Source organism: Myxocyprinus asiaticus, chromosome 1 (genome assembly GCF_019703515.2).
Source record: "Myxocyprinus asiaticus isolate MX2 ecotype Aquarium Trade chromosome 1, UBuf_Myxa_2, whole genome shotgun sequence".
Classification (NCBI taxonomy): domain Eukaryota; kingdom Metazoa; phylum Chordata; class Actinopteri; order Cypriniformes; family Catostomidae; genus Myxocyprinus; species Myxocyprinus asiaticus.
Window position 1 is genome coordinate 35972357 of NC_059344.1, and position 72089 is coordinate 36044445.

The 72089-nt window shown below is 38.8% G+C and overlaps 2 protein-coding genes and 1 pseudogene across 5 annotated transcripts; all 3 read right to left on the reverse strand.

The window, feature by feature from the left end:
- Positions 1-8396: 8396 nt before the first annotated feature.
- On the reverse strand, positions 8397-47919 carry LOC127444101 (ubiquitin carboxyl-terminal hydrolase CYLD-like). Of its 4 annotated transcripts, XM_051703293.1 has the most exons (18): positions 47555-47919; positions 27134-27757; positions 22725-23030; positions 22426-22467; positions 21158-21263; positions 20317-20409; positions 19526-19642; positions 16854-17245; positions 16248-16413; positions 15169-15310; positions 14681-14803; positions 14422-14513; positions 13780-13846; positions 12831-12963; positions 12371-12479; positions 12052-12170; positions 11520-11736; positions 8397-11321 (listed from the first exon to the last, which is right to left on the reverse strand). In XM_051703293.1, the coding sequence occupies exons 2-18, from the start codon at positions 27623-27625 to the stop codon at positions 11137-11139; spliced, it is 2901 nt and encodes a 966-aa protein (XP_051559253.1). In that variant the 5' UTR covers positions 27626-27757; positions 47555-47919; the 3' UTR covers positions 8397-11136. The 4 variants fall into 4 exon arrangements, with proteins under 4 accessions (XP_051559253.1, XP_051559260.1, XP_051559267.1 ...); XM_051703300.1 differs by lacking the exon at positions 22426-22467 and having other exon boundaries at positions 47555-47918; XM_051703307.1 differs by lacking the exon at positions 19526-19642 and having other exon boundaries at positions 47555-47918.
- Positions 31348-35546, reverse strand: LOC127439891 (craniofacial development protein 2-like; annotated as a pseudogene).
- A 64-nt stretch (positions 47920-47983) lies between the features above and the next one.
- LOC127444217 (nucleotide-binding oligomerization domain-containing protein 2-like) lies at positions 47984-57130 on the reverse strand. Its single transcript, XM_051703490.1, is given in 12 exon segments — positions 47984-48729; positions 49832-49915; positions 50002-50085; positions 50270-50353; positions 50494-50577; positions 50723-50803; positions 50908-50991; positions 51145-52912; positions 55191-55274; positions 55277-55310; positions 55696-56265; positions 56366-57130. Coding segments are annotated over 11 exon segments (2940 nt in total). The 5' UTR covers positions 56176-56265; positions 56366-57130; the 3' UTR covers positions 47984-48656.
- Between the last annotated feature and the right edge of the window lie 14959 nt (positions 57131-72089).

Sequence of the window (72089 nt, forward strand, 5' to 3'; positions counted from 1 at the left end):
GTACACTCAACATTGCTGTAAGAACTATGGGGAATGATATCCCATCACGACGCACTACGTGACATTACACTCCCAGAGTTGTAACACTAAATAAAGATATTCATACGGAGTCACAGGCCACAGGCCGATGACTTATAAGTCATTTTAAAGTGTATATGAATAGTCCCACATGGCGGACGCCAGATGGAAATTAATGTAGTCTGGGATCTACATGAACCATATAGATATGCACAATATGGATTATTAACCCTCCCACAATAAGGTTGGGAAAGTAGGTCTTATTTCATATGGGAGTGCTTATGACATTTAAAGAGGCAGTTCAACAGCATATAATTAGGTGACTGTGTTGATTATAGTCGGTAGCCCACCTGCTTGAATGTAAGAAGCACTCTATACAGAGAGGACTTGTGAGGAGATGGAAGTCACGTCCAGGTTATAAAATCTCATGAACGTGTTTTGTGAGGACCATTCTGCTGCCACACATATGTCTTGTAAGGACACACTGTTTGTCCATGCCCATGAAGAGGCCATGCCTCTGACTGAATGCGCATTGACACCAATAGGGCAATTCGCGCACTGTGATTGGTAATCGAGGGCGATCGCATCAATGATCCAGTGAGAGAGCCTTTGTTTGGAGACGGACATTCCTTTTGTGCATCCTCCATAACAAATAAAGAGCTGATCCGACAGCCTAAACTGATGTGCACTCAACATATGTATGCAATGCCCTCAATAGGCATAACATATGCACAGATTCTTCATCTGAATTAAATGGTGGGGGAAAGAAGGCTTGCAAATGAACCACATGAGCCCTGAAGGGCGTTGATAAAACCATTTTCTAGGTTTAATGGTGGCTTATGACAGATCTGGACCAAACTCCGGGCATGAGCTGTCAGTCGACAGCACCTGCATCTCACCCACCTGTCTAAATGAGGCCAAAGCAAATAGGAGTGCAGTCTTTAAGGAAAGCACCCGCAGCTCAACAGATTACAATGGCTCAAACGGGGAGTTGGTGAGTGCCTTCAGCACCAGATTTAAGTTACAAGTCGGCACCATAGTAGGGTTAAGGGGATTCAGATGCCTCATTTATGGAACTTTATGACTACATTATGTTTGCCTATCGACAAGCCAGCCTCCAGGGCATGGTATGCTGAGATAGTCGCTACATAAACCTTGAGCGCTGACAGAGTAAGACCAGCATCCAGCCACTCTTGAAGGAATGTCAAAATATCAGCTATGGGGCAACTCACTAGGTCTTTACCACGTGAAGAGCACCAATTTGCAAAAATACAAAATTTAAGTGCATAGAGGCACCTCATGGATGGTGCTCTAGCCTGTAAAATGGTGTTCATCACCAACTGAGCAAATTCTGGCTCGTCCGATGTGCTCCGTTCAGGGGCCACACATGTAGGTTCCACAGCTCTGGCTGGGGATGCCAAATCATGCCTTGTGCTGGAGAGAGAAGGTCTCTCCTAAGTTTGAACTGAGACAGACACCGAAGAATGGTCTGTACACGCTCGTTCGTGAGGTGCGTGTGCATGCTCAAGGAGTCGAGTCGCATTTCTAAAAAGGAGATTTGCTTGCTGGGGAAAAGTGTGCTTTTCACCCAGTTGGCATTCCGACCCAGATTTTTCAGATGCGTGCGCTCATCACACGCATATTGCACAGGCAAAGACGTTAGATCGGACATCCGGGGGGTTCACAGGGCTTGCACCAGCACAAGATCCTCCTCTAATTCTTCCATCTCAACCTCACTGCCGCGCCATGCCTCCTCATGTGGTCCCTCGGGACTTAAGACAGAAGAGGCGGGTGGGTGGGCACGAGAAGCTGGATCTTCCCTCAGAACGAAGTCGATCCTAGAGCACAACGTCCAGAGATTCATGCTCTTGCAGTGAGGGCAGTCTGTCTCCATGAGAGCTGCTTGTGCATGGGTGCGGCCCAGGCAGTGAACACAGCTCTCATGCTCATCAGGCGGCGGGATGTGCCGTTCGCATAGGGAACACTTGCAGAATGACATCTTTAAAAAGATGCGTATTATGCAAGTGGCTCTTTAGTTAATATTGTGTGTGTATATATATATATATACACAATATTAACTAAAGAGCCACTTGCCTAATTTGGTTCTTCGCTTCAGACGCTCATCATTGATCAACAAAGCGCTTCAGCAAAACTCCTACCTGCTTCCCACAGCACTCCAGAGTGCTGTGGGAAGCAGGTAGGAGTTTTGCTGAAGCGCTTTGTTAATCAATGATGAGCGTCTGAAGCGAAGAACCCATTTACAGAGAGTGTCTTCAACGGCAATGCAGGCGCTGAGCACAGGTGACGAGTCATCCTGTTCACGTTTTGCTGAGAAGTTCTGTCCGCTGTACGTGTATATAGATGCCGAAGCAGAAACTGTTCCAAGACGAAGACGAAGTTTGCAGTCTTGAAGGAAGAAAATTCTGAAGAAATGATGAATGAGTGCCTGCTTATATAGGGCGACTGCATGCCTAAAGGGGCAGGGCTCAGATGCCATTGCCAATCAGAGGATTGGTGTGACTATATAAGGGTTTCAACAAGGTCATGTGAAAGACACTCCCCATAGTGCTTACAGCAGGGGTGTCAAACTCGGTTCCTGGAGGGCCACAGTCCAGCAGAGTTTAGCTCCAACCCTAATTAAACACACCTGAAGCAGCTAATCAAGGTCTTTTGGAGCAGGGCTGGAACTAAACTCTACAGGGCTGCGGCCCTCCAGGAACTGAGTTTGACACCCCTGGCTTACAGCAATGCTGAGTGAACTGAATCGAAAGGGAACCAGCATTCTGTGCGGCAACTGGAATGACAGGAAAAAAGGATGTATCACAAATGAAAAATTGCACTCCATGTGGCCTCTTGCCATATAGCACAACAGAACTGCCAGCACAGGTAGAAGATGCTATTGTGTGTGCGTACAAGTACTCTTTATGAATTTTACCTTAGAGTCGAAGCGATAGACTCGTGTCATTTGCATGGTGATGAGGGCTCTCTCTTACACCAAACTCAGTCTTTCTCTGTAGGCCTTGTGTGGTCCTCCAATTCTGCAAGTATATGGAAGAAGGCATATATTTCCTTTTTTTATGAATTAGTATTTTTTATATTGTGTATAACAGATTTGCCATATATGCCATAATGGGAGAGGTCTAGCCTTTTGAAGCCCATACACAGTATTTAGTGTTTTTTCTTTTCTTTTTTTTTTTTTTTTTTTTTTTTTTGGTACTAATTTTAAAGAAAAGCTGTTGCAGAGGCAATAGTTACATTCATCACAGAACTAGCATATGTGCTGTTGGAACTCTGGGAAAAAATCTGTTTGCTTAAACATGCATGTGTTTTACACACACACACTCACAACGTCCTTGTGTCCTTGTAAGAACCTGTAAATAATGCAGTGTTAGAGACAGATGAGAGGAAGGAAGGAGGAAGAAGAGAGAATGAAGAGTGCACAGGTGTAGCTAGAAACACCAGTCCTGCCTCAAGTCACACTCTGATGCTAACTGCTTTTGGCACCTTAAACATGCCAGTGTGTCTGTTTGTGTGTGTGTGTGTGTGTGTGTGTGTATGTATGTGGGACTGTATCTATGCTCAGTGCTGCCTGTTTTAAGGTTAAATATTTTACATATGCACACTGCATATGCAGTTCTGCAACACCTGTTATTCAGAGCTAACAGCAGCATCTTCTACACAACTCATTAATGACTGCACAGATACACAGTAACAAGTATTAAATGAAACGCACACAATGAAATGTGTATCTTCTATCTCACACACACATTTCTTCACAAACTTAACTCTATATTATCTAAACTCTCTATATTAGTGAAGACTATGTTTTATAACTAAAACAAATGACAACCAGATAAAGTTTGATCTAAGTTTGATCACAGACATCAAGTTGGTCATTAAGAACTGGAGATGAGACTCTTAATCAAAGTGATCCTTTAGAAAGGGGTGAATAATTAATGCTATCATCAGTCATCATCTCAGCATTACCTGCACCAGCTTTTGAGCTTTGAAGACGCCAAATAAAAGCTGCTGTTAGGACGAAGTTAAAGTGATTCTCTAGGTTTATATTGGGTTAGTACTGATTGCCTTTAAATTGTCTCGAGATTCCCTTTCATCTTTACTGCTGGAAATCACTGTTTTCCTGTTGTCTGAGTAGGTTTAAACATTTACTCTATCACTCGCTGGTATGTGTGGATGTTTTCCCTTGGGAACTTAAGAAGGATAAGCTCAAAGAGTGAATTTCAACCAACGAACAGTATGGGTGAAGAACAAGCCATAGTGAATCAGGAAACAATTGTCATATCACAGCCAATGTCTGTATATTTAAGTACACAGATAACAGGCATGTACCTTATAAGCAGAGAGTAGAGTTTTCCCTTACAAATGGCAAATTTGATTATTTTCACATGCAAATGAGCTTTGCGGCAAACTTGTGGAAACTTGTCCAATGTTGCCAAAGGTTTGCTGCAGGTTCACCTCTACCATTGAAGAGCTACAAACTTCTGGCAAACATCTGCATTTTTGGCAAATTTGCGGCTAGTTTGCCAAAACTCTTTGTTTTTTGTAAGGGTTATCACAATGTGAAAGATACTGGGCCCTTTACATCTAGCATTACGATCCATTTTGGACAATCTGATCATAAGTGGACAGCACTAAATGCAGTGATAATTGTTTATAAGGCTTTTTGGGCCCCTTTTTCTTTATTTATATCATTCTTCATCTTTTATCAAGCTGAAGACAATGGCTCAGTTGCTTTAAATCACTATATACCTTATTTAGAGTAGCACCATATTTGATTTTTGACAGGAATGAAAATGAAGACTGTGAAAGATACATTTACATTATCTTTAATGGGCTGTACCCTTGTTTAAATTTGCCATTTCTCAATTAGCTGATGAAATATTGAAAATACAGTACCGCCTTTAAGAAAATTTCAGTAGACAAAAAACACAAGTTGTGAAAATTAGATGTGATTTACGTAGGACTTTATAGCTTTATAAGGCCCAAACATACTTCACGTATGTACGTGAACGCAGACGCACCTCGCTACGCAAGCTTGATTCCACGCGTCATTGCGTAGTGAAATGCGTCAGCGCTTAATTCATAACAGTTGATTTTCTGTTTTCAGTCAACAACTATCATGGCGATGCAGCAATTTGATGAAATGATGAAAGTTGTGTATTTTAGGTAGAAAGTTAAAAAGTTATCACTGTGCCTTTATTACTAATCCACCTCAAATATGTCATGTTTGCCTTTGTGGTGCTAGCAGTTGGAGACAGATCAGGAAAATAGTCAGCGAAGTCAGACACTATCCAGTACCGCTGCCCACATCCCCCCTCCCTCTGTGCCTCAACGACAGACTCCTCTACAGCCAGAGACCCAAAAACAGTCTGATGGCCAGAAGCAACCATCACCACAGCCACAACCTCCCCCCTCTTCCTCCACTCATCCTTCAACATCATACACTTCGTGGCACATAAATAAAAACTCTATCGCCCCCTTGTGTTGTGAGGTTTGTAACCACCAGAGCAACGCAAGAGCGCATGTAAAGTATGTACAACGGGACAACACGTAGGCCATACGTTGGCCAAGCTCTCGCGTCTGCGTTCCCGTACTTGCGGGAAGTATGTTTCGGCCTATACAATACATTCCATAGAAGAGTTTCCAAGTCTATGACTCACAGCCTTTTCCCTTTTAAAATCAAATATGTTGCTAGTCGGAATAAGGTCTATTGCTGTTCTGTGCATGATGAATTTGTTATCCTACACAGCCAGAGTACACAAAATGAACTAATTGTTACATTCCTGAACTCTCATTGGGAGGCTCTAAGGTAAACCTCTGACAACGGTAGGTCTTCTGTTTATCAGAATCAAACCAGACAGAGAAAGAATCCATATACAGGTGCATCTCAATAAATTAGAATGTCGTGGAAAAGTTCATTTATTTCAGTAATTCAACTCAAATTGTGAAACTCGTGTATTAAATAAATTCAATGCACACAGACTGAAGTAGTTTAAGTCTTTGGTTCTTTTAATTGTGATGATTTTGGCTCACATTTAACAAAAACCCACCAATTCACTATCTCAAAAAATTAGAATATGGTGACATGCCAATCAGCTAATCAACTCAAAACACCTGCAAAGGTTTCCTGAGCCTTCAAAATGGTCTCTCAGTTTGGTTCACTAGGCTACACAATCATGGGGAAGACTGCTGATCTGACAGTTGTCCAGAAGACAATCATTGACACCCTTCACAAGGAGGGTAAGCCACAAACATTCATTGCCAAAGAAGCTGGCTGTTCACAGAGTGCTGTATCCAAGCATGTTAACAGAAAGTTGAGTGGAAGGAAAAAGTGTGGAAGAAAAAGATGCACAACCAACCGAGAGAACCGCAGCCTTATGAGGATTGTCAAGCAAAATCGATTCAAGAATTTGGGTGAACTTCACAAGGAATGGACTGAGGCTGGGGTCAAGGCATCAAGAGCCACCACACACAGACGTGTCAAGGAATTTGGCTACAGTTGTCGTATACCTCTTGTTAAGCCACTCCTGAACCACAGACAACGTCAGAGGCGTCTTACCTGGGCTAAGGAGAAGAAGAACTGGACTGTTGCCCAGTGGTCCAAAGTCCTCTTTTCAGATGAGAGCAAGTTTTGTATTTCATTTGGAAACCAAGGTCCTAGAGTCTGGAGGAAGGGTGGAGAAGCTCATAGCCCAAGTTGCTTGAAGTCCAGTGTTAAGTTTCCACAGTCTGTGATGATTTGGGGTGCAATGTCATCTGCTGGTGTTGGTCCATTGTGTTTTTTGAAAACCAAAGTCACTGCACCCATTTACCAAGTAATTTTGGAGCACTTCATGCTTCCTTCTGCTGACCAGCTTTTTAAAGATGCTGATTTCATTTTCCAGCAGGATTTGGCACCTGCCCACACTGCCAAAAGCACCAAAAGTTGGTTAAATGACCATGGTGTTGGTGTGCTTGACTGGCCAGCAAACTCACCAGACCTGAACCCCATAGAGAATCTATGGGGTATTGTCAAGAGGAAGATGAGAAACAAGAGACCAAAAAATGCAGATGAGCTGAAGGCCACTGTCAAAGAAACCTGGGCTTCCATACCACCTCAGCAGTGCCACAAACTGATCACCTCCATGCCACGCCGAATTGAGGCAGTAATTAAAGCAAAAGGAGCCCCTACTAAGTATTGAGTACATATACAGTAAATGAACATACTTTCCAGAAGGCCAACAATTCACTAAAAATGTTTTTTTTTTATTGGTCTTATGATGTATTCTAATTTTTTGAGATAGTGAATTGGTGGGTTTTTGTTAAATGTGAGCCAGAATCATCACAATTAAAAGAACCAAAGACTTAAACTACTTCAGTCTGTGTGCAATGAATTTATTTAATACACGAGTTTCACAATTTGAGTTGAATTACTGAAATAAATGAACTTTTCCACGACATTCTAATTTATTGAGATGCACCTGTACTTTGATTTTATTTGAGATTTACCCACGAGGCTATACTCTAATGGTGAGAACGGCAATACTGCTCTCCATCTGGTCAGGTAGCGCAAGCGTAGGATAAATTAGCATGTGGCATACAGCAGACATATGTTACAGCATAAAGCTACAAGAGAGCATTGTGTACCAGCTGTTGTGATGGCAAATAATGGCATGGCAGTTGTGCAGTTTGCAGGTTGGAAGTGCACAAGAAACGACAAGGCTAAGTGGCAGTAGTGTGTGTGTTTGAGTTTCTAAAGATGGAGTACATACAATGTATATTTGTGAAAAACATGAACATGTGGTCACATTTATGAAGAAACATGAACTGATTTACTGTGGCTGATCAGTGATATGGACAATTTCGGAAAATGATCCGTTGCACTGGTAAAAACCAAACATGTAACGGCTGTGACCAAATGAGATCATCAGTGCAGGGCTGTGGCAAAGACTTAATATGGTGTGTCTCCAACTGCTGAGCCTTCTCTATAGATCAGCCCTATCTGTCCAGTGTTGGTGTATTTGCAGCCGTGACACCATGTTAATGAGATCCACACAGGTGACAGGTGAAAGCAACACTGCTGGCAGTGGACAAATCCCCACACAAACACTCTCAGACTTATGACAACACTGAAAGGCTATGGACATCTAAACACATGTCTCTGTGACACGTGAAGACAGAGATTCTCACAGCTTGGTGGCAGATCTGTCAACATTTCAAGGTAAATATTCACTTCACACACAAACAGCCCTATCCTCTTCCTCCTGCTTGTCGTGAAACATGCCTAAATCCTTGTCTTCACAGCTACAAATGAAGGGAAAAAAACCCCCATTTGAATGCACATTCGAATCAAAAGCAATGCAGCCATCACCACACAGTTCTTTTTTAATATGGCATTTTAATTTAGTTAACATTTAAGAGAACAGCACAGAGATAATAAAGTCCACCTGGCTTCATTTTATACAGATACACCAGTCTTCATCCATTCTCCCATTACAGCCTCTCAGAGAATCTCTCCCATAGTGTACAGTTACATCAGCAGAGATTAAAAAACAATCCCAATACATGTGCTGAGTAATACATCACACATTTTCTAATTCTGAGAGAATTCTTTAGTATAAACCAGGTCTGTGTAAACAATCCACTAACCTTTAGCAAACATCTGCACTGTACATTAAGCCAGTATCTCAATGGACAGTGTTACTGCGGATTAGCCAATGGCACTGCAGTATAGCATGAGCAAGCTCTTGCCGAGTCAGCCTCTGAATTTAACACTGACCAGAGTACTTCATGTACAAACAATACATTTAAAAGGCATTTAATATTACTGTTTTCAATACAAGTTAAGCTCAATCAACAGCATTTGTGGCATATGACTGATTACCACCAAATATATATATTTTCAACTTGTCCTTCATTTATTTAGAAATAAGCAAAAATCCCATTTACAGGAAGGCACTTACAGTGGAAGTGAATGGGGGCAAGTCTGTAAACATTAAAATACACATTGTTTCAAAAGAATAGCTACAAGACGTAAACATTATACAGGTTATGAAGATTTTGGATTGATAAAATGGCTTACTAACCTTATCAGTGTAAAGTTATATTCAATATTACAACTTTGTTGCCACGATGACAGAACAATGTAAACCCTTTTAGTGATTTTATCACACTAAAATCATATAGAACAGAGGTTGAATCACACTTAAATCATGTTAACACACATAAAGTTTACATCTTGTGGCTATACACAGTGTGTATTTGAATGTTTAAAGACTGGCCCCATTTACTTCCATTGTAAGTGCCTCAAGGACTGTACAAGGACAGTGCATCTATGTGAACTTCTGCAGTTAATCCAGGATGGACTTCAAAGACATTCGTCATTAATCTTACAGTTCATACAAAATCTTTGTTTAAACACTTACCCTTAACACTTAGTTTAATCATTTTAAACCATGACTTGCACTATACATAATTAAGTTATATTGGCATTATATTCATGTTGTTTAGCCAGAGGGGAACTGGCTCCCACAGTGAGCCTGGTTTCTGCCAAGGTTATTTTTCTCCATTAACCAGCATCTTCTGGAGTTTTGTGTTCCTTGCCACAGTCGCCTTCGGCTTGCTCATTGGTGTTATAAATGCAATTATTATTTAATTACTTATTTTTAAACAGTTCAAAATCGTATTTTAATCAAACTACACAATGATGACTCTAAGACATTATAGATATTAGTTTAATTTTCTGTTAATGCATGATTTTCTGTAAAGCTGCACTGAAACGATGCGTGTTGTGAAAGGCGCTATACAAATAAAAATGACTGACTGTAACCATGATTTTTAAATAAACGGTGGACGAGTTAAAAATATTCTTTTGTGGAATTCAACATTATATTATTTTGTGGAATATTCTTTTGTGGAATTCAACATTATACCACAATTGCTGTCGATTGAGTTTAACCTGTATTAAAATACGGAATATTCCTTTAATCATAGCTCTTTTAACGTGTCCTTGACTGGAAAACTTTAACTTCTGGAATATCATAACACTTTATATTATTTTATCTTTCAAGTTTTGACCTGTATCTGTAATTAAATAGATTTTTTATGCACACCCTAACTGTTTAAGACATCAGGAGCATAAGGAACTTCTGTTATTATTATTGCAATAATTTAAAATAACAATCTCAATATTTATATAAACCAAGTTATGGGAAAGCCAATACTTCAGTTATAGTTCCTGTTTCAACAAGACAAAGATCAATCATATTCATAATGTGGAAAAAAGACAAAACAAACTGTATTCCAAAAATATGTGTGTGCTTTTTTCAATCACTGTCTCATTATTCGGTCTTGATCTGTGACATGTGACCAGTGCATGGCAGTCAAGGGCTCTGCTGTATGTGAACACACCAGCAAAATTTAAAGGCAAAAAAACAGGGACTAGACACACAATGCGTCTGCAAGATAAATAAGGCTGGATGCTGCATTGCATTGGATGAGTTGGTGGACAAGAGTGGAGGTGTTCAGACAGAAGGTAAGGTCATTCATCCACAGCTTCATTTACAAGGGGAGAATATGTTGGTGTTTAGAGGGGTCAGTTCTGGTGATAGCTAGAGAATATGAAGCAATCAAACGAGTGAGTGTCCGCGATATGCCTGAGGGCTGGAAAAAGTGTGGATTCTTAAGCGGATTCTCTCCATGCTCAAACAACATTACAGGAGTGAGACACACTCAAGAGTTTGAGTTCAGCCAAAGACAGCACAAAGAAGAGAAAACAACATTTCAACAAACACATACGCTCCCACACAGTGCAAATAGGCTTTTTTTTCCTTTTGTTTTCTTGAAGTCTCCCTCGCTCTCATGCACGTATTTACCCTGTAGTATGTACAGAGAAATGCAGAAGAGAGGATGAGATGACTGGAGAGGCTGTATGTGGTTTGTTCGATCACAAGGGTGCGTCGGTGTGTGTTTTCCGGGGCACCATCACACTTTCCTGTACCACAGCCCCTTGCTTGCATACTTTCCTCTGTTCCTTCTTTCTGTCATCTCTCCCAATCTCTGCCATTCCCCCTCTTTACTTTTCTACATTTCTGTCCTTCTTTCTTTATTTCTCTCTCTCTATTTATAGAGGCTCATAGTAGGACTCTGGTACATGCACATATAAGCATCACAGAGAAGTCTGCGGGCAAAGCCCTGGATGTTCTTGGGGTCCAGCGCATGAAGCTCCTCAGGGGTCATCTTCAGGTAGGCCCCTACTTCTGGGCATGGGGACACCTGTGGAATGTTAAACCCATTCTGGCCACCTGTAACCAGAAAAACAGAACAAACAAAAAGTTAGGAAAAAAATGTGTTTCTGAAATAAAATTTCTGTAAAGAACAATATGAGTCAATTGTAAAAAGGAGAATTTGCTGTTGTTATTTTTATTAATTTGCTATTATTATGGAGCAAGAGATTAATTTTTATCACATTAAAGGAAAAATGGTTTAAAAGTCCTCTGTACCATCACGGTCAGCCATACTGTCGAAGAAGAGCCAGGCAGAGTCTGCAGATCCGTATTTGACGAAGGCGACATAGTGGCTTGTTTCAATGCAGAGCACGGCAAATAGCTCCATCTGCTGGTGAGGGTAAGAACCCTGTCTCCATGCTGACTCCTGCAGCTCTTTAGGTACAGATAACTTAACATACCGATGAGCCTTACGTCGTGTGTGCATATGTACCTGACGGTCCAGGAAGTGAAACATATGCATGGTTACACACAAACATAAGAACGTGCACAGAAGCATGTCAGTACACAAAATATACAAAATGCATGTACACACAATTATGCACAAATTAAATATGCACATTAATGTATATTTAACTAATGTAATGAACTGTTATAGCTGTCTACTCTTAGGTAAAGGCATTTGAGCTGGCCTTTGATTCATTTGAATGAGTCTCCATCTACTGGATATAAGACATATTGCAGACAAGTTTGAATTTTTATACAGCCAAGCGAAAGGTATGCTTGTGTTTGCATTTGTCTGTCTTACCTGTGTATTGCACTTTTCACAGAACTGTTTAATCTTTCCCGGTGTGATGTCGCCATCTTCATAGCACTCTCTGCACTCATAAAGAGCTAAACTACCACATATCCGACATTCTCTGGGGGCTGACACACACGCACACACACACACTTGTTATACTATTTGTTTTTCACATTGGGACAGAGCAAGCTATAAGAATGCTTTAAAGTTATTACCTCCATAAAATTAGCTCAGTAAATCACACACAAAATATGATACATTTTGGTATGTGGTAAATTTTAGTCTACTAACAATGCAAATCCACAGAATTATTGACATGACTCACTGTCATCTAACAGATCTGTGATGTCAAGCTCCAGAGAAGGAAAGATCTTATTAAACATCTTAAATTCCTTCCCAAAGCGAGGCATCTGGATTATAAGGCAAGAGGGTGCCTGGAAACAAACAGACAATAGCATTATCATCCACTAGACCCAACACCACATTGACCAACAATATTTGGAAGTGTTTTCCTCTGATTGTGTCTTCTCTTTGATTCTGTATTTGGTCTATTTGCTTATTTGAGGGAAATTTAACACTGAAACTTATACTGCAGTATTATAATGAAAATAATAATAATTAAAAAAAACTTTAATACAAGTAATGCCTCAAAATGCTTTACAGACAAATTAAAATAAATTAATATAGGCCTAAATGAAAAGAATGTGCTTTCAATTCAGATTGTTACTGCAAGTGGCATATCTACTGTTTCTGTGGTTCACAAAAATACAGTGCATGCCTTGTACCTCTGCAAATTTGAGGTCACTGTTGATGAAGGACCATTCTAGTAGCTGCTGGCTGGTTGGCACCAGCACTTTATCTTTCTTATCCATAAAGATTTGATAGAAGTAACAGTCCTGCACCTTCTGCCCTGCAGACCTGCATCAAAACACATTAGACTACTTTTGTCCTCTGCAGTGAGGCACCAATATAGACATTTTGGTCGACAGTGATGGCAGATTATTGTCATTGTTATATTATGGCTGATAGCTATATAGTGGCTGACAATATATTCTATGTTGTTTTGCCTATTTTGTCACCCATTCATTTCTGAAAAAAAAAATAAAAATAATAATAATAAAATTGGTAACACTTTACAATAAAGTTCTATTTGTTAACATTAGTTAACAAAATTAGTTAACGTGAATTAACAATCATTTTAAAATCAAAAGTTATATATGTTAACATTAGTTAATGAACTATAAACTAAGAACGCATTAACTAACATTAACAAGATTAATAAATGCTGTAATAAATATCATTTTCATCGTTAGTTCATGATACCTAATGCATTTACTAATATTAACAAATGTGACCTGTTACCGAATTTTTTTTATATGCTTCAAATAACATCAGGAATCAAAACATTATAAATGTAAAGTTGAGGAGATGGACAATTGTTAAGTACATTTTAAAACGTGCTTTTTTGAGTTGGAAAAAAGCCCTAATATTATCTGCTTCTAATATTGACCTAATCAATGCGATACAATTTAAAAAGAAATACTAATATTGGCAGATACTGACGATATGGGCACAGATACTGTATAACATTTAATGTTTATCTTAACCAGTATAAGGCTTTTGAATTGTCCTGTACAAAGAGAGGGAAAATATTTCATGGTTCTTTTAATACATTGAACTTAATGTTCTTGTATATTCTGATTCTAGCATCGATTTAAAGGGTGTGAGGCACACCGTAGTTTGAGAAGTGGGTCAACTCTCAGGATGTGATGAAACAGGATGTTAAGGAATTCCTCAGGATCTAAGTGGGGAGAGAACAGATTTAATTCAATTATACTCACTTAAGAGTACTACTCTGCATCAGGCTCATAAATACATTTTCTAAAGCGATAGAATGTTCTCAAATCTAAGAACTAGAATTTTCCTCTCTGTTTAGAGAATTTTATTAGATCTGGTTAAATCTTTCACATATCTTAAACAAGTGCTCACCCAACAACAACAGGAAAGGTTTAGCGTTGTTATGCAGCTGTATTGTATCGTTGACAACATTACTTTCCAAAACAAAAAAAACAAAAACATTTTTTTTTCATGAGTACTGTGTTTTGACCAGTAAAAATATCAAAATCACCTGTAAAATATGATGTTGATGCACCTCTAATAGTGAATGCTGTAACCATATGCGCTGTTCCCCAATATTAAATGAATATGAATATAGCGAACACCTGACTATAGCTTTGCTTTAAAATCATTTTTAAACACTTATACACATTGTTTATCTGCTTACTGTATATTTGTGCCTACAGAGGGCAGTAGTTCCTCATTATTACATTTCTTCTACAGTGACCTCATAATGAAACACAATGAAATCCATCTCACCCTTCTCTTCTGAAGTGAATCCTGACGCCGCCTCAACTTTCTCCAATATCCTCCTAAGTTTCATGATTTTAGTGGCACACACATACCCATGTCTAACACCCCAAACACAGAGAGAGTGTAATAAAAGACTATAACCAAGTCTGTCACAGAGAATTGGTAAAATAAATTTTTCATATAGTACAATGTTTACAAGTCATTTGAGTTTGCTAATAGAGACGAAGCATTCAAATAATGTGCAATATAAATGCATGTTACTCACATCCGCAGTGGGTTGACAATTTCTGTGCGCAGCAACTCTTGTGTCTCTTTGTAATATTCCACATCGGTCTTAGATCTGGGCCTCAGGAGCACCGTATCCAACACAGAACTAAAAGAGAAAAGACTGACAGAGAGAGATAGAACAGTAAATGTATCAAATGTAACATTATTTAAGAATTAGGTTGTAATCTTGTAATCTTAAGAAAAGATCTATGCATCAAACTAATTTCAAACTAATGTACTGCTCCACCCCTTATCTGCACTCAACTACAAACTTGACAAGAGCATAACAGTTCCATGACAACCATATCCATAATCATGATACACAAATAAATGTCAAATCCACTTTGAACTCTGTTTAGATATCATGGAGATAAATAGTCACTGTGTGCTTCTGCCAGAAATTGTGAGTATGCAGTGTCTGTGATGAAGTGATACCTTTTAAGTGTATTTTTGTGAGAATCAATGTGTGTGTGTTTGTGTGCTCACCAAAATAGAGTGGAGTCCAGATAGCAGGAGTTATAATGTCCTTGAATTCCTTTCTTCTTTCCCACCATCACCTCCAAGCCATCATTCTCCGTCCGAGGAGGAGTGTTCTCATTAACTACTTCACTCAGGTAACCCCCAAATGCTAAAGCAAACACACACATAGATATTGATATATTGATGAGACATATCAATAAAAATGTATTGCGCCTCTCTGAATACTATCTAGTCCTGTTTACACATGGTTTAGACGCATTTCGGCTTATCCGATCACAAGTGGTCAGGCGAGAGATCACCGTTTACATCTGGTATTAACATGCATCTCAAATGCGAATCCTGTGAACTCTTGTGTTCAAATTTCGAGGAAGGGGTCTCTGATTTCATGACTTCATACATCCCTCATGATGATAATGCAGTAATGCAGTGACTTTCAAAGATGTACTTGAATACATGCACAAACTAGACATTTCGAGCAGAATTCTCAGTTATTTTAGTGGAAGACCTGCATTAACTGCACTTCAGATCCTCATCTGTGTCACTGCATGTTGATATCAGACACACTGAAGAAGTTCTGTGCATGCATATGTATGCACTTCTTCAAATTGTCCGATCAGATGGTTATTTCCTTTTAAAGCCGAACATAACTGGCAAAGTTTAAAACTATTTTTCTAACACATCGGTTAATTGACAGGTGAGTGGGTGGTGCTTGGCTGCTGTCTGGGATGCTTCAGGACAGATTTGCATTTACACCTCAAATGTGATGTGGTCACATGCGTTTTTGACTACCTTCATAGTCAATGAAGGTACACCTGTATTTAAAGGTGTAAACAGGGTCTCTGGTTCACAGTGGGTTCTCTCTGACACTTATTTAGGGCAAATTCAACACTGAAACTCACCCTGCATGATAAAAATAATAATAAACTTTCATACAAGTAATACCTCAAAGTGATCCTTAATTAATTTACAGTGTCCCCAGAAAGTATTTGGACACTTTAGTCATTCTTAAAAATGTCTGCATTTCATTGGATAATTAACAAAGCCAAACAAAGAGGCATCGACAAACAAATGATTCTAGACCTTACCTATAGAGTTGCATCGTTCTATGGGGTTGGGTGAATGATGTAAGGATGGGAATCGTGAGTCAGGTCTGCAGCATTTCAGTTTGACGAACAGAGCTTTCTTAGGTGGACATGTGAAATAACGTATCCCTTTAAATGTGCCATCAGTGCAGCCCACACACTCCTCCTCCTGAATACATACATAAATAAACATACACAGAATGTTTTTATTATAATATTTATTGCTATATTTTCTTTAAAACTGAAGTGTGTAACTTTTTCAATGTTAAAAGCCTTTCTCCTATCCCAGCTTAGCACGCAGAGAGAATTATAAGTAAGTCATTACAAGGTCGATTTCCTCAAAAACTGTCTATCTTTGGCACTATAAAAATATTGTTCTGTTTGTTGAGCACCCTAATCAGCCCAACACAGCAACTCATACTCAACCAATGCCATGAGTTTTGGGTGTGACTGTTTGTTCGATCAATGGCAGCTGAAGGAGTATTTGGGAAACTAAACTATTTTTTTCATTTCCATTCGGTTGCATTAGTACCACAGAAATTTTACAATTCAACTTTAAAATTATAAGACATATTTTTACACACTCCTCACACACATAAATATACTCACCAGCTCCAGCCCAGCAAGTGGCTCCTGTAGTCCTGAAGGCAGACCAACCCAGCGAATGACCCCACACAGTGGTGGGTTCTCTTTGACCTCCACCATTGACCCGACCTCTAACCCTGGCTGGCCTTGTGGGGGAGACGGTGGCCTCTGGGAAGGTGTGGCTGCCGGTGGCGAGACCTCCTGCTGCTCCCCCATCACTGAGCCTGCAGACAAGGACAGGGGGCCATGGCTCATGCTCCCATTGGGGCCAACTTTGCGGCTCAAACTGAAGGGCAAAGAGTGGAACTTGTTATCATTGGACAGCGAGGTGGTTGTAGGAGGAGCTCGAGAGGGGGATGAGGTCGGGTTGAAGTCTGGGGGCATGTCCGTCAATGATTTGGCTGGGTCCTCACCGACTAACAGGAAACAAAGCCAAAGAAATTAGAGGCTGTAATACAATACCCAGAGGTCATGATTAGCAGATGATGCATCAGTGTGGAGCATCAGGAACTGATCAATCAATATAAACCACTTCTGTTCAAATGACAAGCCGATTTTCCATAAGAGTAGACAGTTCTGAGAACGGTGAGCAATGGTTCAAGAAGCAATTCCACTTGAACACGCTTCGGTACGGTATAATTACAAATGTTTCCATCATGGATTTCTCAGCACTGTAAGCCAACTGTACTCAGGACAGAGAACCATGCCGGTGGAACAGCTAAAGTGACATTGCGACCTACGTTTGGTTCTTGTCAGTTATTTTCATTCTAATCCTGATTTTACAGCACCACAATGGAAAAGAAAACCGCAACCATTTAAACGAGCTTGAATCAGTACAGAACAGCAGAGTTTGACGATGGTAAACATTCAGCCTGTTGGTGGAAAAGCATCTTTAGATATATCTAATGTCATGAACTTATGATGAATGTTTCAAATGTCATTTTGAGTTAAACAGCAATATATGTTATTACAATGAAGTATATTATCATATAATTATAAACAACAGCTTAGCCAAAATATGAGGCCTTTTCAGAGCTGATCAACACTGGTCATTTTTCCACACTGATGCACACACCTAATTGACAGAATGTCCAAAACATTAAATGAATAGGACTATTAGGGGAAACATTGTGATGGGCTAAAGGAAAAAGCCACCACATGAATTGAGCACAGAAAGTGTGACCAACAGACAGTCATGGTGAATGAGAATGAAAGCAGTCCAGGCCACAGACACAATACAAATCCCTTAACCAATTACACACTGTCCCTGCAACCTCCTCAATTAGTGCATGTTAGCAAAGAGTGAAATGAAATGTAATAATTACACAGATGAAAGTGATGTTCTCAAGAACACAGTTTCCTAATGTGTTCAGACCATCGCAAAATAGACAAAAACACACTTACACAATGAATGAGTGGTGAAATCACTTGAATGTTCCAGCAATGCCAAAAACAAAAGCCATTTAAAGTGTCCTGCAATTAATAGACTAATGCTTAAATTTTCTTTAGAAGCTAAATTAAATTGCTGAATGAATTAATAATTAATCAGCATTAAAACCACCTGCCTAATATTGTGTAGGTCCCCACTCGTGCCGCCAAAACTGCACCAACCCGCATCTCAGAATAACATTCTGAGATGCTATTCTTCTCACCACAATTGTACAGGGCAGTTATCTGAGTTACCGTAGACTTTGTCAGTTCAAACCAGTCTGGCCATTCTCTGTTGACCTCTCTCATCAACAAGGCCTTTCCATCTGCACTGGATGTTTTTTTGTTTTTGGCACCTTTCTGAGTAAATTCTAGAGACTGTTGTGTGTGAAAATCCCAGGAGATCAGCAGTTACAGAAATACTCAAACCAGCCCGTCTTGCAACAACAATCATCCAAGGTTCGAATCACTGAGATCAAATTTTTTCCCCATTCTGATGGTTGATGTGAAGTTTACTGAAGCTCCTGACCGTATCTGTATGATTTTATGCACTGCACTGCCGCCACACGATTGCCTGATTAGATAATCACATGGATGATTGTTGGAGCCAGATGGGCTGGTTTGAGTATTTCTGTAACTGCTGATCTCCTGTGATTTTTACAAAACAAAAAACATCCAGTGAGTGGCAGTTCTGTGGATGGAAACGCCTTGTTGATGAGAAAGGTCAACAGAGAATGGCCAGACTCATTCGAACTGACAAAGTCTATGGTAACTCAGATAATCACTCTGTACAATTGTGGTGAGAAGTATATCATCTCAGAATGCTATTCTGAGATGCGGGTTTGCGCTGTTTTGGCGGCACGAGGGGAACCTATACAATATGTTGAAAACTGAATTCAAAATACAAACACACAATGTCAGCTGTGTAGCCTGCAGTACCGAGCATACAGAGGAATAAAATAAGACCTGAGCTGTGTTTATGTTTTTTGATCAATGATGTCATGCAAGTCATGCGCCACTCACGTCACAGTGAATCAGACTCTAAATAAAAGATCTCAGCAGCAAGTTGCCTTTTCAAATCATAGTGGATGTATTCAAAGGCTTAAAACATTGATTACCATGTGATTACTTATTCATACCAAGACTATTAAAGGAACCTAAGGTTGAGAGTTGTCTTTTTTAGACTAGATATTTGGAGGGTCGCACCTTGCTGTTAAGATGTTTATCATTCGTTTACCAGAACTCCATCTGTATTGATTGTTGATTACCTTCATCTATGTACCATGTGCTTTTGGCTTTGGACTGAGCAGGGTGATCGACCGAGCTGCCATTTAGCGTATAATAAAACTCAGACTTGCTCTTGCTGCCAGGCTGTAGGCCTAATCCTGAATAAGAGTTATGATGGGAACATAGAGAGTAAACAGTATTTGTGGGTGTGTGTGGGTGGATTTGGGGTGAATTAAACCCCAGATTTGTACATGGAAGTCACTGTGACAATACAGTTGTTGTGATTCTTGCAGAAATCACATGATCAGGACAGAATTTAGGACAAACTCGAAAGTGCAGAGGGAACAGCAGTATATGACTGCTAATGAACATCAGAACTACTGAGAGTGAGAGACAGTGACACACAGACAGAGTCAGAGAGAAAACCTCAAAGCTCATTGCCTGGACTCATGCAGTACTCAGCTATCTTAGTACGGATCTTTAACATGGGAGCAGAAAGACAACTGACCATTCTTTATGTCAGGTATCCCTAATAACATGGTCACTGAGTAATATCTACGAAGAAGAGTCTAACATAAATATTTTGGTGGAATATATTATGGCACTACATGTGCAGTATATACAGTATACAACTGGACACATACGATCAGTAACAAGTAATCTCAAGCCAACTTTAAATGGATTTACAAGGAATATCAGCACTGTAATGTCATTGTGTGCATCTTATGTGTGTTTGTGTGTTGAAGGCATTTCAAATAAATCTATGTCAGAGCATATTACACCATATTAGTGTTTTTGATTTAAGGAGTATGTAGGTATATAGGATAGATACCTTTGCTCTTTGGTTTGCTCTGGCTGCCAGGCTTGTCACTGCCGCCCCTGCTGGCAAAGACTTTGGGCAGCCTCGGATCTTGCATGGAGTATTCTGCAAGCACATAAAAACCCACAAATTTCAATTAAAGTACTTTCTCCAATCCTAGCCTTATATGCAGAAAAAACTTTAAGCCATTCATACAGTAAGTAGATAAGGTCTGTCGAGCGTTTTGTGCCTTTTGTCGAGCGCTTAAAAGATACTTTTAGATTTATGGATTGAATAAGTTTTCAAAGGAAAAGCGGTACCTTTAAGGCATTGACAGACATGTTGCCCATACACATGCACACAAACAAACAAATCATTAAATAGAGGGAACAAAGAGAGCTCCACACACTCCATTCTCAAAAACAAGGCCTTCAGACAAAAGAGCATCTGTGTTAATATGACTCACACACACACACACACACACACTAGAGCTCAGACAGTGCCCTTTGCTTTCCGAGAGCAAAAATTCTGTCTACACCATGACTTGAAGACTTAAAAAAACCACTGAAACATCTAAAACAATTATGCCAATAGAAAGGTAATAAAAAAAAAAAAGGTCCTTTAAAACCTCTTACTTACTATTATCTTTAAACATAAACTTTAATAAAGTGTATCCAAAAAAACAACTAAGTAATAGTTAATGAGATCTTTGAAACCGAGTTACTTTTACAAGTACTCAAACTCAATTTAGAAACCAAATAAAAAACGAATTTACCATTAACATCCTGTTTCAAGCAGTAACCACACTCAAAGCCAGAGTCACATCAAATATCAACATCTGACAAATACACAAGTATGTACTGAGAGCCCTTACCTGGCATCACATCACAGATGGGGACGAGACGGGTGTGTTCAAGACTAGCAAAATTACACAGCAGTTTGCCGTCGATGATCCCATCCCAGTCTCCAATGGGATTGTCCTGAGGGTGAGAGGTACAGCACCCTATTACTGCACCTGACCTAAATAATCTGAGAAAAGTTTACAACTACAGCACTACTACACAACAAACATAATCCAAACAAAGTGTGTCAAAGCCTGTCTCTATCTCCTGATGGTAATCTTCATCTGCTGCCCTATTCTAACCCAGACAGGACCCATCTCACTAACTGAGAGCCGTAATTCTCAAATAACTAGATTTACACTATCATCAGAACTACTGATCTGAATTATAACCACACCCCTTTACCAGTCAATTCTAACCTTCATTAATTCCTTTTTTTTTTTTAAAACAAACAAAACCTAACTAATCTTAACCATAGCTACATTTAAATATATCTCTAATATTAATACCTGCATTAACCTCCAAAATAGACCCAAACATATAACATCTACTTAATGCAATCTATTAACAAGACAAAATAAAGACAATAAGGAATGTAACCACAGGAATGTAATGCTATTTCAAACTAACTAATAGTAATATACTGTCCTGAGAACCATCTAAATCTCTTCAACTCCTGAATGCTAATCACATAGCTGAATCCTGCTAAGAGAGCAGAGAACATTGAGTGGGCCAGCTACCAGAAGAGAGATACAGAAACAGAGAGAGAGCGAGAGAGAGAATGAGTTTGTGAGTGATGAATAAGTGTGCACGAGGGAGGAAGAGAGAAGGCAGGACAAAGGGCATAAAAAAAAGAACAGTGGAACGGCGTGTTATGGTTGTGTCTTTGTGAGCATTTGGCAGCACGCCATTGTGGTGGTCACACAGAACAAACCGATCTGTTTCTACATTTCTTTTGTCCAGCCCTCATCTCTCTCTTCTATCCTTCCCTCCACTTCTACGACTGACATCTGTCGGACAGCTACGTACAGTGGGTCACAATCCTGGGTGTGAGAGTTGAAGATCCAAACTATTTTGACAAATTGTAATAGACTGAGGCTGTTCACACTGATTCCATTTGTTGTGTCCATTGGCTGTGTTTTTCAATTAGTTTACCATGTAAACATGCGCTAGATGGACATTTTTGACCGTTGCGCTGCGTCTCACTGTGTATTTCAGCGTCAAGCAGGAATACCATGTTTATTAGATGCCGTGTCAAGTTAAAAAGAACTTTAACTGTTAAAAATATAACTCAAAATACCTGCGTTGGTGGCATGCAAGGATGGTACAGTGTGAACGGCCCCTAATAATAATAAAAAAAGTTGCTTATGTAACACCATTTCAAACATCTGATCATGCTAAAAAAATAAATAAATTGCAAGTTAGTATTATTTAGATACTTTCAATTCAGTAAGTGCTAGGATAGCGCCTTGTTTCAAGGGTACAATGATAATGATTTGGTTCTACAAAAAAAAGAGCTGTACCTTTCAGTGATTATCTGAGCTGTAACTGGGAGCCTAAAAAGAATGATTGACCATTTTAATTGTTCTATTCATTTACCATATCAACACCAACGTAATATCCGAGACTCTCATTGCCAGGCAGTAAGTCACAGAAGATAACAGTGCCCCTTTCTGGGCCGTCCCGTGTCTGTACCAACACTCTAGAGTTGATCTCCAGTGGTGGGATTTCACCTTCCATTTCCGGGTCATTATCCACTAGCGTCACACGATCCACTTCCAGCTCTTCATCTTCCCAAAGCTCAAGTTTATCCAATGCAACAAAGACACCGCATTCATCTTCACATCGAAACAGCTGCTGACCCTGATAAGAGCCCTCGGTGAAACCCTGACCCCGGCCCTCCTCCTGTAAAACAGAGATTTTCAGCAGCTGGTGGAGAAAATGTGATTACATACAACCACACAAACATCACAACTTACATAAATAACACATATTTACCATATGAACAAAAGCCATTGTTGACGCTTAATGGTAGCATTGAGACTAGCCTTCAACTACATAATGAGCTAACAGGCTCGAGTTATGTTCACCCAATTCCTCCACCCAAACCCTGGGGACAAGCACAGCATTGTCCTGTAATGGCCACAGGCTTAGGGCCCAGGTAGGGCTGGATGGTATGAAGATATATACCATTCGATGGGAAAAATGTGTCAACTTGTGATGATTCTGCTATGCCATTTATACTGTAGTATACCCATGGCCTGGATTCAAAATTCCAAAGAGCAGAACATTACAGCCTAATCTACTAAATGTCGCAGAGGGGTGCGTTTAGCGTACAAAGCTTCGTTGATTATAATGGAAATTATTTAGTTTTGACATGTCATGCCACTAGTGTCCAGGGTAGACATAGTCATTTTGGGTCTGTTCCAAAAACTAGTGAGCTGCCTCAGGAGGCAGCATTTTGGCATCATAGGCGTGCTCCTGACTTCTGGGTCATTTTGGCTGTTCCAAAAGGTAGGTACCTTAATTATGCTGCCCCTAAAACACCTAATTTTGGCCAAATTCTAAGTTATTTTCATATGTATCCTTCCCCAGGAAAACAACCCCAGAATGCTCCGATGAGCAAAAAATCCAAGATGGCAGACGAAGCAAGAGCAATTTTGATTATAAATATATTTATAATAAATCTAATACTGAAAAACAACAATAAAAATTGTTAAAAGTGATAGAAACTATTTTACCCAAAAGATATGCGTGCTGTGCATTTTGTTTTAGAGTATTGCCTCGTTCCTCTTGTGTCACCTGTATTGAAAGCAAATATGAGTCGAGTGTCCTGTGTGCTGCACGCAGGGTCCGAAATTAACACCCGCCAAGCACCAAATGCAGGGTCAATTTTTCTATTTGGCTGGTGAATTTTGCAGTGCCACATGCTATTCTGGCGGGTGATTTTTCCTTTATATCGTTTTGTGTCAGCTTGTGAAATAATGTAACATGTTCCAGTTTTGTCCTCAAGGGGGCTCTGTAGGCCTACAGTCAGACAGGTCGCAGGTGTTTACATACAGTTGAAGTCAGAATTTTACATTCATCTTAGCCAAATACATTGAAACTCAGTTTTTCACAATTCCTGACATTTAATTGTTGAAAACATTCCCTGTCTTAGGTCAGTTAAGATCATTACTTTATTTGAAGAATGTAAAATGTCAGAATAATAGTAGAGAGAATGATTTATTTCAGCTTTTATTTCTTTCATCACATTCCCAGTGGGTCAGAAGTTTACATACACTTTTTTAGTATTTGATAGCATTGCCTTTACTTGGGTCAACCATTTTGGGTAGCCTTCCACAAGCTTCTTACAATAAGTTTCTGGAATTTTGGCCCATTCCTCCAGACAGAACTGGTGTGACTGAGTCAGGTTTGTAGGCCTCCTTACTTGCACATGCTTTTTCAGTTCTGCCTACAAATGTTCTATCGGATTGAGGTCAGGGCTTTGTGATGGCCACTCCAATACCTTGACTTTGTTGTCCTTAAGCCATTTTGCCACAACTTTGGAGGTATGCTTGGGGTCATTGTCTATTTGGAAGACTCATTTGCGACCGAGCTTAACTTCACATAATTTTCCTTCCTCATGATGCCACCAATTTTGTGAAGTGCACCAGTCCAACCTGCAGCAAAGCACCCCTACAACATGATGCTGCCACCCACATGCTTCACGGCTGGGATGGTGTTCTTCGGCTTGCAAGCCTCACCTTTTTTCCTCCAAACATAACGATGGTAATTATGGCCAAACAGTTAAATTTTTGTTTCATTAGACCAGAGGACATTTCTCCAAAAAGTAAGATTTTTGTCCCATGTGCACTTGCAAACTGTAGTCTGGCTTTTTTATGGCAGTTTTGGAGCAGTGGCTTCTTCCTTGCTGAGCAGCCTTTCAGGTTATGTCAATATAGGACTTGTTTTTACTGTGGATATAGATACTTGTCTACCTGTTTCCTCCAGCATCTTCACAAGGTCTTTTGCTGTTGTTCTGGGATTGATTTGCACTTTTTGCACCAAAATACGTTCATCTCTAGGAGACAGAATGCGTCTCCTTCCTGAGTGTTATGATGGCTGCGTGGTCCCATGGTGTTTATACTTTTGTACTATTGTTGTACAGATGAACGTGGTACCTTCAGGCATTTGGAAATTGCTCCCAAGGATAAACCAGACTTGTGGAGGTCCACAATTTATTTTTCTGAGGTCTTGGCTGATTTATTTTGATTTTCCCATGATGTTAAGCAAAGAGGCACTGAGTTTGAAGGTAAGCCTTAAAATACATCCACAGGTACACCTCCAAATCAGTGCACCTCCTATCAGAAGCTAACTGGCTAATTGTCTAAAGGCTTGACATCATTTTCTGGTTAAAGGCACAGTTAACTTAGTGTATGTAAACTTCTGACACACTGGAATTGTGATATAGTCAATTAAAAGTTAAACAATCTATCTGTAAACAATTGTTGGAAAAATGACTCGTGTCATGTACAAAGAAGATGTCCTAAACAACTTGCCAAAACTATAGTTTGCTAATATTAAATCTGTGGAGTGGTTAAAAAATTAGTTTTATTGACTTCTAACTAAGTGTATGTAAACTTCTGACTTCGGCTCACATTATAGTCCCACTGCTCATTGATAGTCGCAGTTAGCAGTAAATCTAGAAGCAAGATGAAAGCAATGTTCAGGAGTGTTCAAACCATCGGAAAGAAGGGAAGACCACTCTCAGATTTCCAGTGGATGTGCAAGTTTTAGTAACCCACAACCACACATACAAATTCTCTGGTAATGATCATAATACAGGAACCTAATTATTTTCATGACATTTGTTTTTGTTAACTGTTCTTGAACATTCATGCAGACAGAAAACTAGACTAAACAATAAACAGTGTATCCTGTACAACCATTAAGCGCCGCAGAAACACTCACTGCAACTGTATCTACAGCACGAGACATTCGGCATTACCAGTGTAGTCTGATTCCGAATCAAATGACTCCTTTGAGCCGGTTCTTTTTAGTGAATTAACAACTAGAGCGCTCCCAGTATTGCCCAAATCACAAACAAATGACTATATGAGCCCGCTCTTTTTAGTGAATCAAAGAATCAGTTGGAGCTGACTGAATTAACAATAAATAAATTAATTAACAAAATAATTCCAAATAAACAAAGAATTGTGCACTTAAGGCTCATGAATCTCATGAGAGTTACTTACTGGTTGTTTGTATGAAAACATGTAGTACACTTTTTGTTTTGTTGTAGTAAATGAATAATCTGAAAAATAATTCTAAATGGACTATCTGGCAATTATATATTTCATAAATAATAAAACAATACAATTCTTTAAAAAAGCAGTTCACTTTTAAACACGCTTACAAGTATCGTTTATTTGTCTCTCATGTCTGTAAAATTCACTTGTAAAATGCAATAAAAAATAAATTTAAAAATTGGCCATTAAGAAATCTGATTGCTGTTAACTCATTCCATTCTAAAAATTAATTTCAGACCCTTGCTGCACATGAGGAGCTCTATTCTTATGGCATGCAGAGTTGCTGCCTATAAAGCGTTCCAAATCAGTCAACTATGAAGCTCTATTTCAGTTAGAATGTTACCATAGAAGGCAACAGCCTATGTAGGCAAGAGGCAGCACACTAGGAATGAAGTTCATCTGATTAGATTTATAATCTATTACTGTTCTGACTAAGTGTTTGCTACTGTTTGACTTGATCATTCATTGGTTTTGAAAAATCTTACTTTAAATCTTTACAATACTTTTTGATTTCCAACCAAGTTAAAAAAATTATATTTAATTATTTAATTTAATTCACTAAATAATCCAATAATAGCCATTACCACGTGGTTAACACATAATATATAAAACATTTCCGTAATATTACTGTGAATACCGCAAAAAATTAACCTCTTGGCCCAGGTGCACAACCGAATGCAGGACAAACAGCATTAAACAAGACAGAGTGTTGCTCACTAGCAATTCAACACCAAACCAGATCCCACTCAATGCTCGGTCAGGCAGCAAGGCTCCTTTAAAGCGAACCACGCCTGGAAGCGGCTCGTCGCCAGACCTCAGCTGAACTCGCACTTTTGATCCGCAGCCGATGTCACGGGCCCTGTCCAGACGTGCTCTGTTGCACAGCAGGCTGTAACGCTCCTCACAGTTGGTGATGGGAAAAAGAAGCTCCGCTAGCTTCTCCTCGAGCTCCATCACGTTTTGCTCATCCAGGCTCACCACCACATTCGTCTGGTCCAGGATACGGAGGCTGCGCTTCCCCTTGCTTGGCGGGATAGTGCGGCCGAGGCTGTTGCGTTCCTGGCACACCTGGCCAAGGCTGCCACGTGGGATGCGCTGGGTCTTCTGGCCTGGCTTTTCCACAGTGCATTCCTTCACCACAATGTAAAAGCGCCAGTCATCCCGGAAACTGCCTGCAGGCTTCTCCTGGCTCCATAGAGCAGAGCTCATGACTGCATAGCAGGAGTGGGTTGATGATGACAGGAACACGTGTCAGAAGGTTGTCAGGGGTCAATGGGACCAGGAATAAGGAGCTTTCATGACCTTTTCAGAGGAATGGATGAACTGAACACACATAGAGAGCTGGAAGAGAGAAAAAGTGGGGATTTAATATAGGAATTAAGAAACTGAGAGTGCATAAAGTCTTAAGGAGGTTAATCTTGTTTTACCACACCAGATTTGCAATTTTCGCTAAGAGAAAGCTTGAGTAACTTGGTTTACTATGCTTGTATGTAAGGACTCAGTGTTTTGTTCACAGTCTGGAACAGAGAAAACGACTTGTTTTTCAAAGTATCACTCTTCTTGTTGGCTCATAATATTGCCAGCTCTGACCAGTCCCTCTTGCTCCCCTCAGGGAAATAGTAGTGGCTTGCTAGCATTTGCCATATTATTAACTTAATTAGCAACTGCAAGCCAACAAATTTAAACTCAAACTAGACTTAATTAAACAGCAATGACTTCTAAGGCTTTGAAGAACGATGCAGATATGCCTGAATGAGGTTAGATCAGTTACTTCACGAGGTTGATGAATATGCAAAACATTAAAAAAAAAAAAAAAAAAAAAAACAACATGAAACATAACAATGATGCTTCATGATTTTATTAATGATTGATTTAATGATTTAATTATTTCCATGTGCTTTAAATAGAGAAAATAAAGTAATACAAATTAAAAAGCTAAAGACACAAAGACTGTACATGGATACGTTTGTCAAACAATAACTATTTTCAGTGTAATTTATGCAAATATATGAAATTAACTGTTAACTGTCCTGCTGTGTATGCAGTATACACCCATTTAGAGCACTTTGACTGATTCTGTTCTAAGCTAACGGAAATTTGTCCCAAACAATGAACAAGAAAAGTGATGTGGATGGAAATACCATGGCACCAGACAATTTGCCCAGCCAAATAGGTGCTGCAGAATACTGAGAGCTGTCTGCTTCTGCCTTACAACATGCTAGCTAAAGGCTATAACTAGTTATTTAAAGCCAAGGTTTTTAAACAGAGGTCTGTGGATCCCTGGGGGTCCATGAAGGTACTGCAGGGGGTCAGCAGAAAAGATAAAATGTAGAACTTTCTTTTAACCTAGAAGGCATATGCAAACTTACCTCCCCTTAACTGCCAATGGCCCGCTGGTGGGCCGTTTTAGCATGATATATAACTTTTGTTTAATATCAAAAACTTTCTGTACAATCATAAACTTGGTCTCATATGAAAGCTTAAACACTCGACATTCATCCTATGAAGTCTATTTTGCAATCAAAACATTACAGTGTTAATTGTAATTTAAAATACTAAAAGAGTGGATATTTGTAAAAAAGTGTTTATTTTACATATTTTCTGCTTATGGTCCGATCGGATGATGGGAGGAAAACCAGCATGCTTTTCAAGGTAAGGGTCCACTAAAGACAACTGGCTATTTTATTCAAAACAGCAAAAATTGACAAAATTGGGGGGGAAAACTGACTGATCATCATTTGCTTGTGTCATCACATAATATATCATGCCTATTTTCTATTAAAATATATTAGAATAAAATATATTTCTATAATATATATATATATATATATATATATATATATATATATATATATATATATATATATATATATCATACATTGTTTGAACCCACCCCCGTGTCTCTCTGTGATTCACAGCCGGAGCTGTCATTCAACCCAGATCAAAGGCACCAAATGCGTCTCCAAATGGGCATTGAATATTGCAGTACATTGAACCGGCCAATGGATCTCTAGGAAAGATTTGATTGACAGGTCATGTAGCCAATGGTAAGACATTTCTATTGTTACAGGAGTTGGCCTTGTACATTCCAGAACAGTGACGTCACCCACTAGGGATGGGGAAATGAAGCCTCATGAAGCTCTGAATCTTTCCTCTGATTGTTCCAGGAAAAGATTCAAAGCCTCAGGAGTGTCGAAAACAGTGCCATCTGGTGGTTGGTCACATTTAAAGCAGCCATAAACCCGGGTGCTCACGCAGCTCTGTTGGATGAAGTGCCTGATGAAGTTTTACCTTCTGATGATATAATTTATGTTTTACAGTGTGGCAATAAAATTCAATATAAGTCAATATGATTCAATTTAGCTAATAATAATAATAATGTACATAAATATGACTAACAGAGTTGTCTGAGGCAAGTAAATGGTGCTCTGATTATTCTGTTTTTATACTATTTGTATGACAGGATATATGATAATTTAATATGAAAGAAGTTTGTAAATGGATTTCAATTTCAATTTCCATAAACCCGTAGAGGTCTGGATTCAAATATTCCGACACGCAAAGAGAAGCGCACACGTGATTTGACAGAACGTGAGGCTTTATTTTTCATTGATCACGTGATTCCCTGAAAACAATACATGCTCCGATACAGGGCTTTGTTGGAAATTGCACTGCGTACTCGACACACGCTTTAAAGCTTCAGTGTTATACGTAACATCACTATCACCGACATATACATTTGAAGAGATCCAGAGGAGGAGCTCTGACTGGCTCTAAAAGCTCTCCATTCCAGCCATTGCAAATCTGTTTTTATGACCAATCGGAGCTGACATATAATGTTTTCACTGCTTCTTTCGATGGATCTATGCAAAAATACTACAATTTAGATGGATTTGAGTACTTTGGGATAAGTTCCACACAGTTTTGATGAGGAATAATCGATAAACCGGCAGGACCGCATGATCAGTGTGGGGGCTCATGCGCTAAAGGCTACATAGACCTTATTCATGCTAGCACAATCTTTGATTTTTAATGGGAATGACAATGAGGCTGTGAAGGATAGACTTACCATCTCTTCAATGGGCTGTACTGCAGTTTAGAGTGTTTTTGGATCGTTCCGCAGACAAAACATTGATAAAATATCTGTCCAAGAACATTCAAAGAATTCCAGGCAACATGAGTTGTGGAAAATCAGATGTGATCTAGGAGCTTTATACAGCTTTATACCGTTCCTGCCGTTGAAGAGATGGTAAGTCTATCCCTCACAGCCTCGTTGTCATTCCCATTAAAAATCAAAGATGGCGCTAGCATGAGTAAGGTCTTTTCAATACGCTCATCAATGAGCATGTATTGACCAATCGGATAATGTTATTGTTTTATTTAGTGGTACAAACAAACGATTACATAATTTATGGCAGAAAAAATATTATATGTTTGTTAGAAATGTAAATAGTTGCTGGCTTCAACTGCTAACAACACTTACATTGCAACCATGCATTATAAAAGTATAATAATTATTATCGGATTAAAAACGTATATAATGATTTGCAATTAAATGGAGTGTCTTTTAATGTGGTTTGAGTGGTATTTGTAAAATACGTTTTTTTATAACACTTACTGCATATCTTACTGTCCCCATCTCCCCATGCAACGTTTTATGAAAAGACGTCTAGACATATCCTTTGAAAAAGCTTTCACAAATGTCATCCTTTTATAGAATCATTCTCAAATTTATATCAGGACATGTTCAGACAAGAGGCTTTGGCTCCACAGTGTTTTTTTGTTTTTACATTTTTTTTAATGTAAATTCCTGCCCTTTTTCCTAGATTCTTTCATACAAAAAAGACACTAGTTATTTTCCAATATATTTGAGCTTCTCTCATTTTTTATAGTGTAATAAAGAATAAATATTATAGTATTTTGATTTATTCTTACTGTCGTACATCAAAGTCCCATGTGTCAACTTAAAAAAAAAAACAAAAAAAAAAACAAAAAACAAATCAAAACAATCAATACTGTATATACTTTATATATCTGTTTGCTCAGATCAATGAAGTTTTGTGGCTATCTTGTGGCAATTTTTTGGTACTATGTCCAAACAAAGTGTTACAGACCGCTAATTTCAAAACGTAATTTCAAAGCCGTATGGCTTTGATTTTCTGCCATTTTTTAGGGTGACACATATTTTTTTAATATATTTTTATAAAAGGAAACAAAAATGTAATGCAGTGTTTTATACTGAAATAATCTTAAACTGCTATAACTTTTTTATTTTTTATTTTTTAACAGCTTTCAATTCCAAAATAAACTCCCAAATGTCTTCTTTAAAAGTCCACTGTTAGGTCTGTACTCCCAAGCATTCATGAATTATAAGCATTTACATTTGAGTATATAATTTTTTGGCCTATGCTCAAAAAGGGGAGTGATAGGTTAAGCGGTTAAATGTATATATGGGTTGAAAAAGACCCAGGTGAAATCTAAATGCTTATTTTTTCAAGGAAAATTAACTTTAAGGATAATTTTATTAATAATTTACATCTTTAAATGGTTGATATACAGTTTATAAAATTCTGAAAGGTTTCACAAACTAAAAATTAAATAGGACTTTTGAGTAGTGTTGGGCCTCATGTTTTCAGATAGAAGACAAAGGCAGGTCTAACACAGTTGTAAAACCTAACTCAGCCCCCCACATACCAAGTCATACATTTTACTGATAAAAATCACACCAAAATCAAACAAAGGGAGTCCAAAACAAATTACAAATCCCATGAAGCCTTGCTCACTAAAGGATTGAACTCTCAACTCCTATTGGATGAGGCATACGACAGAACGCACCTCAACCATGACATCATCAGTAGTAGAAATACCTCTGAAATGCTTCCGGGATTTGCTTCCAGCAACTTTGCTCGCCGTGTGTAGACGCAGCTCATCGCTGCTCTCAGGTGCAGCCTCGTGGCACAAGGAAGTAACGTCCGACTTGAAACTGTGGCCATACAATCTCCATCTCGCTGGACGAGTTGAGATTACTCTGTGTTCCACCGAAAACTCTAACGGATCCGAAGGAGACCGCCGAGCAATCCGCATCTTCATCCGTTTGCCTGCAGAAGTCAAGAGAGAAAAGATTTCTCTTCCCTCTTCAATCAAGTCAATGTCGCTGATTTCTCCGCCAGCCCACCGAGAATCAGCAGCCATACCACCCGCCGACAGAGCGAGGAAACAGCCTCCTGTCATCACCCAAGCCTCGAGGAACTGAGTCCGAGTTAAAGGACATATGAACACACATTCTGCATCCTCATGCGATTCAAGTAAGAGGTTTATGTCTGGGCAGAGATAGAATATTATAGTGTGTTATTCTTGTGTATCAAGGTTATTGCTTGTACAGTTTACGGACCGCCATGTCCGCTCATTATTAATACTCAGGGTATTAATTATCACGAATTTGATTTGCTGTATTGTAGTCCAACCACATTGGGCTGTTGTGCATTCCGCCATCACAGGTGAGACCGGCAAACTGAGTTTATCCATTAAAGAATTAAAGAACGTGGACCAGTTTAAGAGCCGTCCACCGCGTCTCTGAGTGATAAACTAACAGCTGCTTTCTCTCCCACGATCGCGAAATCGGCTTTGGGGCCGTCACTTAATTCTCTCTCTCTCTCGTACTAACCACACACACACACGCGACCCCTCACAAACATTCTGGTACACATTTTTGGCTAGTAGATAGCTTCGTGATAAAGCTCAGCTTTGTCCCTAAGCTACCATTGACTGGTTTCTCTCCGCCCACATTCGCGGCCATATTTCCTGGCCGGAAGTCTCGTGTGACATACTCTCCACTAGAGTCACGTCCGCCATTTTGTGCACGTCCCTCCTTACACACACACTCTCACACACACACACCTTATGTGTTATAGGATCATTTTAGTTTCCATATCTAATCATATCACTGTTTAGTTTGTAGTTGTAAGTCGGAAGTTTATTGACTGCATTACATTAATTATTAATTGATATTACTGCATAAATAAACTTTGTTATATTACAAAGAGAAGTGTTTTGGTTTGTTTTGCATACACCTGTGTCATGCTGACGGGATGTCAGTGCTCGGATTCAAGACTTCATTAAATTTTTTTTCCCAAAAATCGATATTCTTCGGATGTCAATTTTCCTAAGAAAACAATCTAATATTGAGACTGTTATCCTATCTGGTTATTAGTCCCTGATTCCAGGGTGGTGCCCCGTCAATGTTAATCCTTATTAATATTCTATAGATTTTTGATAATTGATAATTATCTTTGATGATTGTTGAATTTGAATGATCAATAAGCTAGTGTTAATTTTAATAATGTTTCATCAATGTTAACAATAAAGGATTATCTTTGATAATTGTTGATTTAAAGGATTAGAAAAGGTAACACTGATTCTCATCAATGTTCTATTGATTTTAATAATTAATAATTATCTTTGATAATTATTAATTATTGCTAATAACCAAAACCACTCCTAAACGTAGCGCACTACATTTACTGGAGCCCCATATGAGGTTTTAATGAGTTAGATTCAATTAATTAATTTAAATATTAATTAATAACTAAAGAAATAATTATCGATTATTTCTGATAGTAACACTGATCTAAACAACCAGTAAAGCCCTACAGTAGGGATGTGCGAGACTAGTCGACTAAACAGTTCTAATGCTGCAAGTCAATACTGGAATTACCAGTTGGATAATATTTTCCCCATTAAACTGTTCAACATTTTTACACAATTACATTTGGATTTATATTTTTACAGAGGCTGCGCTTAAATTAATGTCATATTAAGGTTACATATTTTAAATAGAATTAATAATACAAATATTATTGGGGGGCCTCAGCGAGTATTGACGCTGACTACCACCCTTGGAGTCACAAAGTCGAATCCAGGGCGTGCTGAGTGACTCCGGCCAGGTCTCCTAAGCAACCAAATTGGCCCGGTTGCTAGGGAGGGTAGAGCCACATGGGGTAACCTCCTTGTGGTCACTATAACGTGGTTCTTGCTCTCGGTGGAGCACGTGGTGAGTTGTGCGTTGTGTGTGGATGGTAACGTGCTCAACAAGCCACATGATAAGATGCGCGTATTGACGGTCTCAGACACGGAGGCAACTGAGATTCATCTTCGGCCAACCAGACTGAGGCGAGTCACTACGCCACCATGAGGACTCAGAGTGCATTGGGAATTGGGCATTCCAAATTGGGGAGAAAAGGGGAGAAAATAATAAATAAATAAATAATAAAAAATTTATTTAAAAAAGAGGATATCTGGAGCAGATACAAAGTTTCATTTCACCTCAGGCTGCACGTGCTTCTTCCCTCTCTCACTCGCAGCGCACGCAGGAAAATGTCCTCTCAGCAAAGTAGTTATGAAATCACTTCGGTGGTCTGACCCCACATCAGCCGCTTGGAATACTCTGGTGTACTGCAGGGCCGTCCTCCACCCCCGGCTAATGCACACATGGTCGATCTCGTTGAGTGTGCGTCCGTCCAGTGAGCGCCATGTCTTCTGATGGATGGACTTATGTTGGAAGAAGGTATTCCCGATGCAGAGATTGTTGTACTTGCAGAAGGAGAACAACCGTTCCCCATTATCCAACAATCGTTCCAACGATGCAAAAGGGCCAATGATCTCTTCAAAGCATTGGCGTTCATGGCACAACTGGGCGTTCATGTCCCCGATGATGAGCTTGAGGTCGTGTTTCGGTGACTCGTCCATCATGGCTTGCAGCACGTCACAGAATTCATCCTTTTCGGCTTCGCCCGGTTCTTCAGTTGGGGCGTAAACCTGGATGATAGTTGTTGGAACGTGGGCTGACACAAAATGGGCTGTGATGATTCGATCGTTGATTGGCTTCCATCATTACTCGTTACCAAAGTACAGAATCTTCTTTCCATAACTGGTCATCTCCCCATTTCCCTTCCATCGGACTTCACTGACGGTCCAGGTCCAGTCGATATCGATCGAATTCCTTGATTAGCTACCTCAGGCAGCCGCTTTGGTGAAGCATACGAACATTCCAGATTCCATTCCGGGTAATCTTTCTTGCAGCGAATGTTGTATCCATCATCAGGCATTGGACATCATGATGGATTTCCTCCATGCCGACATATTACATGAATCCAAATTCCTGCGTTCAGCTGCACTCAATGTATTTTCTCTTGTCGTTTCCATAGCAGGCTGGATTTTTTAAAAGGAACGGGTTTCTAATCTTTCCTCCTCCTTTCAAATCTGGGCTTGGGACTGGCAACGGCAGAGTTCGTGTTAATTTTGCTCATCAAAAATATATATGCTTTTGAGTAGTAGCCTAGAAAATGACCGTTTTAGGTTAGGTATGCCATTTTTTTTAATCTGCTGATTAAGAAGGCTATTTTCAATGAGGTGCTGACTGCTTAACGGGTTAAATTATCTTTTATGCTGTGTGCATGTCATGTTTAGAGTACATTAGGTTTATTGTAGGCTACATCACAGGCCTATTTTTTCCATCCTATGTCTACTTTTTTTTTTTTTACATCGTAACTGTTATTGGTTAACGTTCTTTACCGAACAGCTGTCGTTTTAGATCAATGGCTAATGCACGACTGCAACGACCACAACTTTTCAGCAATATTTTTTCTCTCATAGATTTGGCTTAGCCTACCTGTTAATTATTTTTCAACAATGTACTGACTCTTTAATATGTTAAGTAACTTTTACTTGGTGAATTCTGTTTAGAACAGGCTGGGTTTCTCTATTGGTCCTGCACTTTTCATTCAGTTGTTTTCAAAAAATATGCCTGTTAAATATTCGCTACCGTTGATTCAGTGAATGCGTGTCATGTTCTATATTTAATGTACAATGATCATAATGCAAGGCAAGCATGTCGCAGATAAATGCCCCTTTTCAGTGGAATTTAGCGTTCTGCACATCCCTACTTTTGAGTGACAATAATATGGGCAATTTCTATCTTTGGTGGTAAAATATGAAATGTCTCAACAACACTACCCATAAAAACACATGAATATACAGTGATGTCCTGATTTCTTCTATTTTTGTATATTTTTCATACAAAATTGTTTTAGATCTTCAAACGAGATATAACATTAAACAAAGTCAACCTGAGTAAACACAAAATACAGTTTTCAAATGTATATTTTTTTTTTTTATTGAAGCAAAAAGTTATCCAACACTTGAAAAACTGCAACAACTGCAACCAAATGCTTCCGACAGATCAGTCTTTCACAGCGCTGTGGTGGAATTTTGGTCCATTCTTCTTCACAGCACTGCTTTAGTTCAGCCACGTTGGAGGGTTAGAGCATGAACTGTCCGTTTAAGGTCCTGCCACAGCAACTCAATTGGGTTCAAGTCAGGACTTTGACTAGGCCACTCAAACTTAAATTTTGCTTCTTTTGAGCCATTCAGAGGTGGACTTACTCCTATGCTTTGGATTATTGTCTTGCTGCATAATCCAGTTGCGCATGAGCTTTAACTCATGGACTGATGACCGGAAGTTCTCCTTTAGGATTTTCTGGTAGAGAGCAGAATTCAAGTTTCCCTCAATTATTGCAAGTTACCCTGGTCCTGAAGCAGCAAAGCATCCCCACACCATCACACTACCACCACCGTGCTTGACCATAGGTATGATGTTCTTTCTTCTTTGATGCAAGAGAGGCCTACAGTTCCTTGGATGTTGTCCTTGGCTTTTTTGTGACTTTCTGGATGAGTCATCACTGTGCTCTTGGAGGAATCCAAGTCTTCTCCATTTGTAGATAATGGCTCTCACTGTTGTTCTTTGGAGTCCCAGAGCCTTTGAAATAGCTTTGTAACCCTTCCAAGACTGATGTATTTCAATCACCTTTTTCCTCATCGTTTCTAGAATTTCTTTCGACCTTGGCATAGTGTGCTACCGTGAGAGATTTTTAGCCAACTTCATGCTGCTGAAAAAGTTCTATTTAGGTGCTGATTTGATTGAACAGGGCTGGCAGTAATCAGGCCTGGGTGTGTCTAGTCCAGCTGAGCCCCATTATGAATGCAGTTTCATAGATTGGGGATTTAGTAACTAAGGGGGCAAATGCTTTTTTACACAGGCCCAGTGTGTATTGGATAACTTTTTTGCTTCAATAAATAACGTTATCATTTAAAAACTGTATTTTTTGTCTACTCAGATTGCCTTTGTTTTATGTTAGATTTTGTTTTAATCTTTGAAACAATTTAGTATGAGATATACACAAAAAAAAGAGGAAATCAGGATGGAAGCAAATACTTTTTCACAGCACTAAAGGTACAATGGACTACGATTTTGTTTAGTTATAGACTTGTAAAACCGTGTGTACTCTATATTGCTGTATGACACTATACTTCTAAATTAATCCATGTACCAGTAGCTATATTTGTTGTTTGGAGTGGTGAGGCATACTGAAAATAAAAAAGTTGCAGGTTCAAGAACATCAAGATGTGGTCCAGGAGCTAATACAATTGTGCCCTTGCTGTGAACTAGGCATCTAACTTGAGGTTGCTACATGGGGACTGTACCTGTAATGGGTATAATATCTTGCACTTTGTATTAATTTGCTACACTTACATACTACACATAAATATGAATGTGAACATGGTGATTAATATATTTAATTACATAACAAATGTAAACTGAAAACAATTAATGCATTACAAGATTAATACCAGTGTTAAATGCACTGGATGCCATGGTAAGCATGTATCGGTTATATAAAATCCACATATGCATTCTAGGGGTAGTGATGCAAATTTTCCTATAATTTAAAAAATATTCAACTAAATGTTAAAAAACTCAGTTCACATGGTCAAATACACCTTAAAGGAATATTCTGGGTTTAATACAAGTTCATCCTTTTCTTTAAATGTATATACAGTTGTGCTCAAAAGTTTGCATACCCTGGCAGAAATTGTGAAATTTTGGCATTGATTTTGAAAATAAGACTGATCATACAAAAAAACTGTCTTTTATTTAAGGATAGTGATCATATGAAGCCATTTATTATCACATAGTTGTTTGGCTCCTTTTTAAATCATAATGATAAAAGAAATCACCCAAATGGCCCTGATCAAAAGTTTACATACCCTTGAATGTTTGGCCTTGTTACAGACACACAAGGTGACACACACAGGTTTAAAGGGCAATTAAAGGTTAATTTCCCACACCTGTGGCTTTTTAAATTGCAATTAGTGTCTGTGTATAAATAGTCAATGAGTTTGTTAGCTCTCACGTGGATGCAATGAGCAGGCTAGGTACTGAGCCATGGGGAGCAGAAAAGAACTGTCAAAAGACCTGCGTAACAAGGTAATGGAAATGTATAAAGATGGAAAAGGATATAAAAAAATCCCAGTGAGTACTGTTCAATCACTTATTAAGAAGTGGAAAATTCAGTGATCTCTTGATACCAAGCCAAGGTCAGGTAGACCAAGAAAGATTTCAGCCACAAATGCCAGAAGAATTGTTCAGGATACAAAGAAAAACCCACAGGTAACCTCAGGAGAAATACAGGCTGCTCTGGAAAAAGATGGTGTGGTTGTTTCAAGGAGCACAATACGACGATACTTGAACAAAAATGAGCTGCATGATTGAGTTGCCAGAAAGAAGCCTTTACTGCACCAATGCCACAAAAAATCCTGGTTACAATACAGTGCATCCGGAATGTATTCACAGCGCTTCACTTTTTCCACATTTTGTTATGTTCCAAAAATGGATTAAATTCATTATTTTCCTCAAAATTCTACAAACAATACCCCATAATGACAACGTGAAAGAAGTTTGTTTGAAATCTTTGCAAATTTATTAAAAATAAAAAACAAAACAAAAATCACATGTACATAAGTATTCACAGCCTTTGCCATGACACTCAAAATTGAGCTCAGGTGCATCCTGTTTCCACTATCATCCTTGAGATGTTTCTACAACTTGACTGGAGTCCACCTGTGGTAAATTCAGTTGATTGGACATGATTTGGAAAGGCACACACCTGTCTATATAAGGTCCCACAGTTAACAGTACATGTCAGAGCACAAACCAAGCCATGAAGTCCAAGGAATTGTCTGTAGACCTCCGAGACAGGATTGCATCGAGGCACAGATCTGGGGAAGGGTACAGAAAAATTTCTGCAGCATTGAAGGTCCCAATGAGCACAGTGGCCTCCATCATCCATAAATGGAAGAAGTTTGGAACCACCAGGACTCTTCCTAGAGCTGGCCACCCAGCCTAACTGAGTGATCGGGGGAGAAGGGCCTTAGTCAAGGAGGTGACTAAGAACCCGATGGTCACTCTGACAGAGCTCCAGCATTTCTCTGTGGAGAGAGGAGAACCTTCCAGAAGAACAACCATCTCTGCAGCACTCCACCAATCAGGCCTGTATGGTAGAGTGGCCAGACAGAAGCCACTCCTCAGTAAAAGGCACATGACAGCCCGCCTGGAGGACTCTCAGACCATGAGAAACAAAATTCTCTGGTCTGATGAAACAAAGATTGAACTCTTTGGCCTGAATGGCAAGCGTCATGTCTGGAGAAACCAGGCACTGCTCATCACCTGGCCAATACCATCCCTACAGTGAAGCATGGTGGTGGCAGCATCATGCTGTGGGGATGTTTTTCAGCGGTAGGAACTGGGAGACTAGACAGGATCGAGGAAAAGATGAATGCAGCAATGTACAGAGACATCTTTGATGAAAACCTGCTCCAGAGCGCTCTGGACCTCAGACTGGGGTGAAGGTTCATTTTCCAACAGGACAACGACCCTAAGCACACAGCCAAGATAACAAAGGAGTGGCTATGGGAAAACTCTGTGAATGTCCTTGAGTGGCCCAGCCAGAGCCCAGGCTTGAACCCGATTGAACATCTCTAGAGAGATCTGAAAATGGCTGTGCACTGACGCTCCCCATCCAACCTGATGGAGCTTGAGAGGTCCTGCAAAGAAGAATGTGAGAAACTGCCCAAAAATAGGTGTGCCAAGCTTGTAGCATCATACTCAAAAAGACTTGAGGCTGTAATTGGTGCCAAAGGTGCTTCAATAAAGTATTGAGCAAAGGCTGTGAATACTTATGTACATGTGATTTTTTTATTTTTAATAAATTTGCAAAGATTTTAAACAAACTTCTTTCACGCTGTCATTATGGTGTATTGTTTGTAGAATTTTGAGGAAAATAATGAATTTAATCCATTTTGGAATAAGGCTGTAACATAACAAAATGTGGAAAAAGTGAAGCGCTGTGAATACTTTCCGGATGCACTGTATGCCTGACAACACCATGACATGCCTCACAGCTTCTGGCACACTGTAATTTGGAGTGACAAGACCAAAATAGAGCTTTATGGTCACAACCATAAGCGCTATGTTTGGAGAGGGGTCAACAAGTCCTTTAGTGAAAAGAATACCATCCCCACTGTGGTGGTGGCTGACTGATGTTTTGGGGGTGTGTGAGTTCTAAAGGCACGGGGAATCTTGTGAAAATTGATGGCAAGATGAATGCAGCATGTTATCAGAAAATACTGGCAGACAATTTGCATTCTTCTGCACGAAAGCTGTGCATGGGACGCTCTTGGACTTTCCAGCATGACAATGACCCTAAGCACAAGGCCAAGTTGACCCTCCAGTGGTTACAGCAGAAAAAGGTGAAGGTTCTGGAGTGGCCATCACAGTCTCCTGACCTTAATATCATCGAGCCACCCTGGGGAGATCTCAAACGTGCGGTTCATTCAAGACGACCAAAGACTTTGCATGACCTGGAGGCATTTTGCCAAGACGAATGGGCAGCTATACCACCTGCAAGAATTTGGGGCCTCATAGACAACTATTACAAAAGACTGCACGTTGTCATTGATGCTAAAGGGGGCAATACACAGTATTAAGAACTAAGGGTGTGCAGACTTTTGAACAGGGATCATTTCATTTTTTTCTTTGTTGCCATGTTTTGTTTTATGATTGTGCCATTCTGTTATAACCTACAGTTGAATATGAATCCCATAAGAAATAAAAGAAATGTGTTTTGCCTGCTCACTCTTGTTTTCATTAAAAATGGTACATATATTACCAATTCTCCAAGGGTATGCAAACTTTTGAGCACAACTGTATACATTGTACGTAAGGGATAATCAGAGGCTAGGTGTGTGTTAAACAATTTTAATGCGATTTTAATGGATTATCCCGGTTATACCATGGTTACTTTACTGCTTTGATTAGTTACAGCTGTCACTGATTTTTACAGCACAAATTTGACTGGAAGAATAACAACAATGGTAAACTTTATCTACGGGTCGTTAGTAGTGATTGACCGGTACTGTTTTTTGTTTTTTTTAAATGGCCGATGCCGATATCCAGAGAACAGGGTGGCCGATAGATCACATAATATAGTAAATAACATAAAAATGCAAAAAAAATAATGGAACATTTTAAAAAACTAAAAAACTCTTATTTAGCACTATATTTACTCAATTTCACACTAAACTTTAACTTTGTAAAAAAATTATATTGTATTATAAAATGGTAGATTTTAGTCATCAAATTTTAGTTATTTATTTGCACATCAAGAAATAGTTAATATATAAGGAAGGAAATAACAGAACACACAGTAGTCCAACAACCATGGGTGGCATGTCCACATTAGCAATCACATTTTCTCAAAAAATACAGAATCAAACCAACTGTACATAGAGTGCATAGTGAATAAGACATTTACTTATAGTACAAGTGAAGTGCTTTTACTTTGAAGTTGCGCTCACATGCTCATGCGGATCCAGTGTGGGCAGCAATCTCCTGACAGTTTAAATAGCCACGATCACCTGCTTGGATTGTCACGGACTGACCATCATGATTTGTGAATCAGAGTAACATTTGATCCTGAAGTTTTGATTCTGGCTGATAGAATACGAGCTTCAGAGGAAGATATTAGATCAGCGCTCGTTGGGAAGAAAACACTGAATTTTCATGAGGTTCACGAATTACATCTTTTTAAACGAGAGATCTGCATATTTGCAGATGGTAAATAATAGAAGTTTTATTGATATTTGCCTTTTATCATTACAAAAGTTACAGGGAACTGTTGAGGAAGATTTATCCATAGGATACTGGATCTGCTGAAGTTGTGTGAGGTTGGTTTATTACATCTGTTTCAACGAGATATGCACATATTTGCAGATGGTACTGTATATGATATTAGTTTTATTGATATTTGCCTTTTTATCATTAGACAAGACTGAAACAGACAAGCACTTTAAAATTATGAGCTGAAACGCATCTGCCACAGTTCTGATATGCGGACCATTTAAATGAGACTGTGTTGCACACCGGTCTATTATTGTAGTGACATGATGGTACGTAACAACAAAAAGAACCATGACTGGATGTTTACATGTCTCAGTCACTTCACATGCAAGCAGGCGATTCTCAGCACACTCAAGACACAAATCAGCCAAAGCGAAAAATCTATCGGCCGATGCCAATAATTACAAAATTCTGAATATCGGCCGATTTTTTGGCCTCTGTGATATATCGGACGACCGCTAGTTGTTAGATCCTGAGTTCTGCCCATTCTAAATCAGTCATAGAGATAAAGTAGTGCGATTATATCACAGTTTTTTATGAGACCAAACACTCAAGGGTTGGCACTCCTCAGAACATATAATATCTAATTCATATTATTTATCATTTTTACATTAATGAGGAAAATCCAGCATTGCTGACGTGATAGTTGTAAAAGTAGGTAGCACTTACTGTACAAGATGAGGAAAAAACCATCCAAAACTCTCAAAACCCATACTGTGACCTCAGAGATATCCACATGGTTTCCATTAAGGCTGCACGATTGATTAAATTAAGAATGAAATCGTGATGTGGCCTTGCTATATTTCAAAACAGCAAAACGCTGCATGTTATAAAACAGTCTCCTTCAGAGCTTCAGTAAGCGATGTGTGATTGGGGAGGAACCCTTTAGCTGTTACAGTCGTGCATGTTGAGCAGACAGGCAGTTATTTTAGATGTTGTTTTATCATATTACAATATAAATAATCTTGCCTCCTCTTGACGGACAACGAAAGATGCATTTGATGGGTCCCGGTTTCCTTCTCTCCCCCTCCGTGCAAAACAGTTGAATGTCAACCATACTTTCCTCACAAGCGCTTTGGGTGAGTAATATGGGGTGATGAACACTGTTCTGTGTTTCCTGTAGCACTTCGCAGTTGATTTAAAGACCACACTGCATGACCTGATGATGTTGTTTTGTGATCTGACGGTTAATCCCAGGCCAGCTCTGAGACTACATTCGCATCCAGAGGTCCTTTGAACAGAGGCATAAAACTCTCCCAATGTTTCATTACAGAGGACAGCAGAGTAGGCAAATTAATATAAAATGGTGATTAAAACTGACTGGAACTACCTGTGCATTAAACTGTTTTAACGCATACATTCCAACCAATCAGAATCGAGTATTCGAACAGACCATGGTATAAATAAATATATACTGTATGTATATGTGTGTGTGTGTGTGTGTGTGTGTGTGTGTGTGCAATAATTGAGGTTAGTGAGAAACTTACATTGGCAGTGAATGGGGCTGATTTGTGGAGGGCTTAAAAGGCAGAAATGAGATGCTTATAATTTTATAAAAACACTTACATTATTCTTCTGTTAAAACGTATGTATTATTTGAGCTGTAATGTTGTCTATGTGGTAGTTTTTTCTGTCATTTTTGGCTTTTAGGGTTTACAGTGTTAGGTCATCATGGCAACAAAGTTGTAAAATTTTATATAGCTTTACACAGAAAAGGTTAGTAAGCAATTTTACCAAACTGAAATCATGTTAACACGTATATTGTTCAGGTCTTTCTTGTGGCTTTATCTTTAAAACAGTGAGTATTATAACATTTGTGGTTATGAACATAATGCCAGAATTGCTGGGGTTCATCTTTTTCCCCACTTCTTCGGCAGAAATTGTGCTGAGGAATGGTACATTATCTTTTAAGTAATACTTTCGATAAGAGGGACGCTTCATCAATGAGCAAAACATTACAATAACCGGCTGACCACACTTATACAAACAGAATAAATTAATGTGTGACTGCTCGGTTTTTCCCCAGCATCAGGGGAATTCACATGGTAAATTAAACCACACTCTAAGCTTCCTATATGCACAATAAAGAGTTCAACTTCATACATACCACTACTGCATAATGACTAATAACAGAGTATAAGGTGAGACACAGAATGCACTGTTGCACGACCTTTCAATAATATTGCTTGTGTAATCTCTTTTTTTTTTCTGTCTAAAGTCAAATGTAAGATAAGGCAGTGAATACAACACCCAGAGGGGTATTCCAGAAAGCAAGGTTAACTTACCGTGACATAAACCCTGAAATCTCAGTTGATTAACCCAAAACTTGCTTACTCACGGTATGTGGGTTCCAGAACACCTGCGCGGGGTTAGTTCACTCAACCACGAGTTTGAAACTCAGAGTTTGTGCGTGTTCTCGGTGAACTCAGAAAGGAATTCTCAGCAGATCGCCCGAATCCACGAGTCACCATGGAAACAGATGCTAAGAAGAAAGGTGCGCCATATTTCAATGAAGCGGAACATGAAGTTTTTAATGACTGAAAACGAGCATTATTTCATCTTCACTCGTAATAGCGATAGGAGCTACATTGGTTTAGGACTGAGAGTTTACTTGACAGAAATTATACTGAATCATTGCGTGAATTTTTAAATTAATAAAACTATAAAGTTCTACCGTACATATAAAAGCTTAATTCAACATTAATATTAGACCTCTCTCAACTACATTAATGTTTAATAGTTCGACCGTTACGTTATTTGTTTGCACTGAACTTCATTATAAGTATTAACATTCATATTCTATTAATATTATGATAATAGGCTATGGGTTTACTGTATATTTTAGTTTAAGATTAATTTGAATGGTATTTACCATGATCTGTGCAAGCTAATTTTATTTTACTGTATGTCATGTGAACTTAATGTATTTCCTTTATTTTTAATACCATTTGATATACCAAGTTGGGGTTTCTAAAAACTCTGAATCATATCACCTTTAATTTCCCTCAGTTGCTGATGGTGTCATTGTATTAATAGACCCTCTTTCAATTGTAGGATCTCCCATGGTTGTCATCATTTTCCATAGATTTAAATGTATTGTCTTTTAGTAGGCCACACATGATTATTCATGTGCATTGTAAGATGAAGATCTGCTGTAACAGAGGTGGACAGTGATAGGAGTTACATGTCCATTGTGTTCTTTTCTCATTTGATGTGGCATTAAAACTTGTCATGTTGTGTTGTCATGTACAGTAGGGTCCATCTGCCTCCACCAACTTGGTACAGAATTAAATTATGTTGTTTTAATTGAAGATCATGTGTCTGAATATACATTATAGATGTTCATGATCTCAGCATTAGGGAAAAGTAACTCATCTCTTCCTTGTTAATAGGAAGCTGTAAAAGGTCCCTATTGAAATGCAGAACAAAAATTTAATTAAGAGATGGACCATGTACAGCTTCTGATGGACTAGTGGCTGAGCATCAGAAAAATACATCTTTTCATTGAATCACCTGACCACCAGCTAAATGAGGGCACTGTGGGCGACTCTAAATGACAGCATGTCTCATTTATATTTTCAGATAATAAAGAGTGTACAAAGAACAAGTCTGGAAATGTGTGCATTTATATGTACAGTAGCCTACATGAATTAGAGTGATAAGAAATAAAATATCTAACCTCTATAACTGTGGTCTGTGAAATTATCACATATTATCTAGTTAAGAAGAATAACGAGTGATTAATTGCTTAAGCTTTTAATTGGCAGACATTACCTACCTATTGATACTACGGAATGTCATTTTATAAATAACATTAATATTCATTGACTGAAGGAACTGTAAATAGAATGTGAGTGCTATTATAATTTTATTCTATGAAATTTATAGAATAAAAATTATTTATTAGATATAAATACATAAAGCCCTGTCTTTACAGTGAAGAGTGTGGGGGACTTTCCGATGTGTTCTGCGTTAAAAAATATTACAGTATTAAAACCTTCCCAATAAAAGTTAAAGCACAATGTACACAGTTTGTTCACTTTTGAATGCAAATCTGCGGTGTGAGACTGGAAATGCTGGATAAAAGAAGATTTGTGAGGTAAAGATGGCAGTTTACCGTAATATTGCTTTAAAAGTATAATATTGTGCATAATCTGAACTTTCTCGCCCACTGTGCCACTATTAATAGGGCACACATGCGCTGACAGCCTCTGAAACGTACTAACATATACCTGAAATAAACTATCTCTGGAACATAACCTACTCCGGAGCAGGTTATGTTCAAAGAGTAAGTTGCTATGGCTACTAACATACCCTGAAAGTTCCCTCAGTTTTTGGAACAGAAAGCTGAGGTTATCCACTTATTCTGAGTAAATTTACCCCGGGTAAGTCACTTAACCTGCTTCCTGGAATACCCCTCAGTAGTACAGGTCAGCTGCTCTAAAGTGATTTGGCCTATCCTGTAAATGGCAATGTTGATAAACATATGTCTACACACTCTGTCTCCATAGTATGGGGTCCATACACAGCTATCATTTGTTGGTGTAGAAACTGGTAAATTTATTTGTGCTCTGACCTGCAAACATCAGAGGTGTTTGCCTCTAAACAATCCAGGGACTCCAGCTTTGTGCAACAATGTTGACAGTTCAGATAAGCCACATTCTGCATTTATGATGCATGGTCAACACTGGAAACATGCAGAGCTGGAAACATCCACCTGTAATGCCAATGTTACAGCAACGTAGTGCAATCACTGTACAATAGTACACACTGCGATGTAATGAACACATCACATCTTCTCTAGAGTGAATATTCTCCATCACCAGACTGTGACTGCTGAATGAAAAGGATGCAGCAGAGATGGACAGGCCTTACACGAAATAACAATGGCGATCAGGTAAAGGGTGAACTACTAGCAAAACATACGATGAGTTTCATAAGCTAGCTGTTATTCATACTCCTAGAGGTCGGTTTAAAGATAAATATTTGACTAAATAACGTTGTGTTGTCATGTACTGGATCTTGTTACAGTTCCAGATCTAAAGGTGATCATGTATCAGACTCACTGTAGAGGAGGTAAACAGGTGACATCAGCATGGATTGGTCAGACTTCCTGACGTTTAAATATCCCGGTATTTACCCGTCCGTCTCCGAATTTGGAAAGCGATTATTCTTTCATGGCGCTGTTAGTGAAGACGGTCTTAATTTGACATTGTCGGATGGGCACAACTGAAGCCAGCACTGCAATACAGCCGGTTAATGGATAGACAGCCGCCAACCCGTGAACTATTATCCTGCTGGAAAAAATACTGATGATCACAGGCGAAAGAGTGGGGGAATACGAGAAGATCCGGTAACGTTGACACAGCCAAGCCCGTCGTTTCATTTAAAATCAGTGTGACATTATTTACAGTATGTGATTGTGTATGTGTTAGTGAAACCGAACTTGCAATGCTCTACGAGTGTAGCTTGCTCTCCCATTGGCGAATGAGTGACACATGGGGTTCTGATTGGTCGTTTCGCTTGTCTTTTATTAAGCCCCGCCTTTTGGGGTTTTCCAGTAGTTTGGCTGAGAAGTTTGAGGAACTGGCTGACTGTGTGACAGGCTATACATTACAGTTTATTACACATATAAATCTGAGTACATACTGCAAATATAGATGCGTTTAAGTTATATTTAACAGAAAATATATTTGCTTGTTATTTTTGCAGCATGTTTTACACATAGATAAAAAACGAATCTCTTGATCTGTAAACAATACTGTAAGTGTTCCACTTCCATGGTAGATTTTTGTGTGAAAATGAATAAACAAATAAAACTATAGCTATTATGCAAGTAAATATAGGTATTGGGAGGATTTAATTAAATCAAAGGGATTTAAATAATAAAAAAATAAAACAAATCCACCTTAAAAGTGTAACAGACCCTTAAATAAACTTTGCGTTTAAAATACAAAAATAAAACATATGAAACATTGCACATTTTGTAGAGTAAATGCAAAGTGGAATACAACCTGACAAGTGCACCAGTCCCTTCTGTGCTTTGAGACCTGATTAGTACCCCTGATTATTTACTCCTTCGCTACCTGTGCTTCTGAGACTTTAAAAGGAAAATAATGCAAATTGAATCAAAGAGTTTTTGGCAGGCATTACAAAGTATTCTTGCCCTCAGAAGGTCAATCTGCTTTCTTGCTTGCTCAGCTCCTCTTCTTCCTCTGGGCTCAGTTTATTTCCTCTCAGCCTTTAATACCACAAAGCAAAGAGCATTTGTATTACGGACATTAATATTATTTACATGACTGACATATTCACCAGGGCAAGTTATTACATATAGATAATACAATAAAGTGTATTTAGATCTCTATACTTCTATTGACAAATATTCTCTTTGCGCTGACATGTTAAAGACCCCATGAAATCAAAAGTAAAATTTTAGCCCATGCCTATTAGCTTTAAGATTGTCCATATGCTAGTGTACTTCTAAATGTTGACAAAATTAGCTTTTTAACAAAGCTGCTGAGAAATCTGTGGAGTACACCCCAAACTCCACCATAACCCACCCCCACAGAAGTGTTCAAAAGCCTTGAATTTCAGTTTGATCTTGTTATGGTTGATGTTCAAACCTTGTTTGCTAATGTAAATGTCAGCTGTAATAAATTATCCCTATTGAAATACGATACATAATAAAAGTACATTTAATAAATTGTAAATTATTGTAATAATTGTAAATAACAATATTCAGTAACTGTATCTAAAATGAATAAGGGGCAATACATAAATACTAATACTACATTTTGGGAAAATTTACATTTATTCTTTTTGATATTCTATATATTTTGTGTGTGTTCAAACTTGACTCCAGGTGACGCACCCAGCAAAGTGCACCGTTAGATCGGTTTCATGCTGAAGAGCCGCTAAAAAGTGTTTTTTTACATAATGTTCTCTCTCGTAAATCTAATCGAGTGCAAAAATCAACATCATCATATGTCTAAAGGATAGAAGTATGTAGGGGTATGTATGTGGCTTTGCTGGGCTGCGATATAAACTAAAGCCTACTAGCATTTTTTTTTAAAGGGGCAAGTCGTTCGACATGTCCTGCCCAAACTTTATGTTTCAGTAGGAAACGTCAATACACTAAAGAAAGCTATGCTACTCTAGGCAATTTACTGCAACTTTATCAAGTCCCAAAAAAATTTAATTATGCAATGCAGTGCAACGTTTTGCTACTTTTTAATGACACATTATAATGAGAAAATTTTAATGAAATAAATGCTAAATACTGAACTATAAAAAAAAAAAAAAAATGCTAGTACACAGTAATCTACAAGTGTAAATGATCTTACCAGATTTCCTTAACACTAGAGTTTATTTTCAGTGCTTCTATGAGACACTCATCCCCATTCCTGCTGATACAGTTTTTGTTTAGCCTGAGAAAGAGATTTGAAGAGATCATATAAATCTGACTTTGAGAAACAAGATAAAAAAATTAAAAAAAAGTAAATGTAAATGACACCATAATTCCTCCAAAGTTTTGCTTTGTCTAATAAGTTCAGCCAGAGCGCATGCACCTGCACTGCCCACACCATTATCCACCAGACTGACACAAAACAGCACAAATATTAGGCCTATTTTTACTATTATTATGCATAAAACAACACTTGCTCAGCACTTTGCTAATTTAGTTCAATCTGATTTGCAAAGTAAAATGACTGGACATGTCACTATATAGCATAATAGCTATAATTCAGGTTTATGGTCACATATAGGTCTATACAGGTTACCTGAACCATATTAACGATGTGTTATTCATCAGAGCTTTTGCCAATGCCTCAGCCCCTCTGTCCCCAATTTTATTACCCCATAACCTGGAAATAAACAGTCAGCATGAAAATGCAATTTCCTCAGCCACTGCCATAACACTACAAGAGATATGACACTTATTCCTGCTGAGGCAGTTTCCCCATAGACACACACAACAATGCATTCCTCTAATTATTGACCTCACCCCAGGAACTGCAAAGACTGGTTGCAGCTTAAGCCTTCAGCTAGCTGCTCTGCCCCCTGTGATGTGATGTTGTTATTTCCCAGTCTACAAAACAGTTGTAAATTTGGTATGAGCAATGTGTCTCTACATGTGCAGTACAACACAACAAGATAAAATATGAAATTAGAAAGATCAGCATCCCAAAGACCAGAACAAGCAAATAATAACCTTAAATGAAGCAAACACTGACCTCAAAGAGATGAAGTTCTGCTTTGTTTTCAGCAGCCTAGCCAAGTGTTTGCAAGCATCTGTAAGCTTGTTGTTGAAAAGTCTGTGGAAATGTTGAGATAATAATAAAACAAGATATTCTAAGTATAATGATAAAATATAAAGTATCATTTTAAAATGCATAATTGAGGTGTTTGATATTCTCACGCTATTTTCTGGAAGCTTTCACAGTTTACTCCCTTTTCCACAAGTTTCCGGATTCCTGCATCTGATATATTATTGTTCCTTAAACTGTGGGATTCATAAATACTTGTAAATCCATTTACTGACAACAAATGATGGTTAATGATGGTTAAATTATAATTTCAAACACTACCAAACTGCACAAAGCCTAAACAAGCTGTCAGTCAAAAACTGTCAAAATCAGTTGACCTCTGATCTTACTAGAGTGAGTGACAGGTATGTAGACATAGAAGAAGTTGCTCCACGCCCACGTCTCCAACAGAATTGTTGTCCAGCTGGAGGCCAACAGGATTCTGCAGATGTCTCAGCACATATGTCAATGCAGTACACGCCACAGGTCCAATGTTACAATAGGTGAGCTTTAGGTGTTCAACCTCCAACTTAGCCATGGCATCTTGAGCAATTGTGTTGTCTTGCATTTCATAGATACATTTAATTAGCCAAACAAAACTTGGCATGGCATGCATGCTCTTCTTTTCACCCTCTACAGGATGAGGAATGGACTTGAAATGTCTCTGCATCCCCTTAGACAAGGATTTGACTACTTGCTTGACCTTACGTTCTCGCAGAGCAGCAGGACAGCAGTCAAGGAGGAGATTATGGTGCCGATTTGATAACAGACCTGACACAAACTGAGCTGTAATCTGGAGGTTTGGTATCTCTGCCATGTTGGATTCCACCTCCTCCTCTACTGAAGAATCAATACAGTGTCCCAGACACATATGAGTCCGCTGCCTATACTGAGGCTGAAAGAGATTGGGGATAGCAGAACGATCATTGTTGCAATTTAGAATGACATATAGAGCAGCAAAGAAACTCTGTAAGGTGATGTGCAGAAATTCATAATGTTTGCAGTCTGTCACAGATAAATCATTGCAGTAAATGAGGAAACCCATACTGACATCCTGTTCTGTGACCCCATTTCTCTGCAGCTCGTATCCTGAGAACACATAACAAGAAGCTTCTAGACCTTCCAAAGCCAGTTGTCCAAGTTTTAACACAGTGCCCAAGTGTTCCTCCAACCAGCCTTTTCCCAGAGCTCCTTGGGGATGAGGTGACTTGCGCTGGAAGAAATGCTGTAAAACTAGGAGGTAGACATCGGTGATAGTCTGAGGAATGCCATCCACACCACCCAGAAGCTCCTGGTGGCACTTGGTCACAATCCAGCAGAAGACTGGGATGTGGCAAAGGCCTAGCAACACTGTGTTACCCTGCAGGGACTCTATGATATGTCTAGCCATAGCAGGATCACTGTGATGTTTCTTAACAAAGCAGTCAATTCCCCCAGAAGAAAACCCCTTTAGGAGCACTTCTTTGCATAGGTAACATTTCAGCGATGGGCCCACAGCCTGTGGCCTGCTGGTGACTACCTTCATAACACCCTTCATTAGCGTCCCTTGCAATAGGTTGAAAAGCAATATAGGTATAGGTACTTGCTGAGTAGGGCAGCAGTAACGTTCTTCATCTGTGAAACCCTGTTTAAACTCATCAAGCCCATCAAAAGTAAAGAGGACTAAATGAGGGTGGTCTAGGATAAACTGAAAAACTTCATCTTGCCCTCGATCAGGCCAGCAGCAGTGAAAGAACAGGAGCTCTTTTAGAGACAGCTCTCGGTGCTCTGCGTTCAGCTTGCGGCAACTAAAGGGGAACAGCAGGACAATGTCTGTGAGCAAGGCTTTTCTTGACCAAAGCAAGTGGAGTCGCTGAAACAAAGTACTTTTGCCACTACCTGCCTCCCCAGACACAAGCACGGTGTCAGCATCTTCATTAAGAGTTCCCACAGGGCCCACAACATCCTCCAGCCCTAATGTTGTAGTTTCACCAGAGCCATTCATTACTTCAAGAAGTCCATCGGTGTAAATGTCATCCAGGGAGAAACATCCTGTCCCGCCGTAGATGCTAAGGAAGTGGGACTGTGCAGCAACAGAGCTCCACAGCTTCCTCTGATAGAGCAGACATTCTGGAGAAGCAAAAAATAAGATTAAAAAACACTAACAAAAATATATCTTTGAATTCAACAGACAGTAATAACATCTAAAGCCCTAGTTGGACAGTAATTGTATTACATGGAGATATAAGGTACAGTAATTCCAGCATTTACAGGGGCTTGTCAGTGATTTTATTGCCGTCCGAATTTTCTCCAGTCACCCAAGATAAATTTCCCAGCCAGATTTCCTACTTTTTTTTTTTTTTTTTTACAAACATCAAGGTCGTTTGTTAAGTTAATTCCTGTCCAAGTCCACATCTCTGATTTTTAAAGCAGGAATCAATGCAAAAAGACATTTTTGAAATCCTTTTAACCACTGCCAAGTGCCATACTGTTATTATTTGACACTTTGCGTGGTAATTTGCGTGTGGATTTTTAATACAATGGAGGCTTGTATCACAGAAAAAGTTATGTTGCCACTCCACCACAGTGAGTGGGAGCTCTTACAGTATAGAGTACGCAGAAGAAAAAAAAAGAGAAAAAAGATGTTGCGTCTTCTGTTTCTACGTGCTTGTGTTTGTGTGACAGAGAGACAGAGAGAGTGCAACTGAGATGATGAGCTCTCATCTCAGTGCGTGAGAAACAAAAGCTTGTGGATCTTGATTGACTAAGCTACTTGTGTTGTCATAAATGGTGCAAAACAGTCATGTCCCTATAGTTTCTTTATTAGTTTCACAAGACTTATGGATTGTACAATATGTGAAATTACAGTAAATGCTTTGCTGTGCTGTTCCCACATGCTTTGAAAATGCAAAGTGCTCCATGTTCACTCTATTTACACTTTAGCATAATTTCAAAAATACAGTATATTTTTGCATTGCCTATGTTTGGGAATGCATTTACACGAAAGTACAGAGGACGCAGTTTGTGAAGTGAGGAATTTTCCTCTTGCTATCACCATATGGAACAGGCACAACTGAAATCATGTGATCCATGACTATTAAGCAAGGACCTTACACACTGACTAGTCGAGTCAACTAGACGATGCAACCCCATATGCAAAAATTAATAATATTACTTGTGAATGACCATGTGAGAAGCACATTTACGGGTGTGTAGGATAACAAAACTCGCTTGTCCCCTGTAAATTAATTGTCATCTGAAAAATGTATTTCACCCTGTGAAACACTAGAGTGCAACAGTCTGGTTCCATTAATTTTTTCCATAGGCACAATTATTTTCAATGATAACTTGTAAACCTTTAATGACAGACCTACTGTGAGCTCAGAGGTTGTTCATCGTATATGCCTTTGTTGAAGCCATCAGGCTGCATTATTCCAACTTCACTGTTTAAAAAAAAAAAAAAGTTTAATAGCAGGATTTCTTCCTGGTGAACAACTACATTACCCGTGGCCCAGCAGAGAAAGATCCACCAATCAGAGAACTGCTGTCAACAAAGCCTGTCAAACAAGTCCAGCTGCGACTGCGCACTTCCATGACGCACTGTGAAGGATACAATCGAGTCGGTCTCCCTACACCCTCAAACAACATATATATTTGTATATATTGAAATATTTTGCAGTTAACTTAAAATATATTGTTTCTCTACTTATAATCAACAACCTAAAATCAATAGTTTCATATATTTCCAATGTTTTTTATTCGATGTAATTTGCAATGCTTCATGGAATTTCAGTTCTTGCCCTCGTGAAAGACTGTAAGTACACAGTCTTGTACTTCTGTCTTTTTGTCGATTTTTAAATACTTATTTGCTTCAAATCTTCGTAATATTGAGATTCACCTCTGAGCTGGTTGGTTTGATTCATGGCTTGGAACTGTTTTTATGAAGGATTTAATGAAAAGTCTATGGAAAAAAAATAATGTGGGTGGGCACTGTTACGCTCTATTATCGTCCGAATAGGGCTCACGTCTCAGAATAAGTAGGGGGTTAAAGTTCATCCAAAAATGATAATTCTGTCATCATTTACTCATCCTCATGTTGTTACAAATCTGCATGACTTTTTTTTTGGAATGGAAACAAAGGCAGAATGATCACTATCATCTCAGTCACTATTCACTTTCATTGTATGGAAAACAATGCCATGAAAATGAATGGTGACTGATGATAACATTCTGCCTCATTTGTGAACAATGTAAGAAAGAAATTCATCATGTTGATTAGTACAACATGAGGGCAAGTAAATCACAGAATTGACAGGATTTTCATTATTAGGTGAACTATTAACATAGTGAGTGAAATATAAAACAGTTGCCTATATTGACCTATATTGACAAATGTCTAATTGTCTCATACTGGCAAGAAGTTGAATTTCTTCATCTTCAGGATTTGGTCTGGGGGGCTCTGTTTGCTCTAGGTACAGTAGTAAGGTCTTTGCAGCAGTTTTCCCTTAAACCTTACTTGGTCTAACAGCATTCGAACCTACACATTGCAACAAGAGCATATTCTGTCCATTCATTGACAGGACATTTAACTGTCAATAGGCTTGGTAGAAAGAAATATTTGCACATGTCAAACTGACTTGCACTTGTCACAGATTATAAGAAAAGCAGTTACATTTTGAGAGGATGTAGGATAGATATATAATGAATTTAACTCTAGTATTTTGCAACATTCACTTGATAATTGACTTCATATTGTTCAGTAATTCAACAGTCAGTACCAATGTGTTCTGATATTTCATCATGGGGCACTTATTCATTAATTTCACTCAATTTAGGAATTTCTAATCAAACTAATCAAAGGAGACATACATACTATCCAATATGCATTTAAATTATATACAAACATATTAACATTAAGATACCTGTTGTGAGGGTGTGTATACAGGTAGATTCACCCCATCGCAGTCTTTAATAGTAAAGCAGCCAGTTGTCAATAAAACATTCAGTGCTTCATCAATATTATCTCTGAGCTTTCTCACTATCACTGGCCTGTCAGTTAATAATACTGAAGTTGCAGTGGCTGGTCTGTAATTCTCCATAACAACACATCCTTTTCCAAAACACAGCCCAGCCTTCTGCTCCTCAGGCAAGATCTGTTTAAATGCAGCCAGGAGAAGACTGCAAGCTTCTTCTCCTTTATCACAGACCACATCTAGAACGTGTCTGGTGTTGGAACATAGAGGTTTCTCAGCAACATGTATGCATAGGTAATCATCCCAGATTAGAACCTCCCAAGCCAGAAGCAGGTCCAGAACACAGTCCAGAGGTTCAGCACTGCCTCCACCACACAGGGCTCCCAGAAGCTCTGCCCGCTGTTTTAGGACCAGCTGCTGAGCGTTCATACTGAAACTGAATTTTGGAGTCCTGACTAAGAGCCACCAGTCTGAATCAGAAGTGAACTAAAGGAGATGAGACCGAGAAGACCAGCAACCCTGAAATCAAAACACTTTGCATGATCATCACCTAATCTAAAGAGAGACATTTATAAATTCATATTATGATAGTCCTTTAACATTTGCACAAGTAACACACCTTGTAAATTAGGGAGCTCATTTCCTTAATTCGACCAAAAGCCGTCCTTGTCAAACTTGATGTGTACCCGCCTTTTATTTTCCTTATTTTAAGTATAGGCAACGCATCTGATATCATTTGAAACCATATGTTTGCGTGGTATGTCTAAGACTTGTGTATACCAATACTTTTAGTTAAACAGGCATTTTATTGATATGGCTTTGAATAAAAATACTCCGCAGACTTACCAGACGTGCTCGAAATTGGCTCCTGGCAGTTTGACCTACTTGACACTTTCCCTACTTTAAAGGTTAAGCTTATGTAACATTCATGATAATATAAGTGAAAATTATTCATAAATGAAACTTTCATTTATTAGCAAATGCACCTAGCTTTGTCGAAACTCAAAATTAATACATACATGCGAAAGAAACACGCGATTGTAAAAGTTTCTTTCAGTTAGATATTCCGTGGTGATTCTGCATTCCAAGTCTGTTGATTACCTTGGAATTGGAAACACTTCTCTATCGTTAGAGTCTTCTGGTCACTACTTTACGGCAATGATTGACCGAACTGAAAGTGAAAGAGGCGCGCAGTCCATTGAACCTTCAGGAGGAAGCTGCAACTTAAGGACAGTGACGGCTGGAACATTCATGCCCAAACATGCAGTACTACTGTACACATAGGATTCAGAATACTGAGATTGTCCTCCGCAAGTCCTTTCCCATTTATTGTTATAAGGTATGGAACAATGATTTGTTTTGCAAAATTGTAACGTACGTTTACTTTAACGTAAAGTTTTGATAAGTGGCAAAACAATAATAAAAATAAATACTTTATAAAAATTAAAGTGAAAAAATATCCAGACAAATTAATTAGCATGCATTAATTAAATAAACAAATACAGTGACCTCCTTGCTTTTATTCATTTCTACGGTGGTTAAACATGATGCATAACGGCATTTCAAACGCTGGAGGGAGCTCTAGCATCATGTAAAATGTAGTGCTTTCCTAAAATCTTTCTTTTATCTTGTTCTTTCAGTAATGCATATGGAATTTGTGTTACATATGTGTGATGGAGAATAAATAAATGTTAAATATTTTTTGTTGTTTTTTTCAGGCTACATAATATTCAGTATTTGGATACTATTACCTGTGCACATTCCATCTTTCGACAACCATGTTCAACATTCAATTTCAACTAAGAGTTCAAATGTTTTTTTGATGGCTTAACTAGAGGTAGGGTGGTTGACTATAGTATTATAATAGTACAGGCGTAATGAAATTCTGTAGTTGGTGCCTTTGTTTGTTTACTCAAAGTCCTACTGCTGCTGTCCTGTAGTGTCAGGAGTTCTGGGGGTTTTTAATTTCATAATAATATTGTATATATTACGATTATGGGACCCAGCAGTCAACCCAAGGAATATTGCCAGCGAAGGTTGTCACCAGAGGAAAGGTGACATTTATGGAGATGTGGGTAGTGGATGGTGCTGTGAGGGTATTCTGTTGATGCAACCTCATTTCCTTTGTGGGTACTGTTTTGCTTTGATGTGACCAAAGCTGATCAGCATGATGTCTTCATTCCTCTGTAGCTCTATCATCTACAGTATAAGAGACAGCTCCTCTTTGGGAGGGTCCCACTCACAATGTCCTTTTCTCACCCCCTCATAATTAAGCGCAGAATCTAAGCTAAGAATAAGAATGCAAGTATAAACTGTGATTTGTGTTTGCATCATGAAAAGCATGAAAAGCAAAGTTGCACAAATCTTTTAGCGCCTTACAGTAATTGGAAATGGACAGAATGAGACAGAATGTATGTTTAACATACAGTTGTTTAATTTCATGCGCAACAGAAACTTTTTCCGGCGCCATTTCAATGACAGATAGTGTAGCAGAGTGGAGGGCAGAGTAACATAACTAAATGAGGTTTAGTTAGAAAGACAGTTTGACTACACCACCCTGGGAATTTCACCCAGGGAAATACAGTACTGACCCTATCACAAATAGAACAGGGCACACAGGTTTGTTGTTTCAAAACAAAAGGGCAAGAAACGTGGATACCAAAGTACAAAAATATTCGTTTCAGAAAAGCGAGTAGGACACTTCAAATGCGACCTTCTTTCACGGGAATTCGGAGGATGCATGAGGTGTATCCTTCATGGGCACTCACAACCCACAATTCTTTGCTTCAACGGAAATGTCCAAAAAAAAAAAAAAAAAAAAAATGACGCCAATTTGCCCGTAAATATGATGTTCAAACGCAAGTCATGTTAATTCCCAAGTTTACGTACCTAAGTAGATGGGTGCAGAGTATATCATATGTATAATTATATTAATATATAATTAAAATAAAGTATTAGACTAAAAGTACAACTGTATAATCTATTTTCTTTTCTATTTACATCATTATAACTCTCCTAAAATGTACCTCATACATTCCCTTCCAAAGGGACTTTGTTCCCTTCTCACTCAAAGCGCTCGCGCTTGTTAAAGAGTGGCGTGCTGTCATAGCAACCATGTTACGTTACGTTTCCGTTCGTCCTACGAAGGCCGTCAAACGAGGCTTGTTTAAAGGAGGACACTCGGTATACTGCAGCCTTCAAACGAGGACATGTAGGTTCTTCTTCTTTGGGATTTTGGCGTATTCCGCAATTTAGGCACCTACTGTTTTTTTTTTTTTTTTTTTATTTTTTTTTTTTTTTATTTTTTATTTTTTTTTGACCGACATGGGTGATCTTTCTACCTTTCTTCTTATGTTTGTTTTGGGTTCCAAAAATGGTGGGCTCAGACTGCTGCATGTTCAGCTCCTGAACTCTGTATCAGTGTGTATGTAGTTTTATGTTAATAACATATCAAGATCCTCTTATCTTCCATATCAAATACGTTTGTCTAAACCTGTGTCTATCAAGAAAGTCATAATTACTCTTTGATTCATTTGGTGTTGTATACCTTTCCTTAAGATCCAATTTATCATACTTATATCTTTTGTATTACCTTTTATGTTCTCAATCATATTTTTTCTTTCTATATAATATTTTCTGCATTTCAATATTACGTGTACTGTTTCCATTTACCCACAAAATTAAATCTGCCTGTATTATGTTTACCTATTAAATGTAATGATGTATTAAGCCCTGTTTGTCCAAATTGCAATCTAGAATTACCTCCTCTTTCATATATCGCCTAAATTGTATGCCTCCTTAACTGATGTAGGCTATGTATCCTATAATAAAATCTTCCTGTACTGCATAAATCCCATTTCGTCTACCACTCTTATTGAATACTTGATTTAATTATTGATTTAATTTCTCCTCTGCCTAACAGAACCTTAATGTCGATAATGTTTCTCCTTAATGCCTTTTTTTGCCAACATATCTGCCATTTCATTTCTGTAAACTTTTGTTTGTTTTGTACCCAACAAAATTTTACATCTATTTTCATATTTTCTACTGATTTTGTAATCATATATATATATTACACACACATACACACATACACTGGCAGCCAAAAGTTTGGAATAATGTACAGATTTTGCTGTTTCAGAAGGAAATTGGTACTTTAATTCACCAAAGTGGCATTCAACTGATCACAAAGTATAGTCAGGACATTACTGGTGTAAAAAAAAACAGCACCATCACTGTTTGAAAAAAGTCATTTTTGATTAAATCTAGACAAGCTCCATTTCCAGCAGCCATCACTCCAACACCTTATCCTTGAGTAATCATGCTAAATTGCTAATTTGGTACTAGAAAATCACTTGCCATTACAGGTGCATCTCAATAAATTAGAATGTCATGGAAAAGTTCATTTATTTCAGTAATTCAACTCAAATCGTGAAACTCATGTATTAAATAAATTCAGCGCACACAGAAGTAGTTTAAGTCTTTGGTTCTTTTAATTGTGATGATTTTGGCTCACATTTAACAAAAACCCACCAATTCACTATCTCAAAAAATTAGAATACATCATAAGACCAATAAAAAAAAAATTTTTAGTGAATTGTTGGCCTTCTGGAAAGTATGTTCATTTACTGTATATGTACTCAATACTTGGTAGGGGCTCCTTTTGCTTTAATTACTGCCTCACTTCGGCGTGGCATGGAGGTGATCAGTTTGTGGCACTGCTGAGGTGGTATGGAAGCCCAGGTTTCTTTGACAGTGGCCTTCAGCTCATCTGCATTTTTTGGTCTCTTGTTTCTCATTATCCTCTTGACAATACCCCATAGATTCTCTATGGGGTTCAGGTCTGGTGAGTTTGCTGGCCAGTCAAGCACACCAACACCATGGTCATTTAACCAACTTTTGGTGCTTTTGGCAGTGTGGGCAGGTGCCAAATCCTGCTGGAAAATGAAATCAGCATCTTTAAAAAGCTGGTCAGCAGAAGGAAGCATGAAGTGCTCCAAAATTTCTTGGTAAATGGGTGCAGTGACTTTGGTTTTCAAAAAACACAATGGACCAACACCAGCAGATGACATTGCATCCCAAATCATCACAGACTGTGGAAACTTAACACTGGACTTCAAGCAACTTGGGCTATGAGCTTCTCCACCCTTCCTCCAGACTCTAGGACCTTGGTTTCCAAATGAAATACAAAACTTGCTCTCATCTGAAAAGAGGACTTTGGACCACTGGGCAACAGTCCAGTTCTTCTTCTCCTTAGCCCAGGTAAGACGCCTCTGACGTTGTCTGTGGTTCAGGAGTGGCTTAACAAGAGGAATACGACAACTGTAGCCAAATTCCTTGACACGTCTGTGTGTGGTGGCTCTTGATGCCTTGACCCCAGCCTCAGTCCATTCCTTGTGAAGTTCACCCAAATTCTTGAATCGATTTTGCTTGACAATTCTCATAAGGCTGTGGTTCTCTCGGTTGGTTGTGCATCTTTTTCTTCCACACTTTTTCCTTCCACTCAACTTTCTGTTAACATGCTTGAATACAGCACTCTGTGAACAGCCAGCTTCTTTGGCAATGAATGTTTGTGGCTTACCCTCCTTGTGAAGGGTGTCAATGATTGTCGTCTGGACAACTGTCAGATCAGCAGTCTTCCCCATGATTGTGTAGCCTAGTGAACCAAACTGAGAGACCATTTTGAAGGCTCAGGAAACCTTTGCAGGTGTTTTGAGTTGATTAGCTGATTGGGATGTCACCATATTCTAATTTTTTGAGATAGTGAATTGGTGGGTTTTTGTTAAATGTGAGCCAAAATCATCACAATTAAAAGAACCACAGACTTAAACTACTTCAGTCTGTGTGCATTGAATTTATTTAATACACGAGTTTCACAATTTGAGTTGTATTACTGAAATAAATGAACTTTTCCACGACATTCTAATTTATTGAGATGCACCTGTATATCAAACGCAGTTGAAAGCTATTTGTTTCGTTAAATGAAGCTTAACGTTGTCTTTGTGTTTGTTTTTGAGTTGCCACAGTGTGCAATAGACTGGCATGTCTTAAGTTCAATATTAGGTCAAAAATGGCAAAAAAAAAAAAAAAGAAACAGCTTTCTCTAGAAACTCCTCATTCAATGATTGTTTTGAGGAATGAAGGCTATATCATGCTTGGAATTGCCAAAAAAATGAAGATTTCATACAAAGGTGTACACTACAGTCTTCAAAGACAAAGGACAGCTGGCTCTAACAAGGACAGAAAGAGATGTGGAAGGCCCAGATGTACAACTTAACAAGAAGATAAGTACATCAGAGACTCTGGTTTGAGAAATAGATGCCTCACATGTCCTCAGCTGACAGCTTCATTGAATTCTACCCGCTCAACACCAGTTTCATGTACAACAGTAAAGAGAAGACTCAGGGGTGCAGGCCTTATGGGAAGAATTGCAAAGAAACCTTTTTAAACAGAAAAACAAAAAGAAAAGGTTAGAGTGGGCAAAGAAGCACAGACATTGGAAAACAGATAATTGGAAAAAATGTTTTATGGATCTTAACCCCATTTTTTCCCCTAGGTTAACATCTACATTTGTCATAGGAAATAACCATGGTGGGACTACTCCTATTACAACAGATGGTCCTAATTCTATTCGTGACAGTATACAATAAAAATAGTATATATCAAATATACAGTAGGTTGTATTGTGCTGTATTGACATTCAGGCTATCGGTTGATAGTCAGTTGCCAGTGTGTTGTTAAGAGAGAATATATTTATAACAGTCCGGTGTGAGATATAAGATTATATGATTAATAAAGTGCAGTGCTGATGTATATTGATCGTGGGAGATCAAGAGTTCAAAAGTCTGATTGCTTGGGGGAAGAAGCTGTCATGAAGTCGGCTGGTGCGGGTCCTGATGCTGCGATACCGCCTGCCTGATGGTAGCAGTGAGAGCAGCCCATGGCTCGGGTAGCTGGAGTCTCTGATGATCCTCCAAGCTTTTTTCACACATCACCTGGTATACTGTATGTCCTGGAGAGAGGGAAGCTCACCTCCAATGATGTGTCTGGCAGTTCGCACCACCCTTTGCAGGGCTTTGCGGTTGAGAGCGGTGCTGTTGCCTTACCAGGCAGTGATGCAGCCAATCAGGATGCTCTCTACAGTGCTGGTGTAGAACCGTGTGAGGATGTGGTGGTTCATTTCAAACTTCCTCAGCCATCTCAGGAAGAAGAGGCGCTGGTGAGCCTTCTTCACAGCGGACCATGTGAATTCCTCAGTGATGTGGTCCGATTTGCCAAATGATGGGTGGGGAAGGGATTTGTAGCCATCCCGGAAGGGAGAATAGCAATGGTCCAGTGTGTTGAAACTGATGTGTTGGTAGTATTTCGATGCTATTGACTTGACCCGGTCACAATGAATGCGGCCTCAGGGTTTCCTGCTTACTTATACTCCCATACAGTACCTTGAGTGCCCGGTCTGTGTCGGCTTGTGGCGGGATGTACACAGCTGTGATAATGACCACTGTGAATTCCCTCGGTAGCCAGAATGGTCGACACAGAAGCATGAGAAATTCCAGATCAGGAGAGAAGAAAGACTTGATAGAATGTACATTCCTCTGATCACACCAGGATTTATTGATCATAAAACATACACCACCACCTCTGCTTTTACCTGAGAGGTCTTTTGCTCTGTCCGCTCGGTGCACGGAGAACCCCGTGGGTTCAATGGCTGAGTCTGGAATCTCCGGAGACATCCAAGTTTCTGTTAGGTAGATAATACAGCAGTCCCTCGTCTCTCGTTGGAAAGAGATCCGCGCTCTCAACTCACAGAGATTGTTGTCCAGAGACTGAACATTTGCCAGTAGAATACTGGGTAGCGGGGGTCGATTTGCATGACGTCTTAGTCTGATGAGAACGCTGGCTATCCTTCCCCTTTTCCGGCTGCATTTCCGCGGACTAATCACACTTCCCTGTGGTACTCCACACTCTATATTAGATGTTTCTGACACTGCATGGCCTACCTTTACCCTGAATGATCTATTAGTTTAAAACTGCAGTATTCAGTTATACATCCTCCCTTATATCCCCATTTTCTGCAGCTTGATTAATAATCCTTTCCACACTGTGTCATACACCTTTTCAATATCAAAATACAGTTACTACATTTTCCATTAGGATAAATACTTTTTCTATTTCATTACTAAATTTCGTTAGTGCATCCAATGTAGACCTTCCTTTCCTAAAGCCACATTGATATTGTCTAATCTTTCTATTATATTCTAGATAAAATTATATTCTATATACTATAAGTTTTTTCCATCAACTTACACAAATTAGATGTTAGGGCTATCGGTCTGTAACTTTTGGGACTTGTTGGATCTTTTCCAGGCTTTGCAAATGGAAGTAAAGCACCCTTTTCCAGTTTGTTGGTGTCTTACATTCTTTCCATATTCTATTAAATAGCTTTAGTATACTTTAAAGTGTTTCTGTTGGCATATGTTTGAACATGATATAGCATAGTTGATCTTCTCCTGGTGCTGTATTTGTGCATCCATTAATTGTCAGGTTTAGTTCATCCAACCTAAAATCAACATCTAATGTTTCTTCAGATGGTTTCCTTGGCATATTAACATCTGGATGGCTTTTAAATATTTCTTCTCTTTTATTACTATATTCACTGTCCTTATTCAGTGTGTATACTCCAGAAAATGTCTTTCCAATTAAATTAGCTTTGCCCTTATCATTTGCATATACAGATCCATTTTCTGTCATTAGTGGTATAGGTGTATACTTTCCTTTACCACCCATTCTCTTTAGCATGTTCCATACTTCGCTTATACTGGTCTCTTTCCCAATGGTTGAACAACATTTTCTCCAATATTCTCTTTTAGCTGTTTTAATTGTTCTGCGACAACTTGCTTTTAATTTCTGATATTCCAATACATTTTCTAAACTAAGATATTTCCTTAGTGTTTTAAATGCATGATTTCTCACTCAGATTGCCTGATCTATAGCCTGTTCATCTATAGATCCATTTCCATTTATAATATTACTATTTGTTATACATAATGATTTAAATAGCTCCCAGTTTGCTTTATTAAAGCACCATTTTCACTCTTATATTTGCTTATATTGTAATACCCTTACATCTATTGTGCAACACACTGGGAAGTGATTACTACCCATGGGATTTTCTAGTGTACTCTATTCAGTTCTGTTTGCTAGGGAGGCAAACACTAGCGTTAGATCTAGACTTGACATCTTACCTGTCATTATATTTATTCTTGTGCCAGGTTCATCATTCAGACATACTAATGATCGATCTTCCATAAAGTCCTCAACTACTTCCCCATTTGTGTCAGTGTTTATACTACCCCATAGTGTATTGTGTGCATTAAAATCCCCACACCATATTTCCAGCCCTTTAGATTTATTGATTTTCTCAACAAAATTAATTGACAAAGACTTACATGGATTATATAGGTTGAATACCATAATACTTCCTTCTTCCCTATATCTCCACAACAACACACACTATTTCCTTAGATACTCTTTCTTCTCTATAAGTCAAATTATTTCTGATAAATGTAATCACTCCTCCACTTCCTTGACTTCTATCCTTTCTGACAGCACTATATCCATTAATTATGAAATCATATTGTGGTTGCAACCATGTTTCTTGTAGACATATTATATCTGGCTTACTAATTACATCATTAATGTGCTTTTTAAGTTCTTGTCGGTTTGCAAAGATACTTCTAATGTTCCATTGTAAGATATATAGCGCCATTTTACTAATTAGACATCTGAGATGCTTTCTCATTAACAGAATGCATAAGTAGGTTAAGAATGCTTTCTTCTGACACATCCTTAATATTCAGAAATTATGCCACTGTTTCAACTATGGTCTTTAGGCTGTCTGATCGTCTCTTCTGGATACCAGTAATGTTAACAACCTTAACCATAAATGCCACAAATTTAGCCTTGTCGACCACCAGAGTACTTTCAGATACTACACATTTATGTGAACATTTAGTCTGTTCTTTGATGTTATTTCCTTTTGCTATACCTGCATATGATTCTCTCGAGGGTTCTTCTACCATATTATTTTGTTTCATCCCTTTCATTTTGTTACATACTTTCACAGCTTCTGCATATGTAGTTTTGTTTACTGTCTTGTATTTTTGTATTTCTTGCTCTTGTTATTGTACTTCACATTCTCTGTATGCTGCACTATGTTCTCCACCGCAATTACAGCATTTCCTAGTCATTGCCTTACATTGTTCATATTCATGCTCTTCTCCACATTTTACACATATTTGTTTCCCCTCTACAGACTGCTGCTACATGCCCTATTCTTTGGCATTTGTAGCATCTTAATGGTGGTGGTATGTATTCCCTTACTTAATAGCTCATCATACCAAATAAGACCCGATTAGGTATTGGATCTCGAAACTGTATCATTATACTGAGACTGTCCTGTTTCTTTTTTTTTTTTTACTTTTTCTTTTTTATTGATTCAAAAAATTGACAAAGAAAAACAAAACAAATATACATTGAATCAACTATTAACTCCCTCTATTACCCCTCCCCAATCACCAACCCGACCCCCAACAAACATCCCCGTGGTCACATATAAGTACACACACATAAAAAAGTAATAATAATAATAAAAAAGAATATAATAATCATACACATCTAAAACCACGCCTCTCTCTCCACAGCCCCTCCCCAAGAGTCCCCCAAAAACTCCAAATAACAGCCTATCATTTCCTATCAAATGACTCCCAGATCCGCAGCCTTCTATATGACACCTCCTCGAAAGCAGCCAACCTCCCTATCTCCACGCACCACTCCCAAAATGAGGGCGCTCCAGCCGACTTCCATCCCCTTAAAACAATCTGTCTGCCTGTCATCACACTGGTCAGAACTGAATTTGTTTATGTGTTTATCCCATATTTTGATGACCGCCCCATCGCCTAAAATACAGAGTCTGGGGCAAAACTCTTAAACTTCAACCAAAATTCTTGGATCTTAACACCCCCCAAAAAACATGGGTTGTGTCTCCATCTTCTGATTGGCATCACCAGCGGGGGGGGGGGGTGTCCTTAAAACCAAGCCTATACAATCTAGAGGGGGTCCAATTAAATCTATGTAAAATCTTGAATTGCATAAGGCGCACCCATGCATCTCTAGATACAGACTTGACATTTTTAGAATTCTAGCCCACACTCCCTCCTCCAATACCAAGTTTAAATCTTTCTACCATAATCTCTTGATAGAAGTTAAAGCTCTGTCCCCCAGACTCTGAATTAGCAGGGAGTAATACACTGAGTTATGACCTTTTCCAAAAGCAGTAATCACCACTCCCAGAGTATCTACCATTTTAGGGGGGTGTATGCTACTCCCAAAAATAGTACAGAGCAGATGGCGCAGCTGTAAATACCTAAAGAACTGAGATATGGGCATCCCAAAATGTTGAACCAAATTTTCAAAGGATCTCAACACTCCACTCACATATAGGTCACCGAGTGTAGTAACCACCCTCACAATCCACTCTGAACAGCAGAAAGGGGATTTATTAATACATAATTTTGGTTGTTACATCCATATGCTCGAGGCAACATTTAAATAAATGTCCAAATTAAACACTCTGGACACTTTTGTCCATACCGAGTGCAAATGTGAGATAAAGAGGTGTAACTTAACGTCTCCGATTAGTTTGATAGAAAGGCTTTGCAATGACGAAATAGGGGCAAGAAATTCTTGTTCAATACAAAACCAGGGAGGGGCTCTCCCATGTGGAAGCGACCAATGAGCCAAATGTCTGAGACTGAATGCATAATAATAAAACAAAATCTTGGGAAGGCCTTTGTCAATCGGCTTATTTAACTTATTTAAATGTAATCTGGGACGCTTACCATTCCAAATGAAGGACTTCGCTAATCTATTGAATTGCTTGAAATAAGAGAGGGGGACATCTACAGGGAGAGATTGTAGCAGGTAATTGAATTTTGGAACACAATTCATTTTAATAACATTAACCTTCCCAATCATAGATAAATGTAATGAAGCCCACCTGCCCACATCGCTCGAAAACCTTTTTTATTAAGGGGTCAAAATTAACTCTAAATAAATCACACAAATTTGCTGAGAATAAAATGCCCAAATACTTAATGCTCTGTTTGGGCCACTGGAAGACGCCCGGCTGAAAAGCCATTACTGGGCAGTACGCTGCCAGAGCCAAAGCTTTGGATTTAGACCAACTGACTCTGTATCCTGAGAAATTAGAAAATAAATTAATAATTCTGTGGAGGCAAGGCATAGATCTAGTGGGGTTGAAGATGAATAATAAAATATCGTCTTCATAGGGCAAAAGCTTATGTGCCATACCTCCCGCCACCACCCCTGGAAAATCATCTTCCTTTCTTATCGCAACCGCAAGTCCGCCTTGGTCACTAGCAGTTAAGCAGCTGACTCTCTCTCCAATTACTCCAGATAATCGATCCGTTTCTCAACATCCGCCATTATTGTAACCATCTCAGTGAATTTCATCTCCATGGTAGTGATCGATCAACGTATTACAGCAAGCTCTTCCAAGTCCACAACAACCTTCGTCAGCATTGCCGACATGTTCAACAATATTTGCCGAATTTCTCTCACCTCACTGGCCAAACTGAGTCCCGGGCTTTCGGCCTGCAGCTCGGGGGCTTCAGCTTTAGCACGTAAGTGTCTTTTAATGTCTCCAGAGCCAGAGGATTTTGAATTCTTTGACATATTGTCTTCGTAGAACAGTTAAGAATCAAGGTGTATCGAGTCTCACCGGTTTGACACAAAAAGTATTAAAACTAGCAAAGTGCACATGCTCGTCATTCACACATCCGAACCTCACATGGCACCACGCGACTCCCACCTGTCCTGTTTCTTATTATCTCTATGTGATATGAGTCATTTAGCATCTAGTACTATTCCTCCTTTTAAGTTTGCTTTGATTTCTTCATTCGAAACTGATATTGGAACACCCGAAATTACTCCTCTATTTCTTCACTTTTCACTATGTCTTTCGCCATTAACTTGCCTCCATTTATTGTTTTGCATTTCAAAATTTTGTCTTGTTGTTTTTGAGTATTAGCTATCACAATCACTCTACCACATCTCAAACACCTGCCACTTTTTACTGCTCCAAAACTCTTTTCTATGGCCTCCGACAGTCTTAATGGATGCAGATGTCATCCTGATTTTTCCTCAAACTCTATGAAGACTGTGTACTCATTCTTCTTGTGTTCACTTGAGATGGTTAGGGTTAGGATTAGGTTAGGGTTAGGGTTAGCGTGTGCTTCAGCCTCCCCAAGAAATTCCATAGCACCCCCGTAGCATACCTACAAATGTTTTTAACAACCAGCAGATTATCCTCTGTATGAAGATTGTATGAAGAAACATTTTCCCTGACAATATTTTAGCAATCATGTCGTGTGTCCTGTATTTCTGGTTTGGCCCTTGCCTTTTTCTGTAATCTTATTGTGTCATTGCTGTTCATTAGTGGTGATGAGCTGTTTTATCCTTTGTGCTTCGTATGATATCTCACTTCTTGATATCCTACCTCTTCTTCATCTGCCCATTCAATACCAACTGAACTATCACCCATGATGTTTGCACTTATCTCTCTGTAAATTGCATTTCTGTTACTTCTCCTTGTGCCCGTCAGCTATCAGCGTCTGCTTCCCAGTCCGCGTGTCTAGGTGACATGTAGCTGGCCTAACCCCACGATTGCACTGTGATAGGCTACCAAACGCCACCTAATTCCAAAGGGGCATGATACAATAAAACAGACAGAAGTGCTATGTCTTCTCCACGTGGTAAAATGCAGGTCGCATTAGAGTTAAAATGTATTACGCATAAAAGGGAAAGTCACCATTATACAAAATATAACAGAAACCAGGGGAATACTACAAGACAGCTCAAGTTCAGTCTTTGATGCCTTGAGTGAATTGTTTTGACCAGCTGTGCTTTCTAAATTGGAACATGGTTAAACCTGTGCAACATGAAGACATTTTTGTGTTTTACAGATAATATTAAGTGAATTGGAACATATGAGAAACAGGTAAATAGTGTTTTTGAGAAATGTGTCTTGTTTCGAGTGTTGAAGGAATAGAAACCATTATTGTGTGTTACCAATCGATAACAACTGTAAGATTTCTTGACTAGCTAGTGATAGCAATTAATATACAGTGAGCTTTAGGGTGCTTGTTTTTAGTGCTTTCTCTTTAACAAAATCCACTCATCACATTTGCAGTGGTTCTAGGGATGTTTTAGAGTTATGACAATGTTCAAAGAGGTGGGGCCCATTTTCGTGATTTCGCTTAGGAGCCGACAAACCCAGGGAACAGCCCTGACTGCTGTGAACACAGAAGAACTTCATTGCATCAGACCAGCTGACATTTGCAGACAGTGAAAACACAATTAGCAAATGACTGACTCAACCAAGGAATATAATAGAGCAGTAGTGGGCAGACAGACCCTTTAGAAATTACATTCTGTGTACTATAGCTTTCTCACTCTCCCTTTTTTTATTTATATATCATACTACTTAAAAAAAAAATTTTTTTTATTATATTTATCTCTGGATTTGTAGTTGCTCTTTTGGCATTGCATCAAAGTATGTGTGAGAGATGTGGTTCCTTTACTTGCCTGTGTTTGATATACAAAATAAACAAATGTTAATTTGTTCCTTCATTGCCTAATGTTTAGTAATATATGCTTCATCTCTCATTTCCATGTGTGGCATGATTATTTTGTCATATTCTTAATAGGTACAGAATATAACACTCTGAAAAGATATAATGACAAACAGTGTGGAGTAGGTATCATATTGATTTTCCATTCCCTTACTCTAAATGTTCTTGTAATTTCTTGTTATTTCTATTTTGGACTGATGAGATTATTGCTGTAAATGAGATTATTGCTGTTTTTTTAATGCCCCCCTTTTAATGAAAATTTTCACTGTGCTTTTGAAGGTTCTGTATTGCTTAATTTTTATACATTTTCTCATTTCACCACTGGCAGACCTGGTGGTGATCTATACTGGTGATCAAGGCTGATTAGAATGGTTGCACACCAGGGATTTGTGGGTAAGGGGGTTCATTCCACATTTAGCCTGGAGAACTTGAAACAAATCTCCACTCCTCCTCAACTCTAAAATAGCCCACATATTTTATATATGGATGAACACCAAATCTTTAAAGCTAGAGCTTTGTCTCCACTCATAGCGCCAGGCCATGTTCATTTGCTAAAATATTTAAATTATTAAAGAAGAGGTCTGCTTCACATCTCTTTTATCACATGAAAACTAAATAGCAGCCATAAATCCATATTTCTGTCAGGCACAACTTCATGACAATGCAATTCATATATCGACTGCCTTTATCAATTAAGTTAGATTGACTCATTCTAAGAAGTTTGTCCGTGTGTTTGATCAAACTTCAGGTGTATTCAGTCAAACAACACTTCATCACACATGCGTTGTGGGATATTGTCGTTTACACCCCATCTGGCTCATTTTCTGAAATAGCACATCAAAGAAACAGGTGAACTGACTCTGTTTGAGAGTCTGATGCAAAACTCTGTCAGCACAGTGGTGGACAATTGCTTCAAACAGACTGGGGAGGTAAGCTGGTAAGCGGTGTCCTTATTGAGTCTTGAAGGAAATTGAAAGCCAATTAGCGCAGAGCTTAGAGAGAGATGCTCAGTCAAAAAGAAAGATCAAATGTCTTTCAGAGAGAGAGCGTGGAACAGAAGATGTGCCCTTGAGTGTGTTTATGTGCATCGGCAACTGCAGTCACACACGCATTCACGCGTATATGTTTGTGGTTGCTTTTGTATTGAGTTTGAATTGACTAGAAGATTAAAGCTCACTTCTCAGTAGTTTTGAGCATACAGCTAAAAAGAGAGAGGGAGTGAGCGATAGTTGTTAGAGGAGTAGTGTGGGGCGTTGTGTGCACCGTTGAAGGTTAGCTCTGGCTCCCGCTGCCTGAGATAGGCTACTTGTTGGACATTCATTATCAAACCCTGTTTGGTCCTTTCATCTGCTGCTCGGCAGAGCCCTCCACACAAACTACAGAGGCACCTTGCAGCTTGACATCTTTCCATTCACTCTGTACCTTAAACAGCATGCTGCCACATCAAAGCAGACACAAGCCCTTTGATGTTGCAAAAATAAAGAGCCCCAATGATCTACTCAAAACCAATGGAACTTTTTGGTGCCTTACTCTTCCATACACACACTCTCACTCTTTCTAATTTTGTTGGCCTGATAGGCTTCATCAGAGTTTGGGGAAGGTGAGGATGGAAAAACAAATGTCCCATTT

What these genes read in the sequence shown, in the direction of transcription:
- LOC127444101 (XM_051703293.1), bottom strand. Translation starts at nt 27,625, where the DNA reads ATGAGCTCTGCTCTATGGAGCCAGGAGAAGCCTGCAGGCAGTTTCCGG. An exon ending in ATTACGTTGGTGTTGATATG is followed by an intron (nt 22,468 to 22,724) that starts GTAAATGAATAG and finishes TATTATTATTAG; the next exon opens with GGGCCGTTCACACTGTACCA. An exon ending in CTTGCATGCCACCAACGCAG is followed by an intron (nt 21,264 to 22,425) that starts GTATTTTGAGTT and finishes TCTCACCCTCAG; the next exon opens with GACAATCCCATTGGAGACTG.